This window comes from Hyalella azteca, unplaced genomic scaffold, assembly GCF_000764305.2.
Source record: "Hyalella azteca isolate HAZT.00-mixed unplaced genomic scaffold, Hazt_2.0.2 contig9398, whole genome shotgun sequence".
Taxonomy (NCBI): domain Eukaryota; kingdom Metazoa; phylum Arthropoda; class Malacostraca; order Amphipoda; family Hyalellidae; genus Hyalella; species Hyalella azteca.
In genome coordinates, this window is record NW_025939472.1 from 23419 (window position 1) to 95507 (window position 72089).

The window sequence follows — 72089 nt, forward strand, 5'->3', positions numbered from 1 at the left end:
CCAAATTCTGTACAAAATGTGTGTTTTAACGGGCCTTTCTTTAATTAGAATAATTTCATTATTATCTACGTGATATGACTGATATCTACGGGAATCTGGATTTCAAGATTCTAAAATCCCACGTTAGCACGGCGTTGCCCGGAATCGATAATCTCTGTCATACTTGAATCCCGCTATGCCGAATTCTATAAATAATAGTGAAGCAAAAACGGGCTAATTAACGAAAGACCCATTCAAACCCACATTTTATAGAGTATATAGAATTCCAAGTTCACACTTGTTTCAAAATTGAAATAATCTGTTGCGCGTTTTTTAAAATAAATTTGCTGGCATCATGTTAAATTTCAAATTTCTATTTTGGATTTTGTTGTTCACTCCCTAAGAATGAATTTTCAGGTCCAGGTATAATACCTCGATGCGAATTTATCGGATATACTCGCTCTGCACATTAGCGATGTCAGTCTTTATTCGCACAAATACAGTGTTATGAATATATTTAAGTTATAGCGTCCCGATGGGTTTTATGGATAAGGGCTCGAATATCCTCCATATTTTCATAATGGCAGGATTCAAACAAACAAATGAACTAAAACTTTGAACTATAATATAGGTTGATTGTTCTAGCCTGTATAATTTGTGAATAATATCTCGGTCAAACTGGATGCCTTTTCGTGTTTTCGTTTCTTCGTCACTAAAATAACTGTCTCGCATTCTAAAACTTGGTGAAATAATTTACACAAATGCGAGGAAAGTGCAACATACGGTTCATAATTCTCTATTAGTGGTTATTTTCCTCACTTCAATGACGACAAGTAATTTTTGCCTCGTTCCTTGCAGTGTTTCGTAATTATAATTCCAATATAAGAAATAACCTATAGTTAATTTTTCTCATAACAAAATGTCCAAAGTTTCTATTTACGTTGAGTTCTGGTTGATCAACGTTGCAACCCAATATCAGCTCTTATTCTACGTTAACGTCATGTACGTTTATAGGGCATAATTCATGTATATACGTTAACGTGACGTATTTATAGGGCATAATTCATGTATTTACGTTAACGTCATGTATTTATAGGACGTAATTCATGTATTCACGTTAACGTCATGTATTTATAGGGTGTAATTCATGTATTCACGTTAACGTCGTGTATTTATAATGCATAATTCACGTATTTACGTTAACGTCATGTATTTATAGGGCGTAATTCATGTATTTGCGTTAACGTCGTCAATTTATAGGGTGCAAAGCTAAAAAGCGGGCAGAATCAAGGCAAAATCAATGCGTTGTCAGAAAACAAGCCAACCAAGTCATGAGTAGACGCCGGTCGTATTGCAGAGATTGTGGAGCTCTTATGCCGGGTGTGATGGAGGTCTGTGATTGCAAAATATGTTGCGGCGATAAGTCGCGTCACATTGCGACTCGCGCAAGGAGCTCAGCACATCATTGAGAAGCTGCAGCCTTAAGTAAACCGTCTTATAAACCCGCTATATGTGAGACAAGCTCGTCTCTTTCTTAGCTTTGTAAAACTTGGCATCTTTGAGGTAAGCTCGCCAGTATCTTGGCCTTATAAACCTGGCATCTGTGAGGTAAGCTTGCCAGTATCTTGGCCTTATAAACCCGGCATCTGTGAGGTACAGAATCTTGGGATTATAAACCGACAGCTGTGAGGCCAGATCGTTTTTCTTTTAGTCTCGTCTAACCCTAAATCTCCTTGTCTGTCATGGATTTTTACGACTTCTACTTTCTGAAGTGAACTTGCCAGCAGTTTTATAAAGTGAAAGTATCCTCAAATCTACTAATTTTTTTAACAAGCACAAGTTCATTGTTTTCTGCGGGTTATGGTGATGTCCTGAAATTTTCTATAGCCGTCACTGCGGGATGGAGCACGGCAGCCATGACAGTCGATGGAAACAAAAGAGAATCGCAGTCAGAACTTCAGCGTCGGCGATAACGACTTGCGGGGCAACTTTTTGGCGCAACATTTGGCTGCGATACGAGGCTCTTCTCAGGCTGCACTTCGAAGAAACAAAGCTTTATGGTCTATTCAAATTTGTAGCTTTAATTTGCCTGGTTTTGCTTAGGGGTACTGAAATGAATTGACTGGAAAGGATTTTTAAACAAGCAATTTCTACATCACTTTTTATAGGATTTGTAAATGGGTTATTTTCACCATAAATGTTGTACATTCAATAAACATATGTCCCTGCAAAATGTTATACCTGTTCTGTAAGTTTTAGGATTTATACTCGAGTTGACAAGGAATATTCAATAAAGATTGGATATTCCTTCTATTGATCCATGCGAAAAGACAACGGATCAATAAGTTCTCGGTCCGGTGGCAGAGCTCGGTCCCGTGTATGGCATTGGTTACGTCAAGACAACTTATTGTCCACCAAAAAAGTGTCATTGAATAAACGTTGAAATAAACGTTATTATGATGAATAAACGATGACTAAACGTTTTTACAACGGCATTTGTCACATAGGACAGCAGTTCGCTCATCAGATATTCTGTCTGCCACCGCTGGCTAAGTTACGCCAAACCGATCACAGCTGCTACGCATAACACTGCACCTCTTGCCAGCTGTGCCAGCTGCTGCATGATGCTGTGCTGGCAGCTGCTGTGCCCTTTGTTGTGCCCGCTTCTATGCTGTGCCAGCTGCTGCATGATGCTGTGCTGGCAGCTGCTGTGCCCGTTGTTGTACCCGCTTCTATGCTGTGCCAGCTGCTGGGCTGCCAGTTCTTGTGCCAGCTTCTCTGACAGCTGGGACACTGTGCCCGGCGCCTGTGCCTCATGGGAAGAAGACAATGCAAATGAAATCATGGGCTAATTCAGTTATTGTTCGTGGTGCTGGTCAATGTTGTCGAAGACTATAACTTGGCGTATGATATTCAAAACATAATGTAGAGAGTACTTCAAAACATTTACTACTGGCTCGCGAAAAAAGCAGGTGTGAAAGGTAATAATTTTAATCGGCACTTCGAGTAGACGTTAGCAAGATAAAATGTAAAAAATGAACTGCAAAATTTTGGAACTGAACAAAAAAGGTAACGGCCATTACGTTACGCTTAAAGGGTCAGTGCATCTAAATATAAATCTTCTGATACGTTCACAGATTATTCTCTGGAATACCTACGTTGAGAAATCTGTAAATTAATATTTAGTTAAATTCATAATCAGACCAATGGTCTTTATAATTCTAACTTTCAACTTTACAAAATTTCTGCAGTGTTTTTTATTTTATGAGTGCTTTCCTAACTTATTTAATTAAATTTTAATACAGAGCGCAGATAAATCTGTCTAAAAAATTCATTACTATCACGCCTCTTAATCATAATAATCGACCCACATCTGGATACATAAGCGGGCTGGCAACAGCAGTTATTCTGCTTGAACATTCTTATTATGAACATCCTTATCATATTTTTCTTAATTTAAACTTAATAGGCGTAGAGAGACGACCAACTTACCTCATCGCCGCTGCCAACACATGTAATTGCGTTGCGGCCATTACCTTGCACATTTTTGTTGCTGCCGCTGTGAACAAACGGCCACATCATCTCTCTCTTTTGATACAAGTTTCACCTGAAGCAGAAGGCGGTTAATCTAGAGTCCTTGCACTGCCATTAATTACAAGATTTTTGCATAATCTTAATTTGATTTTCTGCTAAGATAATGCATCAAATATGAATGGTGAATCGTAGATTTTCGATGATAATGCAAAAGTAGGGACTGTCATCCGCAAATCTTTGATGACAATTCATAATTTGGGATTGCTAACCGTGAACCTCTATTTACAACATAGATGGTCTACCGTTTAACTTTGATAACAATGCCTTAATTAGGGATGGTCGAACCTGAATTTTGAATAAAAACGCTTTTATTATGGATGGTTAGTCATAATTCTTAGATAAAAACGCGCTATTGACGGCTAATTGAATCATAAATAACTGCATCATTAGGACGGCTAGGAATGTGCGAGGTCTGATAGAGGAGCTGCAATTTTTGATAATCCCGCAAGTTCCATTATTATATATTTCCATGTAATCATATAGTCACGAAAAATATTGCATGTACCTGCAATGCTGAAATGAATGACAGTTCCAGAATTTTTATTTCATTGAAATAATTTTTTTATGGTACATGTGCTATAGTCAGAATAGCTTAATTTATTTTTAATATGAATTGTAATACAAATACTTTTATCTCCTTCAGGTATTCGGCATGGCACTAATGAATGTAAGAGGAAAAAATTAAAGTCAACCAGAGCAACAGATTTAAATAAATCAATTGTCTAATAAACTGACTCCAAAAATAAGTGACAATAACGTGTTTATTAAGTGTGTCATATGATTTTCCTGTTATAAGTGAACTGTCAGCGCAAAGGAAGTGAAGTAAATGAGAAAATGAATAATGCAGAAATATAGTATAATAAAAATGTGAATAAACATTGTAAGCAAATCAATTTATATGACTATAAGTTGTTAATTGCAATTTTCAAAGATGGAAACTAAAGTGTCTAAATTTATTTAGTTGAATAAATAATCGATTTCCTGTTGCTTATACTCCACATTGAGTGATTCCTTATCGCTATACCTAAACACTTGCTCAATTACATTTTTAAGATTATCTTCATATTCTATTGTAAAGTAAAGATATCATACTCTGATTTACTTAGTAAAAGTGTCGAATATTAGTGGCATTTTAATAGTGATGATAAATGGTGCATGAAAGACTAAGAAAAATTGTACAAATTCAATTGAATTTAACCATGCAATGCATGATTAGCTGATCGTTATGATGAGTGAAAGAAAACAGGATAAAGGTTGATATAAATTATCTTAGAAATGATTATTTGTATATGAAATAGTATTATTCGACGCGCAAATAAAGGAATAAATGCAGAACTCTCTTGTTTTAGCAGGATACGCATGCTCTTTTGTAGTTTCAACCTTGGCTTTTTCGAAAAAACAGAACATAAAAATATTTCAGTGCTTCATTACAATGACCTCATTCCAATGCTAATTCTATGCGAAAATAATAATTCAAATCTCTAAAGTTGTGTGAATAAAAAGCCTAAATTGCATCTTAGTGAGAGAACTGCGGCTTCTAGAGGTCATACTCATCAATCAAGAGCAATAAGATGACGAAGAAGAATGGTGCAGATGAGGCTAGAAGGAAAATGCATATCAACAAACACCGTCACCTTATTGATGGTATCACGCATACCATCCACGACCAAACTGTCAATGTTCTCAATTTAAACTTATATCATGTAACTTCCGATACTAAGCGAAATAGAAATAATATTCAGTATGACAATAACACCAATCGCAGTAATAATGAATCTACACACATCAGGGATTTTCCGATAAGTGAATGTGCCAACATCGGTATCAACAGCAAAATACACCGATTCAAATCTCTCAGCGTCGAAAGATGTCGAGTTAGAAACAGCGAAAGCGTTACCAGTAACGTAAACGACGTGCTTAGCGAGAGAGGCAATATCTACTGCTGCAGAATGAACAGCCTCTGCAGCAACTGCATGCATATATGCAACACAAGAAACTTTACCAACAAGACCTGCAATGATATCAACCATAAAAGAAACCATCCCATCAACATAAATGGAAGTTTCGAAAGAGAAAAAGAGAAGATCAGCGGCAGTAGTAAAAATAAGTGCAAAAAGAGCAGCAGCAGCAGCAGTTGCCGACCCAGCATCTGCAAGTCGATCAGCTACATCAGTCAAAATGTTAACAGCTCCAGCATGAAGAAGTTCACATTACTCTTCGTAATGCTAATCGTAATGAAAGGTAAGTTAGTAACTTAATTAAGAATCGATTCATACATAATTCAAGGCTATTGCTTTAAAATCTTACAAAATTGTTTTCACACCAATGTCTATCTTATTAATTTTTCCATATATGTTTTGTAATTTTTCATTCTATCACCATGTGGAACTTATAGTTAGTTATCATGTAGAGATTTTTTGTTGACTATAAAATAAAAAATTTGGGCAGTGTCCCATAATAATCTTTTTAAAATTAATAATAAGTAAACGATTAATAACAATTGGCAACATGAAATTATTAATAGCTTCAATAAATTCCTTTCTAAATTTTGTTGCAGCAAAACTTGTCTCATTATTCATCCAATTTCTCAAAAGGTATTTATGCTTAATATATACTGTTTATATGAAAAATGTTATTAGTATCACCTTCCATAACATTTCGTTATATGCGTCAACAAACTGCGAATAATTCTCCCGAGTTCATCGTGTACTCATCTTTTATTCACGAGTATCTCAGTGAAGCAGCTGCGCCCTAAAGCGATGCTTGTAATTAATAGTGTTAGGAAAGCCGTCGGTCAGCAATCCTACGCGATCCTATTCACATTCCTATTATTGATCACTCACTGTTAATACAGTAACGGTCACCATCCTTCATGGTTATACATATATGAGGCGCTGACCATAGCGGCTTATAACCATCATATCCTCCCTTCCTTTTTTTGCCAATGGTAAGTGTCATTACGAACGTTTTTTTATCGATATCTATAAATGATTCCGTCTTTTAATGCGTTTACTTGACAGTTTTTATAGAAAACGGTTGCTTGTACCTTTATTGAAAGATAAGTTCAGAGTACATTTTGAGAATTCGTGAGTGACTTACTTCTTCATGGGTATTTTAGGAATTTACTCAACCCATGAAATAATTATTTAACCACTTCGGTCAAGTCTAGCGCGGGAACTCACGTAGTTCCCCCTGCAAATGTTGCTCATGGATGTCGCTCGCCGGCCCTGGTTTGTATGGGAAGGCATATCAGTTGTAGCGAGTGCCAACTTGCCATCAGAGAGCCGTGCCTAGAGCGCCTTGTGTCAACAGCATCGGCCATTCAGTGGCTAGCTTGGAGGAGATGTCTTCTGGATTAGATGTAGATGTGTATGTATTGAATCGAAAATATATCATTAATATATAACATACATATATATACAAACTTAATTGCATATTATGAACGTAATAGAAAAATTTTGCGTCGTTTTCACTCCATTATACTGGGATTTTGTTCTTTTTACTGCTTCTTAAAGCTAAATTGGAGGGTAGTTTTCTGGTCACGTGTTGAGTTTCGTTGGGCAAAACAAATAATTAACGCAAATAGAATATTTAAAATTTATCCTAATGAAGGTTGCTGTCTTGAATAGGAGTTGCTAGTGTATGTTACGTTTTTATTTACTTAAAATGCATTAGTCTACAAGAAATTTTAATTAAGTTTAATAGTTATTGAATTTTTCTTGTCCTGCGAGAATAATTGAGTCTGTGCAGATCAAAATACAGTTACTTAACTTAAACTTAAACCATTAAATGACAATCAATTGCTGCTTTCAAATCATGAATGGCAACTTCATGACACTTCAAACCTGTACGATAATTCCACACACACGACCAGTTCTGGTGATAACGAGATATCAAATCAACTAATAATCAATAACTGCTAATGAGATCGCCCGAACGGCTCATAAACGCATTTAGTGCTAATGTGAATAAACAAAGATGCTTAGCTCAGCACATTAGCTCATAACTCGGTATCTGTTTGACGAAACCTCCAGCTTAGCATCAAGAAATGGCGATGCTAATACCTTCCGTTCGCACCTTATACGGAGACCAAAATTAAAGGATATTTAGGAATTATTTATTGTTGTGTACTAATAAAAATAATGATTTGACATGGCCAGATTTGCTTACATCCTGTTAGAAATTACAATCCGATTATTGTTAAGGCTCAATTCGCTCATGGCTTTAAAATTCTAGTCAACTGACCAAACACAAATAAACCAGTAAGAGAAACAAAAAAAATTAATGTCCACATAAACTTATTTTTTACTGGAGGTACAGGTTTTTGAACCATTGTGATGTCGAAAATATATTTATTATCAGGTTAACAGTAAATATTTTATAATATATTTATATAAAAATATATATAATTATATATATTATAAATATATATAATTATATATATTTTATAATTATTTTATTCGAATAATTACCAATTAAAAATTTCCTAATCTCTCATTTCACCGGCCTATATTGATGTAAAAATGGATTAATTGATTTCAAAAAGATTGGTTTCGGTAAATGTTTAGGCTTTGAACTTAGTTAAACTTCCTTCTATTACATTGAACATTTTTTTTATCAAATTGAATTATTAAAACTAAATTTTAATCTTTCGTGCAGGCTTTAAAAGATTTTTTCATCCGAAAGTACATACGAATGAATTATTAAAATGAGAATGATTGATCAATCGAAATTGTACCTGACCTTCCTCATTTAAAGAGCATTAAGAACTTGACAGACCTGTCAAATGATTAGTTAAAAACTTGGTCCTTAAATTGCTATTGAATTTCATCAATTTATTCCAAAAGTTTACTGCAAATTAATTTGAGAGAATAATGATTTTGTTTTGTCAGAATAAACTTTGGTGAAGAGACAGAAACAACTTGAACTTAGGTGCTTCAGAATTTTGTTTGAAACTTTAAGAAGTTATAAAATTGTTTGAAACGTTTTTTGAGCAGTAAATTTTTCTTCGTATTCTATTACTCAAATTGAATTTCTACGAATATATCGAGTAACGTATCATGAAAGAAAGAATTTTAAAAGCCGGAAGGTTTCCACCGTGGATTTTTCCAACAAGCAATCAGAAGTGACCGGTCAGCCGAAAAAAATTATTTTGCGTACGATAAAATTTTTTCAAATCTCAATATTTCAAGCCTAACAACAGTTTTACTACGAACATGCAGTCAGTGCGATGCTTTGTAGTTAGAACTTTATTGTGATTTCGTCGTAGTTATTCGTAGGCATCACGGAAGGGAGATCTGTTTGGTGAAACATGATGTTTTGTTTGCTGCCAAACACATCGAGGGAAATCGCAAAAATCTTCATTGGTAAACTCAGTCGCGATTGGATTGCGCTTCTAATAACTATGCATGGATTCACTACAAAGTAAAATTGGATTAAATTGGATATCCGATGTGCAATACCCTGAAGCCTGCTACGGTATGAGGAGAGGAATATGAGAGGCCATCGGAGGGGAATTCAGTTAGAATAAAGTGAAAGGCACAAACATTGAAGAGAAAGCTAGAAAGAGTGATGAAGTAGAGAGAGAATTAAAGAGGAAGACAAGGACTGTAAGAGAATGCAGGACACAGTAGGAAAATATTGAGTGTTTTTAAATAATTACACAAAGAGGAAAAGATTGAGTGCTAGTGTGATGGATGTAGAGTGGCTTTACGTTCAGAACTCACTCAAATCAGGGATCGAAAACGGTCAATGTCTGAGGTTGATAGTATATAACAGTCCATGTCAAGCAATTTTCAAAAAAATAGAATTATTTTCTACCTTTATTCTAGCAGCATTTTAGATTTCGGGGAAGAAAATTCATGGTCCTCTTGGTAATAAATAATTACCGTTCCGTATTCGTTCAGGTAAATTCACCTCGGACTCGTAAATAATCTTTGCGTTAACGGAAATAGCAAAAAAATTATTTTGAGTCTATATGCCGGATTGCAAAAATACGCAAAATATTCCATTGCGTTTTATTACACAGGCCACAGAAACCGTGCGTCGAATAGAAAATGAATTTGTTGGATGGCATAAATGAAAATATTTTGTTGTGGTTTGAGGAAGTAAACGGAAGCAAAGAATTTTCATGCACGAATTTTATGGTGAGGATTTTCCAGTTCCAATAAATGTGAGTTTTATTAGAGGTTGAACACGTGACTGCAGAATTATATCTTTTTTCAGATTTTTAAACAAATGCGATTCTTCATTAAAGAAATTTGTAATAATAAGGAGAGCATAAAGACTCAATCAGAATTGTTCCGAAAGTACACAGACCTGAAATTCAATAACTACGGAATTAAGAAAAAGACAGTTTTCGCTATTGCGCAATTTTAGCTGTCTTTATATTTTTGTAAACAAACGCTTCAATTTTTTCGCGCATCGAGGAATTTAAAGATTTATCTTCTGAACCCCTTTGAATTTTGAATTAAAACACTTTCTACGCGAAGTAGAAAGTGTTTTATCATAGTCTGTATGAAACCAAGAAATTTTGTGGTAAGGAATTTTTTGATCAAATTAATAAAAATAAACATGTATGCAGCATATGTTTGAGAAGAGAACGTAGATAAAAGGCAAAATGTTTATTCTAGGCTTATAATGCATTCTACATTGTACACTAAAACAAGCATTATTGAAAGTACGTGAGACAAATTGTCTGCGAGGATGGGTTGAAGTTGATGATTCGAAAAAGTTCTAAAAAATAAATATAAAATCTAATTCTAAAACAAATTTTTTCAAATGAAAAAGTCTAAAACATAAAGGAGTTGAAAAAAATTGAAACCCGTTGATGATAAAATAGATGGTCGAGCAGTAAATTTTCAAGTAGTAAAATCATGAAAACCAAATTTCGATTGTTAGAAAATAATTATCGGCAATTGTTATTATTAAAACAGCTCAAGATTTGGATTTATTTAACTCAATTCCTTATAAGCGTATGCAACAGGTAATAGTTATTGGTTTTCTTTTTCGATATTCTGCTGAGTCTTCCTACTTCTCGATCGTGACTCCATATTTCAAATGTTTACTGGCGTTTACAACTTGAACTAATTTTAGGAAAATATTATTCGATTACTTTAATTATATAGTTAAATTCAGTTCGCGAAGCCAAGAATTTTCTATCACATTTTTGATGTAGCGTTGGTTTGTTTGCAATCATGACTTTGTTATCAACCAGTATTAGTTCTTTCTAATAGTCTTTAATAAACTAGGTTTTTCAGAGAAATTAGTGTAAACCAGCTTATGTAAAAACCATACTCCGTGGACTTATTAATCTACATGGGTCCGGAAAGTAATTTAAATGTTAGAACCATACTTCGTGGACTTCGTATGTCTAAACAAAATTTAAGTTTATCTGAAGTTTTAAGCTATATAAAAATTATCGCAATAGGATTCGAATCGTGAATCAGTTTTGAGTCATTATACTCTACGCAATCTTTTTTTAGCATGGGATTAAAATGAATATAACCACAGTTTTATTGAAAATTTCAGCCATGAAACGATAACGAACATTGGAATACAAAAAATTCCAGTCTATGTGATTTTGGGAATGATAAAATACTCGGGCACTCCGAAGAAATAAAATGAAATATCAGCCCTTCGGCTACCGGTAATCAATGCACTTTTATACTGAGGAATCAACCGCAAAGAACTAAAAAAAAACAGAAAATATTTGATCTCGCAAGTCACGTTCTACATTAAGACGTTCAAAATTTGATATAAATAAGCTCATTCGTTATTCGATGACTTATCATGAATTAAATTTCATAAAAAAGACCATCTTAACGTGTTGTCAGTCAATACGAAAATTTTCATGAATACAGTTTTACTCCAATTTTTACAACTTAAAATAATTGCACTATATATTTTTCATCGATTTTTCATTTAGAGACACAAATCAACGCTTACGTTGCGGAATGATTGAATTAAAATACCGAAATTGGAAAAACTTCTTGCGAAACTCTGTTATGAAAATTATGAAATAGGAATAGATTTCTTGAAAACCCTTTTGACTGTTCCTAAAATTCATTGCTTAAGTTTATCTACCGAAATTTCCTTATTGTTAAAATCATTACTTCTCACTCGCCTTAAAGTAAAAATTGCTTTTGAGATATTCGATGGCAAATTTTCTTCATTTTAATGGCAGCTAATCAAACTATGCGATCCAGTTGATATTAAAAAAACTTGTTTATAAAATGTGCAAAAATGTTTCTTCAAAACTAAAATCGGAACTTTAATAAGTGTGAATTGGTTCGTAGGTAAATTGATTCGAATTATCTCTTAAAACTGCACATTTTTTCATAGATTTTTAACCTCGATCATCAAAAATGAAATTAAGTAAAATGGAGAAATTTTTGATAAAATGTGCAAGACGTCACCAAGATAACAACAACAGCCTAAAACAAAGCTAAGGAAATATCACGAGCGCCGAAGATCCCGTTTTTATTTGTGCACGCAATATTTGTCGCGCGTAACAAGTCAGATCATATAGGGAGATTTATCGGCCATTACGGGGTCTCGTTTAGCTATCTAATTTGTCGGGGCTCTGGCTCCCGTATACCAGACCCGGCAACTGCCTAAATAATATCGCACCAGCCATAAATTCACTGCCGTTATTTGGCTTTTGTTGTAACAGTTGATCTCGTGTGTCTCGGGTTTCTGTCTTTTCAGTGATTGTGATTGTGAGGTTAGATAAACGGTGATAGATCATATGTAGTATTTATATCAAATTTTGGGCGATTTTTCTCATATTGTAATACAACTTTGCAGAATTTCATCATTAATTTTATTGTAGATCATGAAACATAAATGTTGACTGTATTTATAACATCTTTTGTTGGCCACGAATGAAAAAAGGAGCTGAAATTAACAGCGTTTGTTGAAATATTATTTTTTATGGCTTTCCGCTTCTTTCTTATGTTAAATACTGATTGCTCATTAGAAAGTGATAAATTTCAAATACAACTTTGATTTGGCAGCCTATTCTGGAACCCTGAAATGTTCTTTCTAAAGTCAATCGAAATTTTATTGTGACGACTCTACACATGGACCCACAAAAACGCTGTAGTAATTGATTGAATTTTTTAAAGTAGTAAATGCATCACTTAATTCCTCATGTTGCAACTTTTAAAGGAAGGAGCAAGCACTGTTGAAATGAAGTAATTATATTTCTCCGTTCAAGTTATAATTCTACAGTTGGGAAATCAGAGAGCGAATTATGTCCACGATGTCACCAACCGCTGTCCATGTGGTGGACTAAAAAGAACGGACAGCCCGTGATCTTCACCGACGGCATTCCTGAGCTGCACGGGAAATGCTGCTGAATTTTAGGCATCCTTTGTTCATACTGCAAAGTCTCAGGTTTTTAAATATATACTAATAGGTTTTGTTCACGAAATAAAATAATTCATGATTATATTTACTGCATGTATCTCAATATTTTTTTGTTGAATAAAATTTTCATTGTCTATAGTTGTTTCGCTCCCTACTTCAGAGTCGCTCCTGATTCTAAATTTTGTTAGGGCAGTTGTTACACGAAACTTAATTTTTTTCACAGAATAAAATTATCCACGTCTGCAGTTTTTACTTGTAACCTAATATGTTTTATTCACATGATTGAATTGCACCTAATTTATTATGAATATATTTGTTTTAGTGACCCATTACCTACATTATAAAAATAACATTATTTTTCTCTAGTTCAAACAATTGAAGGAATTGCAATTATTTTAGCTCCTATAGCTGATGCCACTGCTAATGCTCCGATGTTAATTCAAAATGTCTAGAATTGTAGGCAGTTACAGCCTAGCAATACAATTTTCCATAGAAGGAAAAAGAAAAGGAGCCTCTGGAGAACATATCCGTGTAAAGCATGCAAGACGGTTAATTTTTTTTAAGCCAAGTCATAATCCTCTCTTCTGTCCATCCATGAATCCCTTAATATTCAGTCCTCTTTTATGTATAAAAAAATCGAACAAGCAATAAAGCAGAGCTAAAGTAAGTGTAGGCTAGGAAGAAAGTGATGGGCAATGCAAACTCGGGTGAAGGATTGCTCGTAATAGTTATAGGGGTTGTTGGGGGTGATATATTGTAGCCATTAACACGCAGTCGGCTGTGCCGTCTGTCACACTCATCAAGCCTGTCTGCCAGACCCTGTAACGCAATAGCGCCGTGTAACGCTACTCTTAATTACTGGCTTAACGGCCTTTCGGATTACTTTTCTTTTACTACACCGGCTTATGCCGTACTGAGGCAGGCTTCTATTCAGCTTACTTTCCATAGGTTTCCTTCAGGCGCCTTCGACCCTTGATGCTACCAAGACTCTTTCGTGATATGAAGCCGAAAAAATTATGGAATTTCAGCATTTTACGTAATTTATGGACACCGTTGGTATTCTTTAAAACCCTCTAATCTAATAGTGTGTGGTAAATAAATATCATCTTTTATTAATTATTTCTTTAGGCAAAATGCAGCTATAATAAATATTGTTAAGCGAAGAGACATGAACCTGAGTATGGATATGTAAAATAAATGTTACATTTCTTAGGAATAGATTTATCTCAAGAAATGAAATTAAAAGCGCACTGGCATGTTTGTATGGAAGAAGCGTTATGATAAATCGAATGAATGATAAATCGATCTTCATTATATCCAGAACATTTTCTGCTACTGAAGTAAAAGCTTCTTCAGACAGAGGAATAATTAGCTTTAAAACATTTGAAAGGGTATTAGAAGCAATTGTGTGAAATGGCTGCCTTTTGAGGCCATATGGTTCATGATTTCTAAAATTAAAAAATATAAATCTAGTTCCACTTAATAGATATTCAAATTTCTACTTTGGACACGAATTCGCCTTTTGATCTTTCTGCCCATAATTCTTAAATTATCTCAGGAATAACCAGGCTTTCTAGAGGGGCACAAAATGCCTTCATGCTCCGCGAAATGCGTATGCCAAGCATATTATCAGCGGTGTTTGCCACCAGACCATCACGCTGATCATATGTGTTTGCCTTCACGCGGTGGCCTGACGATCGCCATACCAAGCATACTTCCGCTAGATTCGTTTGCATCTTAAATGTATTGATATTTCAGAGGGCATTGTTCCTTGGATGAGATCTCTATTTCATCTCGAAAATATGGTGGACAATTCACAGCTGAATTAGTATAATAAATGAGTAAATATAATGAATTAGATATTTATTTCTGTGTTGGCTCCTTCTAGCTTTACATAGTTGAGGGTTGTCCACAAACACTTTCTTTGTGTTAAATTTATTAACTTTCCTTATTCGCCACAATTTAAACTTTTTGTGAATTTTTTACGAAATAGGTTTTTTTTATTGCGGTAATATGAGTAAAAATATATGATTGAGCGGTCGGAACTCAAAGGTTTATGTGACCTAAATATGTCCTTAGAGAGATAATTTATCTTCTCATCAAAAATATGCTATACTGCTGATAGATATATTTAAATATTTTTGTATATTGTAATCTTAGTAGAATTTAGATTTAAAACAATGTTTTTTATTCAAAGAGGCTCTATCCCTAATCCATGTATAAAAAAAAAATATACTTTCCAATTGAAAGACTGAAATTGTTTCTGTGCAGTCCGCTAGACGGCGCTGTTTAACGAGACTGTCGTGGCACTGGAGAATGTAAATGTAGACTCTGCTGGCAAGTACAAGTGCGAGGTGCTCACCGAGACCTTCGAGAAGGATATGAAGTTTGCATCCATGAGCATTGCAGGTCAGTGAAAAATAATTGATCATTTGAAGCTGGAACTTTAGGCTTCAAATTAGTAGACCTAATTTATTAGATGGTATTTATTATTTGTTGAAAATGTAATTCTTATTCTTCATTTATTTTTGCCTAGTTGATGTGGCTGATCAAGACTGGCGTGGAGTTAGTGTTGACATCTTTCAGAAAACGTGAAGCTAATCACAAGTGATTGCTGTGAAATTAAGATGTATTGCACTGTATTTGGGAAAATAGATGATATGTTTCAGCAATAGTCCATAACTTTGAAAAAATTTAAAGTAATTTTCAGTCTTAAAAAGTTCTTTCAACAGTTAAAATGACGACAACGCAAATATCCAATGTGTCATCTTCACGTTGCAGCGCATACATTGGACTCACCACCATCGTAATAAAATTGAAAATTTGTTCGAACAAAGAATTTAAATAGCATTCATCAGTAAATTGTATCCAGTTGCAAGTGTTTACTTGTAATTGAAACCTTACTTTTCCTATGCAACAAGTTATTCTGATCTAAAAGTTCTTGAGACACTCATCAACCTTGATATTTCTATAATTTTCAAAACTCAATGGATTACAGAGAAAAATATGGTATGTAGGTGTTGAAGTGGTGTATTTTTAGTGATGTTGCATAGGAAAGCAACGAGGCTTTTTAAAGTTGTCGTGCAGTCGGCAAGAATGCAAAGGCTAGCGAGAGCGTCTCGTCATTATGGTAATGCCGAGCTTTTTGTAGCGGTGACACGAACTGTGCAGCTGATTTAGGCCGTGACTGTAGGCCTCGGAGAAGATGCTCTTCAGATTCTCGAGCTTAAATGTTAAGAAGGATTTCAGAAGATTTAAGTTCCTTTGCTCTTTACTGATCCAAGGAGTGAGAGAAAATTAAGAGAAGACTTGAGAAAAGTAGGTTTCTTTCATGCTTTCATGCTTATTACGAGTACCTACTTAGAGAGTATGGGAAACTTAACGAATTCAACAAGAAATCTAAGTTTCTCTTCTCTTTACCGCTAAAGTTTCGAGAAAAGATAAAGAGAACACGTTAATAATTTGTTGCTTTGTTCATGCTCATCATTTAGATATTTAAGAGAACAAAACGATGTTTTTTAAGATATCAGTTTTTTGCTTTTTACGATAGGCACGAGTGAGAGAGCAGTGACGATTGACGTGGTAATTGAGAGATTCTATTAGTGCTTAATTATGACTTGAAATGTTATATTCAAGTTTAAACTTATCATTAAGTTGCCTTCAGTGATACGACTTGCCTCCTTATGACGCTTCACCCAACCATGTTTTTGCTTGCAGTGCTTTCTTGAAGTTTACATTTCAGTCCAAAGTTTAAATGAATTGTATTCCAATATTCCGGCATTATTATTTTTTTATAATAATAACTGCAATTATAAGCAATTTACCCATCTTGCTATTTCGGGAGTATAGATAAGTATCTAAAGACTCAGAGCTAAGCCAATTATGCTTTATTATTTACACCCACTATTTTCCATACCATTACTACAATTTGTAAGAAAATAAGAAAATGTAAGAAGATCGTTAAACTGTTTATTTATCGTTACAATTCAATATGTTACATTTATTTCCTACATTGAAATATTTCACAAAACCACATCCTCCCCGCAAAATATTCCAAGGTTTTCACGGAGAAGTTGTTTTTGTGCGAATTTTAATCACTGATTTTCACATTATGTCCTAAATTCTGAAAATTGATCAACAATATTTATTCTAAACTTGACCCAATTATCCGCGTGGCGCAGAGATACCCACTGGAAAGTTGATTCTTTTGTTGTTGCTGATATGTACCTTTAATTTCAAATGGCTAGGGATTCCGGATTTAATCTTAAAGATTTGTACCTTTAATCTCAAATGGCTAGGGATTCCGAATTTAATCTTAGGGATTTGTACCTTCAATCTCAAATGACTAGGGATTCCTAATTTAATCTTAGGGATTTGTACCTTTAGTCTCAAATGGCTAGAGATTCCGGATATAATCTTAGGGATTTATACTCAGCGATAGGGATTTGTACCTTTAATAAAAAATACTTTATTCAAAGTCTTCAATAATTTATTCCTGCTCTTGATCCCATCCCCGCGTGGTGCAGAGGTACCCACGGGGAAGCCGGAGCTGTGGCTACCACGGTACCAGTGGCGGGTGGGGGAGGTGCTGGTGGCGCGGTGCAGCGTCACGGGAGGGCTGCCCCCGCCCTCCCTTGTGTGGTATATCAACGGGAATAAGGTACGCGCGAGGGATATTCCTGATGTGGTGCAATGTACTATTATATATGCAATAATGTACTACTATGTATGTACTGGTACTACTATGGTACTATTGGTACTACTATGTATGTACCAATGTACTACTATGTATGTACCAATGTAAATCTATGTATGTATCAATGTACATCTATGTATGTACCAATGTACTACTATGTACACTCTTCGTCAAGTGTAGTGATCGGAAGTTTTCGTAGGCATTCTATATATGCATTCTATATATATGAAGTGCAGTGTTTGAGATGCTATTTTTCGAAGGCCGTTCTAAAAAAAGTAAAGCGATGGGAGAAAAAAAAAAAAATTTGTGAGGAATTAATTTAATTTGTTCAATTAATTTAATGATTGAAAAACCTGAAACTTGATAATACTGTTAAACTTTCACTGCTCAGGTGGAAGCCCAGTATGTGAAATCCTCGCCTCTGGACTTCAGGTCGAGTCCCACGCTGCCTTCCTTCGAGTACCCATACTCTTACGACGCGAACTATAATCATTACAACCCTCGACAGGATTATTATGACATCAATAGCAAAGCCAATGAAAACCTTTATAACCATCACGATAATTATTACCAATCATTAAATTTCGGAAACATGCTTGAAAATTCTCGCCAGACGCAAAGCTCGAGGTATCCGAGCGGTCGAATGCAGAATTCAGGAAACTCACATGAGGCAGAGTATGGCAATGAGAGAGAATCACTGTATGATTACAAATCCAGCTCCATCCTTTCAATCGATCAGAGCAAAAATAAGTTAATACAATCACAAAAAATATCTAAATCACAGTCGCACAGAGCGAAAAGGTTCCTGGATCGCAATCCTGAAACCAGGTCCATTTATTTGACGAAACTATCAGAAGACGATGGACTTGGTAGCCATGTTAATATCTCTGTGAATAATGATGACAGTTCATCAGTTATCGATGATAAATCGAAAAATAATGTGAAAACTGGAAACCAAATGTTAACACAAAATAGAAAAGAGTTCAAGTTTGCTGATTTTCAACAAGGTACGAAGTCACAAAATGAAAAGCTGTTCGCAGGGCCTCAATATGAACCAAAACTAAATTTAAGCCAAAACTCTGCCCAAATAAACACTTCACTGCAAATTAAAAACACGAACAATGATTTAATACGTATAGGCAGCTTTAATTTCACACAAAGAAAATACATGAATAATATTAAAGTCCTGGAGCATGAAAACGGCATTGAGAATGGCGCAGAATTAACCGTGACATCCAAAGCATTCTGGAAAAATGAGATACAATGGACTCCTCATATCAATTCACCTTTAAATGACGTGCATTATCCATCGGAATATTCTAATAATGAATATCTGTCGGATTCTCAGGGTTTGTTGTCCAATAATATTAGAATTTCAACCACCAAATTAAAAAATGGTCAGGAAAATAAACTCTACACTACTACTTCAACAGAAAAATATGAACTTTCCTCTAACACTCCCACCGCTAAAGATGAACTTCACTCTGCCACTCCAATTGATGCTAGAGATAGTCGTTTGAAGGCTAACGAACCTAGCTTAGATGTTCTTCCGACCGCCGAACATGAGGCTTACGAACACGAAACTCAAAATCGTGCTTTGGTCGGGAAGCCTTCGATTGGCCTTCGCACGACTGATGACGTCACCGAACATCTGTCAGCAAAATACGATAGAAAATACCCCTCGGACACCTACATCAAGAAACGATCAGCAAATAACGGGGAAACAATGAACTTGAGAAGCAGCATGGCGAGTTATAACTCTAACGGCGAGAACACAGGCGGTAAAAGCAAAGATAAAGTTCAGACCGTAGAGCTACAGTTGCCGCTCAGACGAGAACATTTCAGGAAGCCTGGTATTGCGCAGGTTGTCTGTGCTGCGGAGATGCCTGGTATCCATTTCAGCATGTGAGTAATTTTACATTTCATTATACTATTTAATACTCCTTTATAGTAAGTACAGTTGCAAAAAAACACCCAACTTGTTGTATCAACTGACTATATATTATTTAGAGTTCATGATACAAATTCTTGAATCAATTTAAAAATACTTTCAGCTCATAGAGAATGGTAGTAACTAATAAAAGAATAGTAAGTCATATATATCAACTTTGATCGAAACTAGATGAAGTTCCTACCATCTTACACTACAATTATTGAGAAATATTTAAATAATTAACTATTTCTCAAATCAAGGAAAACATTGTAGACTAGTTGACTAACTATTGCCTGGTTCCCTCGAGTGCAGGAAAGAAGAGAAGCTCATATCGAAGCCTGGCATTCCGACGGCATCTCCCTCGCACCGACTGTCTGCGGCGACGCGAGGGCAGAGCGTCGGCCCAGCCCTCATCGTGCAAGCCCTCATCATTCCAGCCTTAATCATCCCAGCCCTCATCGTCCCAGCACTCAAAGTCTCTATCTGAATCGTCCCAGCCTTCATCGTGCCAGCCTTCATCGTACAAGCCCTCATCATTCCAGCCTTCATCATCCCAGCCCTCATCGTCCCAGCACTCAAAGTCTCTATCTGAATCTTCCCAGCCCTCATCGCTCAAGCCTTCTTCGTCCCAACCCTCATCGGCTCTACCTTCGTCGGCTGGTCCCTCATCGTCCCTACCTACATTGTCCCATCCATCATCGCCCAAGCCTTCATCATCGCTGCTCCGCTGGTCTTGCGGGTACTCTAGTGTGGACTCTTTTTTTTTCTGTAAAGTTTGAAGTATTTTTACACATACATTTATAACATTTTTCGACAGCTCCATTTACCTGTACTCTTCAATTTGAATGATTTGTAATACATGGGATATCACAGACGCAAGATTGGTTAAGTTTCAGTTTTCAAGCTCTACAATTAGAAGTACTTATATATTTGCTGTTGGTAGAGTTATTTTTGTCCGTATTTTTGAGAAGAAAAAAGTTTTTATGCGTTTTTCATTCTCCAATTGATCCATATTCTTTGGAAACCATTCGAGTTGCAATTGATATTTATATGTAAGGTTTTGTAAGTGTTCCGGAAATGATTACATTATTTATGCATATATTCTGAACGCGATTTCGGTATGATAGAACATTTAGATAAATTTGGATGGGCAAATTTGCGCTCCACGTAATCTTGCCACGAATGCAATGGCTGCTTCATTCTTGGGCTTCAATGGTCGTTCAATAGAATTAATTTTTCATACATTCAGTGATTATTTTATCAATAGTTTCGATGTAATTGTTTTGTCAGTATTTAAATTGCATTTATCCGTGCTCCAAAGTAAATAAGATTATTGAAAATGTAGTTCTAAGCTGTATGCATTAATTTATTCGATTTATTGTTTTATCAATAGTTTCGATGTCATTTGTTTTGTCAGTATTTAAATTGCATTTATCCGTGCTCAAAAAAAAAAAGATAATTGAAAATCTAGTTCTGAGCTGTATGCTTAAATTTATTCGAAAAATCTTATAGTTTTTCTTTAGATTTAAGTTTAATCTTTCCAGGTGTAAAAATATGACTTTTTCATTATTAAAATTAAAATTTCGTTCCTAATTTTGAGAAAAATTTATCTCACTGTAGACCATAAATATGTTAACTTATGCATCAAAATTCAACTGTCTAGTTTGCTTATGATCCTTCGTGCCCTGAATATTTCAACTCTACCTTGAATATTTGACAATAATTTATAAATCGCCATTAACTCTCCACATGTTCTCTGATGTAATGATACACGATGCAGTAAAATAGACTATATATGCTTACAATAATTAATGGGCAATAATTGGAAGCAACTACTACTGCGAATAAATGAGAGTCAGCAGAATATTATTTATAATTGAATCTTAATGTGAACCTTTACTTTAATCACTTAACCCGTTAATAACCGTAATCACGGTCTAAACTTTCTATCAAAGGTGGTATCACATGTAAGAAATAGAAACTGTACATTTATCTGTATCATAAAATTATTCTGAATGGGGTAAAAATATGCATTGTACCTACTTAGTATAAAATTTGAATAATATATACATTACATATGATTTGGTTGTATATAAGAACAGTATTAATATAATTGTTCGAGTATTAATTAATATTACCATAGAATTATAATATATTATATCTCAGTGTTGTAAGGTAATTATAAATGGATATATTAAATAATTATGTTCATACTGTGTATGAAGTTAAATAATTATATTGTGTGATCTAACCGAATTCCTTCTATGATCTTATTTATATTTCGGTTTGAATTCAACTCTTAGCTTAATTTAAGATACATCCATATAAAAGAACTGTTGTTTAGAATACGTCGTTATTTGATCATAATTGATAAAAAAAACTTGAGAATCTTACAGAGCATTAATGTGCAACAGAGCATCACTCTGCTGCAGAGCATCACTCTGCTACAGAGCATCACTCTGCTGCAGAGCATCACTCTGCTGCAGAGCATCACTCTGCTACAGAGCATCACTCTGCTACAGAGAGCAAAAATTATGTCTTTGAATTAAATGAGAACCTTTACAATAAATGAGCTTACTTTGTTTCTGATGGTTATATTATCTTTCGATGTATAATAATTTTGTTGACTTTAGCCAGATAAATTTATGTGCGTGGTTGAAAGTGAAAATTATTTGAAGGCCTAAAAGTTTGTAAAAAAATATCTGTAGATATTGAAGTATTAGCAGACTTAGGGGTAAGTATGATCGAAAGCTTATTTAAACAAATGATTGAAATTGATGTATACATATATTCTGTGTGTAACACTTGTGCGAAACGATAAAACTTAGTCAGACTTTACATAGACCTGCAACTAACGAAATAATTAATTTTTATTAAAGATTATACGCTGGTCTGAGCCTATACTTTCAAATAAAGTTAAGAGATCGTAAGTTCATCAACCAATCATTGACGGCATTTCAAGTAAAATCCACCAATCATAGACAAGAAAAAAGAGCGTAAGTACTGACGTTCACTTAGCGAGTTTTGAAAGTATGGCCCCTGGATGCTTATATAGCCTCCAATATATCCCACATTGGGATGCTGTGGAGTTAACTCATTTAGCCTCACTATTACACTAGTACATCCAACACTCAAAGAAATTAGTAAGGCTTTGTCCAACTAGCGAAGCACTCTTTGCTATTGTGTGTCATCCTAACCTGTTTGACGTGGCAATAGGAGGTATCAGTGCTACGTCACCTCTCTGCTTGTACAATGGGCAAGAAAATGAGTCACTATTTGGAAACTATGCCACATTAATTTTTCACAGTGATAATCAAAAGTCGACTTAGCCAGAGATTATTTCTTCAATATAAATATTCATTCGATGGATTCGTTCTTCAAGAAGAGTAACGAAGTATAATTATTGTTGAGTAACGAAGACACAATTGTTTCAGTGCTTTGAAAGCCGGAAGCTGCATGGAGTCATTTTCTTTGGAGGAAGATTTACTCAATTATAACATTTGCTTTAATCAAAAATATCATTTGATTTCGTAAATGTTTTGTAATGCAGAAAAGGATTTATTAATGCTTCAGTGCTAGAAAATATATTTATTTGTATTGCTAGGTAACGCCAAAGTGTGTGATTTCTTTACGCTCTTCGAAAATGTAATATACAACAGATCAAGGGCTTGTAAATAGAAAATGCGGTACCCTAATAACTTGAATAAAACACGTAACCTATGTATATAAAAATGTGGGAATGAATTAGGGAATGAATTTGCATATAATTATGTAACTAACTAAATTCTGTAGGGCCTTCAATGTTACCAAATAATCTAATTAAAATTTAAATACGAACATTTGATTATGTCGTCTCATAGTCTATTGAAGGATTTTCACACTTTCTCCATGTTAAGGAAGGAAGAAGTTGCATTTAAAACCTTAATTTTGACGAGAATTTTCATGTTATCAGTGCAATTCAATTATATATTGTGAAATGTTTATGAGGTAATTTTTGTCTTGTAAATAACAGTAAACTAATAAAATTAACAACAGCAAATATCTGCGTTAAGTGATTGACAAATTGTGATTGTATATTAGATTTGAATATAAATTATCTTTCTCGATATCTGCTGAAAATGAGTCTCGTGCGTATATTGTAAAAGTACATTGGTAAATATAGTATTTGTGAATGGCTCTCATATTTATTTCAATAAAGGCTCAATAAACAAACATTGTTGATATCCCCGAATTGGAAGAAAATTATAAGTAATTTCTGTTCTGGGTCATGAATCCAACAGAAAGAGTATAAATTCTTATTCTACCTCTTGACGTCTGTTGAGAAAAAAAACAGTCAGTAGCAGACAAAAGCTCCCTGTTTTGTATACTAAACAATCAAGAAAACCCAACGAGAAACCTGATGTATTGAAGTAAGATAGAAAATCAAATCTCGATTTTCCTTTCTCCAGTAGTTCTCGATAAGCTTCTTTGTTCATTGAATTAACTCCATTGAGAGAAGAATTATGTCTGAAATTCCCGTTGAAGTGCATTCAAATCCGAACGAAAATATATTCAATCACGAAACAAGATCGTACATCATTGGCATTTATTTGTCGAATATACTCTTGACTTCATTCTATGAGTGAAGTTCGTTTCTCGATATCCCGCCTGAGATTTCACTCTCGCTCCTTCTTTCGCCATAGCGTCGTTCACTGTCATTCGTCGCGCACGGCAGCGCTCGGATCTGTCCGTCGCGCACGACATCGCTCGGCCCCGTTCGTCGCGCACGGCATCGCTCGGCCCCGTCCTTCGCGCACGGCATCGCTCGACCGTCCGTCGCGCACGACGGCGCTCGGCCCCGTCCGTCGCGCACGCATCGCTCGGCCCCGTCCTTCGCGCACGCATCGCTCGGCCCCGTCCGTCGCGCACGCATCGTTCGGCCCCGTCCGTCGTGCACGGCATCGCTCGGCCCCGTTCGTCGCGCACGACAGCGCTCAGCCGTTCGTCGCACACGGCAGCGCTCGACCGTATGTCACGCTCTTCCCCACAAACCGTATCGGTAGTCAGAGAGCTACTGCCGCGTCGTAAATCAACCGTTACGATGCGTTAATGCCTTCGGCTTCTCGAAGAGCAGGAATAAAAATCTCTTCAATAACGCAGACTTCGGTTACGAGCATGAAACCGAAGTGCCACTCCGACGACATGCAGTCGTAGCTCGCAATAAATCAAGAAGTGTTTCAGTGCGTCGGGCAAAGTGCATAAAAACTGAGCTATTTGCCACAGTTTGCGTGAATCAAGTCGACTTTAACTGCAGTTTTACTGTCTGCCGATTCATGTTTTTTTTCTAAATTTTCCTTACATGTGCGACTTTTTAAAGTGTACAATGTACATGAGGCTCGACTCATTCTGTAGCACTGAAAGGATGGAATTCTAATCAATTACTTCTAGCCAGAAGGCTTCCTAGAAACTAACTATGATTTGAATGTCTTCAAGCTCAGATTGTATTGATTATTATACACCCTGAGACAACATTGGGTCGATTAGCTTACGTAATGAATTTTATTTAGAGAAAAATATAGCCCCATCGCGTCACCACGTAACTCGAGCGACAGCAACAAACTGAACTGCGATCTTATTAATATAGAGCCAACCGTTATTCAGTGAACAGGCGCAATTAACTAGTAATGTGAGTGTATAAGTCATCATTTAATTATAGCGACACATTAATTAGCTGTATTATTTCAGCATTCTCGAATAATGTGCTTAAGTTTTCACTTACAGAGCAACATAATTCTTTCCAATTCTAATAATTATCATAAATTAGACAGTAAATTTAAATACCGAGTGTTTATCCTAATAAAAATTTTGTATGCAGGCGAGTAATTAATAAGCCAAAAAAATATAATCAGTATAATTCTAACATTTAAAGATTGAGATCAGGTACTGGAAAGTCGAATAGACGTGATAGAAACTACAGACTTTAATAAGCATTAGATACTAAGCTATTTTCATTAGATTTCATCAATTGAGTGGATTTCGGTCTTAACAGTAGTTTTATATTTTCCTTACAATGTTAGTAAAAAATCAGTGTGAATTATGAAAGAACGGAAGCTCATAACAATAACAATTTTGTATTCTTCTTCTTATGATGCTTCTTGTTCATACAAATGAATATGTTTTTTCTTATTCTATCGAAGGAGTCTTTATTGTAGAGCATTGCTTCGAGAAAAACCTATTTTGCAAAATTGTAATAATTATAGTACGAGTGGTAAGCCTATGCCATTGACTTCTTTCTGGTTGTTCGAATCGATCGTAAGGAAGACCGTATGATGGCGCAGGCAGCAATTCAGTGCCAGAGAATGGCTTTAGTTTTTATTTCAGCGCATTCCCGATCACAATGAAAGAGGAGAAGTGACTCTGAGAGAAGCCTGGCATAGGATTCTTTTAGGGTAAGTTTTTCCCAGGATGGGGAAAGAAGGAGTCGGAAGCAGGCCCAGAGTGACGGACTCGATGAGGCGATGAACAAAATTACCCTATCGAAGGACTTTTACCGCGACCAATATGGCGGCGGCTTGAGCCGCTGCGGCGGCAAATGCGGACGGCGGAGAAAACGGATAAGAACACGAGACGCGATACCGAACATTGGTGGAGTCGAACACCATGCACGCAGAGAAATTAATAAAACTTTGTCCAAATTTCGATGCAGTTTCTACCCTGGGGCCATACTTTCAAAACTCGCTAAGTGAACGTATACTTACGCTCCATTTTCTTGTCTATGATTGGTGGATTTGCCTTGAAAGGCCGTCAACGATTGGCTGATGAACCTACGATCTCTTAACTTCTTTTGAAAGTATGGACCCTGGTGTGGATAATCCTGACCCAGTTTGGCCCAGCAAAAAGACACGACAGTACCACGTTTGCACTCTGCTCGAGCTGTGGGTAAGAAAGTGTGTCAATATTTGATCGTTCATACATTAAGAAAATATGACCCCTTCATTTTTTGAGTAACTGGGTAACTGAATATTAATTTGGTCATAGAGCAAAAGCAGTCGGAAAATAAAATTTTAGAAACTTTCGTTGCTAATTTGGCTAATACCTACAATCTAGTGATAATTTGGTTTTAGTTATGCTTCTTAATTGAGAACTGTGGACAAATTAAAAAAATGTATAAATCAGACGATCCAGGATTTTTTATTTATTAGAGATACTATATTAAGTCAATAAGCATGATAAAATTGTAATTGATATTAGTTACTTTTTGATATACGAGCTAAACATTCACACGGCTTCAATCTCTGGCTGCTGAACATGAACTGAGGAAGAATAATCGCTAAAGTCTAGCGGTAAATTTTAATCGAAACTTTGATCATAGACTCCATCTTTGGCGAGCTAACAAGATAACACCGCAACTTGCCTCCTTGATTCTCGACCCTGAACTCATTATAATTTCCATGGGAATATTGCTCAAATTATTTCCTTGAGAATATCACTAAAAAGATTTCTACGAGAACACCGCTGAAAAAATTTATACAAGACCATCGCTGAAATGATTGCCATGAGAACATCACTGAAAAGATTTTCATGATAATATCATAAGAAAGATTTCTACGAGAACATTGCTGGAAAGATTTCGAGAAGAACATCGCTGAAAAGATTTCCATGGGAAGATCACCAAATGTCACATAAAATGTTATAAGTGCTTTGGATCACAATTCCTTGCGCAATTTAATTTATTTTTAAAAGAAAATAAAAAATATGATAAGAAATATTCGATTGCCTTGAAAGACCAGACTGATTACTAATAGATCTATGAAGAGGTTTGAATAACGGGAAATTTTTACATTTTTGTAGAGTGATCAAATTTCAGTGAAGAGTGAACAATAATGAAGTAATATCTTTCTTTGAAGCAAATTTGCTGCACAAAGAATTTTTATCACAGCGAAAAAGTCCATGAATGACAATTTAACACATAAAATGTTATAAGTGCTTTGGATCACAATTCCTTGCGCAATTTAATTTATTTTAAAAGGAAAATAAAAAAAAATCTGATAAAAAATATTCGATTGCCTTAAAAGATCAGACTGATTACTAATAGATTTATGAAGAGGTTTGAATAACGGGAAATTTTTACATTTTTGTAGAGTGATCAAATTTCAGTGAAGAGTGAACAATAATGAAGTAATATCTTTTTTTGAAGCAAATTTGCTGCACAAAGAATTTTTATCACAGCGAAAAAGTCCATGAATGACAATTTAACATGATTTTCTCGTATTTTCTGTCTATAAATTAATTATGCACTCATTAAGGAATCTTGAAGTTATTTTGAACAACCTTAAGATTTGAATCTGATCCGATTAGTATTTTATGCTTAGTTTGGGAAAATTGCCACGGTAGAGAATGATTTATGCTGACCATTTTGGCGAAATTGCGACCTTCTTCACACTTGATATACACTCACGTTTTGATTATTGAGCGTCGTAAATGGCTTAAAGTATTTACCAACTTCATGAGATACTGAGGTCAGTATGATTAATGAATATGAGATTCACAATGGACACCATTTACACTTCACAAGAATATACGAACGATATTATGATTTCACGGTATCAACATTTTCCAGTGAGCCAACAAGCACTATTTTTTACCCTTAAATGTTTCAAAATGAAATCATAATTCACAGAGCCACTGCTGCTACGACGTGGCGTCGTTTCGACCTGCAGAGTAAGAGGCCATTCAAAATTCTGAAAGTCGTTCACGAGAACCTAAATCATGTTGGCAACCCTCGAGTGAACTCAATTACCCGTGATGGGCAGAGCTTGCTGGCCTTTTAATGTGAGAAATACCTTGAGACGCGTCCGGCACTTGGGAAAATATACGGTGTAAACCGGAGGAGTTTTGGCTCGGTGGGAGTGAAAGATGTCGTCGCCTGTTGATGGACTGTCGGGTTTGAGGATGGTCGTGTAGAATTGAAGACGTTGTGGCTGTAAGGCCGTGCGGAAGTGAAGACTTTGTGGCTGTAAGAACGTGTGGAAGTGTGGACGTTGTGGCTGTAAGGCCGTGTGGAAGTAAAGACGCTTTGTCTGTAGGGCAGTGTGGAACTGAAGAGGGTGTGGCTGTAAGGCCGTGTATGTAGAAGTAAAGAGGTTGTGGCTTTAAGGCCGTGTAGAAGTAAAGAGGTTGTGGCTTTAAGGCCGTGTAGAAGTAAAGAGGTTATGGCTGTAAGGCCGTGTAGATGTAAAGAGGTTGTGGCTTTAAGGCCGTATGGAACTGAAGAGGTTGTGGCTGTAAGGGAGGGTAAAAATAAAGAGGTTAATTGTGGCTTTAAGGCCGTATGGAATTGAAGAGATTGCGGAAACTGTGTGGAAGTAAAGAAGTTTTGGCTGTAACATGATGCTCCTGGAAAGTGTGGATATGAAGAGGTTCTCATAGAAATCACTAGCATATTGTATTAAAACGGTGTGAAAGTGATAAAGTTTCTGTGAATAGAATGTATGTGATAATGTTTTGGTCGAATGTACGCGATGATTCATTTGAGCGGCGTGGATGTGACGTAGCTGTTGCTTAATATGTGGATAAATGAATATCTACATTGAGTTTCATGAGACTCTTGATGTTCTGAAGATGTTGCAGGGATTATTCATCTATTTCAATTGATAATAAGACAAAGTTAGTTCTACATCTTGTCAACGTTCGTCAAGGTTAGTAACACGACAGCAGCCCTCATTTGAGTGACAAAATATGGCCGTTGTTGTGGGTGGTGTGGCACGAGTTTCTCATGTAATATTCAACGTAGCGAGTCCATCTATTGGGACAATATTTCTAAGCTCGCCCGTTATTGCGTGCCCCAGTCTACAATATTGACTTTCCTAAAGCAACTCGGAAACAAAAACGCAATGTCCGGTGGAGTTATATGCTGCTGTGGATAAGCTATCGGTTCGTGTGTGGGGCGTTTGTTTTTTCGATACAATTCAACAAATTGCAAATAAAATTTTTAGATGGATTACGTGTGCTCGACTGGTTGTCCGACATTTTCAAGAATAAATTTGGGTCAGCACAAAGCTTTGATACATAACTTTCTATCTATATTCACTCATATAATCTACATTGATATATTATTTTGTTCAAATTTTTTATCGAAACCACAGTCTTCAAACTATAGACGCCCCTATAAATTATAGAATTTAAAGAATAGGTAACGGAATCCTCAGTTAATTTGCGTAATAAAGTTTTGTGTTTTGTAATTGCAGAGACTAAGAAAAAGTTTACTTATATTCATAGCAAAATGTATGAAAATTTGGAAAACTTTCTCCGTTATAAAATTTTGTAATGAACCAAATTAAGATAGTTGCATCGAGGAGACATTTTTACATTTTATTTACGCCTAACATTACATTAATCGTTAATATCTATCAAGTTCAGCTCAAATTTTTGTGATATGTTGTAAGCGAAAGCCGAGGTAACTCAACATGAGCTTTATTCAACAAGAACGCAACATCCTGGAACAAAATAACACTACTATATATAAAACAGGAAATCGGTAACGTAATAAGAATATATTCATATGTGATGGTCTTACACATAACTAAACTATTTACAGAATACTTACAAGGAGAACAGTAGTTGTAGGTCTTGAACGTACAAGAGCCGAGTCAATGCTAACAATGGTCATTAGTTCTAGAGCGAAGTAACTTACTAGTAGGAACTATAGTACGGAATACTAGGTACATGTGGGCGCGCTACAACAGAAATTTCATGACATTATATTCTTCATTCTGAGTAATATTAATGCCAGCTTCCAATTAGTTTCTTAATTTTTTATATAAATGTCGCAGTCGTACGGTAATCACCTCATTTCTTTAGAGATTTGTTGAACATACATGACGATTTGTCATCCAGCCAGTTTATAGCCATTTTTTTTAGCAAAAATATTTACGATTGTACTTATTATAAAAGATATAATGAGTAGATAAACCGACGACATTGAACTAATTTTTACTCAAAAAATCACTTGGGCCGTGAGTGAGTTTCATTAATAGAAAAAATGCAAGGCGTCCAACTTCCGTGCGTAATTTATTTGCCGGAAAATGTTTGCCTTCGCTGTGGGCAACATGATATCTAGGAAGAATAGTCATGAGTTTTGGAAGTGTCGTGAGTTTTGTAGGTGTCATGAGTTTTGTAAGTGTCGTGAGTTTTGTAAGTGTCATGAGTAAGTGTCGTGAGTTTTGTAGGTGTCATGAGTAAGTGTCATGAGTTTTGTAAGTGTCGTGAGTTTTGCAGGTGTCATGAGTTTTGTAAGTGTCGTGAGTTTTGTAAGTGTCATGAGTAAGTGTCATGAGTTTTGTAAGTGCCATGAGTTTGGTAAGGGTAGCGGTCCAACTTTCGACCGCCCTTAAAGCGATGTGTTTTTCGTTGAGTTGAAAGCCGCCGCACTTCTTCAAACAGAACTACGGATAAAAAAGCATTGCATAATTTTTTTTCTGATCAGTTGTTGGGTTTTGTTGAAAAATATTCATCATTGGCAGTAAATTTAAGTTAAAATGTGTGTAATTTATATACAGTTGTACTGCTTACATGTTTCGTATTCTGTGGGTTCAAACTTTATCAGTTATAAGCCCTAAAACAACCTTAGCCTTTTGTAATGAAATTTATTTAGACCCCGCTTACAATTTTGTAAATTATTTACTGTCTTTCTCGTTTCGTAGGGGCGGCCAGGGTGAAATTCCAGAAATTATGGTTCATATGTTTAAGATCGATCCAGTCTGGGAGCATGATTAGTTCCCAAATACCAGCTAATTATAAAATGAAAATCTGGCACCATATCATCAGAGACAGTATACATGTCATTTTTGAGAGAGCCGAAATATCTTCTATAAATGAAGGAATAGTTTTACGCTCCTTCGCTCACTGCATTACACCATCTTCAGTCCCAATAGGAGGTTCGGAGAGGTGAGTACAGTTTTTATATTTTTCTTCTTGAAAACCTACTATTTTTATGACTCCAGCGTGATTTTTTGCAATGATAATTTAATTTTTTTTCCGAAATTTTCTTTTATTCTACCTTTTTCTGTGCTCATTTATTCCATGTAGGTGGAATAAATACCCCCGTAATGACGCCATAAATCCAAAATTAATTTATATTTTATTTATTTTAAATTCTGTACTTGAAGGAGAAAAGACTATATCTGTAAGGTAATAATAGACATTTCTTTACCGTCATTGTTGTATCAATCAGTAATGTATGTAATTACAACGAGAATCGATCAAAATTTAAGCCTGTCGTTCTAAAACTTCGATGCTTACTTACCGCCAGCTGCTCCTACTCTTTTTTTATCCGTTAATTTTCCATGGGAATTTCATGGGTTGCTTTATAGAGCGTGCGTCATTTCAGCGGAGTTCACGCAGGCGGGATTGGTGCTCAGCAGCTTTTGTCGTCTCAGATTGGCTCTTGGCGGTATTTGTTTGGACTTTATTTTCTGCATATTTCGCTGGCTTCTTTAGGTCGCTTAAGGTAACAATTTAGTGAGCTCCGAGGCAGCCGTCGACCAAACCTGATTTAAGGAACCTCAATTTATGCAACGGCGAAATTCCTGTCGCCGCGTTTTATAGAAAAGCTCCCGCTTTATTGAGCTCAGCTTAGCTTTGCGGCGCGAACGAGCGGTGCTTGCTTCCTTGTAAACGTCCTACATGCATCCTGGCACCAGTCAATTGGGTCTGCTTTGTGTGTTACATTTGTGTGTTCGTGGCTAAAAAATCCCTGAAAAAACCCTAAGCATATATTTGATTTTATCCCAGAACTGATTCAATTTTTTTCTGTTTCGTTTGAATCATTGGGCTGAATTTTCAGTGTCAAATGTAGAAGCACGTTAACGGCCAGTGAATCGAGTATATTTATTTGTATTGTAAAAAGTATGATAGAAATACATTTGATCCCTTGATCGAAGAAATACGTTATACACTTATACCCTTCGTCCGAAATCGCAGTCTGCTCGTCTCTGCCCCGACCATGCCATCGATGCGCGGCTCAGTTTTAAGAGCTCGGCATTACTCCCGAGGACGCGGATAATTTTTTAGAGCCCCGAACACGAAGCCTGTCGAGGCAGGCAATAAGCAGAGGATGCCTCTCGAGTTACAATTGTCAAGTGATAGAAAAAATTCTAGACATCCGAATGGCTGACATTGCCGGCAATGAAGTCGAGAGCTCTGTGAAGGAAATGCGATATGCGGGGGGTTGAATTGCACCTCGAAACTTTGCGTTCAACTTGGCATGCGTCGGTATATATATATACGTTATACATTGTCCACACACATGTGACTGGATTAAAATAAATAAATTATTACTTGAATTATGTGTCTGCTTATTTAAGTGCAGTCGTGTTTAACTCGTACGATAGGGCATCAACATAAATATCTATATTAGCGTTTGTTATAACGAACTCATGATGATTTTTGCGAAACGTCGAAGGTAATTTAAAAAATCTGTTATTTAAGAGCATAACAAACTCAGTACTGGTTGCTGGTAGGGTTTTTAAGTTGTTACTATTCTAATACTTGTTGTTTATTTTTTGACATATTTTAAAAATACTTGGTGATCTTGGCGACTAACTTGAGTCCAGTACGGGATGTACATATGTAGACTGCCTACGACATGCACGGAGTTGTTCATTTCGGAGTTGTTCATTCACTGCCTGATTAATTTAAATCATGCTCTCAAGGTACCGTATTAATCTTTAAATGGAGTGGAAATTAGCGTTTTAAGCACGGAGATCATCATTTCATTACATATTACCAGAGCTTTGCTCGGATCACACCCATTTTTAAATTGAAGTAAATTACTTAATTATGCATGTATAGTTTATAGGCCAGGCCTATATAAGCCTCAAGAGGGCTTTAAGGATTAGAAAAAAACGTTATAAATTTTTATCATCTTCAAGTGTGGCGGAAAATCGTTTGCTAAGGTTACCATGACTGCATGCTTCTGTTTGCTTATTCTGTATACTGTTCAATATGTACTGTTCAGTGTTTACTGTATACAGTTTTGTATCTTCCGTACAATTTGTAATGTAAGTTTATACAATAAAATTTGAACTTAATAGTGGGTAGTGTGAAGTTTATTCTGTGCTAGGTACACTGTTAACAGTTTGTATATAATGTGAAGTGTATACTGCAGAGGTATAATGTCAACAGTATGGCGTATACTGTACAACATACACTGTAGACCCAAAGCCGAAACTCAGACGACACCATGTCTGTCCCGTGCGCATGTGGTGCGCCTAGATTGCATCGACATGCGGACAAGTTCTTGCAACTTGCTGATGAAGTTGATGTCTTGAGTGGCAGGTGCGACGCTCCTAAGATCGAGTTTAACTCCAATCGTAACTCTGGTGGTGAGCAGCTTTATTGAATTGTAGCTGCATTTGGCCGAGCTAAGCTAGAACTAATTGAGCTTGGAGGCCCTGAGAGAGGTCATCTCAGAGCCCTAGGGCCTCTGAGATAGTCGTGTGTGAATGATTCTGGACTTCAAGAGACGCGCTCGTTTGGCCAAGAAAATACCGAAAAATACTCCTAGGTAAAATACAGAGAGCTTTAAGTTTTAAATTTCTACTGTAAATGGATGATCAAAAGTAAAAATTTTACTATTTGTGGCTTGAAAATGTTCGTAAAGGCTTACCAGCACGTACTCGTTTTCTTGTTTCGTTAGACTAACCGAAGTCGTTGAACTAGGATAACTTTGTAGGGAATATAAAAAAAATCGGCATAATGTTCTGACCTTGAAATTCGTGATCGAATCGAACCTAAAATTACTCAAATTGAATACCTCTATTTACTCATGTAATCATCATTTTACAGTTCACTGCCAAAAAAACGGAGTGGGTTGTAATATCTTTGCTGATTTTCTGAAGAATTTTTTTTTCTTCTATTAGCATGAACGTTTTGTTTGACCTTGGAAAGTTTCGCCCTTGTCTAATATACAATAATAACAATAAAAGTATTTATTTCGAAACAAATAATTCCAGGATAAACACTCATCATTTCTCGATTTCGAGTGATAGCTGCCAAATTTGTGGAAAAACTTGCACATTCTTGATTTCCAAGTTCTTTCCGCTTGATAAAAATTTGAATATTGATACAAGTTTCTAACGTTTAGAGTTTAAATTGTGCAAGTGCATCAATATAAAATTATTATGAATCCTAAAGCGCTTGAAAATTTTCAAACACAAGATTACAAATTCATCCAACTGGAAGATGGACTTAGCTCGAAAATATTGCAAGCATTCGTCAGCAGTTCGCATTTCATTTTAGACGCAAGCTAAGCGGTAGCCCGCGACCACTTGTCTCGTTGCGGCAACAATTAGCAGTGCAGGGAATGCCCATGGCACAGCCTGCCTGTTCCCTTGTAATTATGAGCCTTCTTTAAATACCGTAAGCAGGATACATAAGACGTCCGCATCATGCTATGTTCTTAGCCGCTTTGAGTTTGTGTTTACAGGCCTCCGCGTCTTCAAGAATTTGATGCCTTCTTGCAATAACGGATACGCAACACTTTGATTTTTGCTTAATTTTTGACATTTTGAAGGTTTGAAGTCTGTGTCTATATAACTGTATACTTTTAAGGAATTATGAGTCATCTTAGAATAAAAATACTGCAACAAGTACGCTGACAGCTTACGCTTAGATTCTGCAACATCAGTTTAGCTTAGCAAAGTAAGCTAATTGTTGCAAAGCACAGACTTTGATTGTTCCTAAGCACAAACCTAATCATATTTTCCTCCATGCCCTATATATTAATTTGGGGTCATTTGTGCTAGAAATTGTCGGCTCATTTATGACTATTTGATAGTTTCATTGTGGATTGATCCAGCTCGACGATGAAAATAAAATCAAACCCATTCACATCATGACGGAGAACCCTTCATATGTTTATTAATCTATAAATTTTCCTGGTTTGTTGTGTTTTTTTTTATGTATATGTGTATGAAATTGGTGCTTTTCTAGCGAGTATTAATAATAACAATCGTATTCGGACATATTATTTTATCTGAAATGTTATTAGTAGATCAGTTGGCAAAACGAAGGTAAGACTTGAAGTTATATGAACGAACAGCAGTGAATACATTCGTACAACAGGGCGCTGGCAAGACTGAGCATTATTGAGATTTATATTACCGAAAATAGTAACTAAGACACTTAAATCTAAACCAATATACTAAATTACCAGTCTCGTCGGTTAAATATGACGAGTGATGTGCAACAGCGAAATCTTGACAGGACAATTTGGGACTAAAGTAAACCATTAAACTATAAAAATTCATTTGCCTGTGAGTGTACTCGTACAATTTAAAAGAATAATTTATTTTCTGATAATGAAATCAAATCGTTCTTGTCTTCATTCGCTAGCAGAAACATGCGAGCGATTAAACTTATGTAAAAGAAGCCAATAAAGCAACAGCGTCGCCATCTGTCGCTCAATCGGACTTTCTTTACATGCAGTCGAGTTGCCGGCAACATGAAAGGGCCCCGCAAAACTGGTCTGTAATTAATATCGTCCCTTGTTCCTTGTTAAGAATTCCAGTTCCGTTAAACGTGGTCGATGGTTGGCCGACGGTCGGCCAACAGTGGTACGATATTAATTTTAAATTAGGGTTCAGTCCCTCGTTGCGATCGCGCAAACACCAATAGCGGTGCCGGGGGAAGGCAAATTACTGGCGAGCTTTTGCGCTCTGTTTCTGCACTCAAGGTATTGTAAAAACTACCGGATTTATTCCAAAGAGATACTCGGGTGTGTTTGAAATCATCGATATACATACATTGGATGCATAAAAGTCAAAAGAGTCTTCGCCAATAAAGGGATTCAGAATTTGTAAATACTGGGTAAATTAGCAGTGAGTAATCAATAAATGTTAATACCGAAAGCAAATTTTGTACAGCATGACTTTTTACTTTCATCGGTAATTGCTAAGCTCGCTTCAAAGATGTAGCACTTGCAGAGGCGTCGCACATGAAAGAAGAGGAAATTATTTGTTATGAAGCTTTATATATGTGGGTTGTGGGTTTTCTTCTATTATTTGCGTCATCAGGTGAAAAAATATTCGTATGTAAATTGGTTACAGAGTTCATGCGATATGTTATTAGGCCGGACAATATCAAACGTTTCTTGTTTTCATTCTATATATAAACATTAATAATTCTATATAAAGGAATTTAATGCTCAAAGGTGGCCAGTCCAACTTTAAAATATTAACCGTCACTATTTACGTTTATAGATGTTACGGGATATATATGGATGGATCAAGTGACGCTTTATACGGCATCAGTAAAATGATAATTTGTCAAAGTTAGCATTTGACTGTTGCACTGGCCGCCACTACTGTCCTTGTTTACACGCACCTTTGAGAATGTTCAAACTCGTCCAAAAATCAAATGATGAAAAAACAAATGCACTGAAAATAAATTTGACTTTATTCAACTAGAGCTTAGACAGCTATCAAGGCGCTTACTCCAAGGAAGCGTTGGTTTCGGAGTCGAGATCTAAAAGTTTTCGGCAATGGGACCAGGGGTAAGAAGTCAATCAGGAGATTGAGGTGGAGGGCACTTGTGGTGATTGCCGCATTCTCGTCCCTATTTGTACTCCGCCGTCGAGAGTCGAAAGCAATCGGTAATTTAGGACAGATTATCGGTGGCCAATCAGAAGCCGTTGGCCGACCGGTCTTTATTACACCAATGCTGTGAAAATTTGCATGATTTGCCTAAATTCTCGTGGATTTTCAGTCTATCAGCGGCTGATGGTTCCCTGGTCGATATGAATGATTGTGCTGATAGTTAGTATAAATGGTTAAAGGTTGAGGGATGAAATTCAAGGCAAAATTCAGGTTAAACTAAGGCAAGCCTAGTATTCTTGCACCTAGTATTGGTGGTAAATCGAAATTTTCCCCGTGCCAGAGCACCGAGATGACTGACTATACGTTTTAAAGTAACTAAACTAACTATATAATCACCCAGCGGGAGGTTGTGTAATTATTGTATATTATTACATTAGGTGTGCATTAGCATTATTTATTAATAGTTCGTATTAACACAATTCTCAACGTAATCGTACCATAGAGACCGCGTGAGCTCTACGTCACCTCTAGCAGTTTAGGCCGAGCTATCCCTGTGTTTCATGAGGTTTTTAGAGCTCGTATGAGGGTTGTTTTATAACCTCTAAGTGGGTGCAATATTAAAGTCAGAGCTCAAGTGTTGAGCAGTGGCTTGGCCGTTGGCTTGTGCTCACACGGCCGTTAAATTTTGATTAGATTTAGTATATTTGAGCCTTCCTGCCCCTGAGTCACTTATACTATTCGGCTGTATGGTAGTAAATCAAAGGTTTCTCAGTAGCTCAAAAGATATTGTGCGACTAGTATCGGTATATACTTCGTCAAATTTTCATTATTTTTGTATGACTTATGATGTGTTTCGTGAATATTATTCTGAAAGACTGTAATGGATGTACATTTGTTTAGCAATGTAAATACATTTCCGCTTGTTAATATAGAGACAAATGAAATCTTCAAGTGATTTAAACACAATGGGAAATATTGTTTTAATTTGTCGTTTCGACCACACCCGATCTAGGTTTGCTTGACTTGAGTTCGATTGAAGACAGACTTGATAATGAACTATATTAAAATTTTTCTTGGTCATATTTTCGTTCGTAGTCGAAAGATAATTTTAGAAGAGCAAGAACATTTTTAATAAAATTCATTCTCTGATCTATAATCTAATCTAAAAATCTAAGTTCATTATCAAGTCTGTCTTCAATCGAACTCAAGTCAAGCAAACCTAGATCGGGTGTGGTCGATACGACAAATTTAAACAATATTCGAATTAAGAAAAGCTTTTTATTTTCTTTTATTCTTTCAAACTATTCTAATCTAATTTTTCGGTACAACAACCTAACAATTTAATATGTTAAGAACCAATCTACCAAGAAGATTTTAGAAATTTTACCTGACACAAAAATTGTCGCGAAGCTATGTTCCTCGTCAAAACGCTGTAGCGACAATATTCTGAGTGAAAATCTTTATTGAATAAAAGGATTTTTAAGAAATTTTACTTAGATTCAACATTTGACAGCTTTGACCTTAGTTTTAAATGAGGACTCCAAAGAGTAGTGTATAATGTAAGCAAGCATCTGCACGATGAAATCCATATAATTAATAATTCCTTAAATCTCACATCAACGTTTCAATGATTTGTTCAACAAAATAATAATAATTATCATAATACACGTCTTCCATGCAGCGTAGAGGTCTGAAAATATTGGTTTAGTGACAATTTTATTGTTATCATTAATATGGTTATAATTATTAATATAATTAACAATAATAATTTTATTACTATATTATTACGATAATATCAGTATTGTTAACAATAATAAAATAATATTATTATTGAATATTAATAAATATTACTAATATTATTATTGATATTGGACAGTTGGCAGACTTCCCATGATTCATTAAGGCGTCACGAGGTGCGAAAAATTAATATTTTAAACACCCACGACAGGGTGTCTTTTGTTCGGCCTTTGCTAACGTGACGGAGATAAAAAATTCGATGACATCATAACAAACGAAGATTTTATGCGCTGGAATTTTTGTCTACTATCAATGCCAGTTGTGGCTTTAATAATTTGAATATTAAATGTCACACGCGGGTTCCGATGAAGATAAGAAAGTCTCATTGAAATTATAAGTTGAGTATAAATGCCGACTGTTCTCACAACGTATCATTTAATTAAACCTCGCGCCTTCTGTTCGGTCCTCTGCGCACCCATCGGGCCCCAGCTATCAATCGGGTGCCAGTGCCCATCGGGCCCCAGCTCTTCATCGGGCCCCAGTTCTTCATCGGGCCTCAGCTATCAATCGGATGACAGTGCCCATCAGGCCCCAGCTCTTCATCGGGCCTCAGCTCTCATTCGGCACCAGGCAGGTGCCCCCGTGGGGCCCCAGTTCTTCATCGGGCCTCACTTCTTCATCGGGCCTCACTTCTTCATCGGGCCTCAGTTCATCATCGGTCCCCAGTTCTTCATCGGACCTCACTTCTTCATCGGGCCTCAGTTCTTCATCGGGCCTCAGTTCATCATCGGGCCCCAGTTCTTCATCGGACCTCACTTCTTCATCGGGCCTCAGTTCATCATCGGGCCTCACTTCTTCATCGGGCCCCAGTTCTTCACCAGGCCCCAGTTCTTCATCGGGCCCCAGCTCTTCATCGAGTCCCAGTTTTTAATCGGGCCTCAGTTTTTAATCGGGCCCCAGTTCTTCATCGGACCCCAGTTCTTCATCGGGCCTCAGTTCTTCATCGGGCCTCAGTTCTTCATCGGGCCCCAGTTCTTCATCGAGCCCCAGTTTTTAATCGAGCCCCAGTTCTTCATCGGGCCCCAGTTCTTCATCGGGCCCAAGGTTTTTTATCGAGCTCCAGTTCCACATCGGGCGCCGGTGCCCCATCGGGCCCCAGTATCCCATCGGGCCTCAGCGCCTCGCCCTTCAGGATAAATTATCGGGCCAGTGAAGCGACGAGGCCCCTGGGCCTAAAACCGAGTAGGCCTGCGGCCCGGCGATAGATTTTCGGAAATTAATTCGGCCATCTTAGGTCTAACCACGATCTTCAGCGTAGGCAGAGAGTTGAATTTAAAACCTGGCACAAGACATGTGGAATTCAAAACCAGAATTGAGATTGTCTGACAGATTTGCGAAAGGAACTGAGTTATTTTCAATTTTGGGACCATTCTTTATAGTTGTTTTAAATTCTGGGGTCATTCTTAATCATCGAGAATCACGATCCTATTCTAGACGACTGCGAAAGGATCGATGTTACATTATCGAAACCCTATTAAAAGTTGGGCTAAAACAATTTGAATCTCAATGAATGTAACCAACTCCACTAAAGTATTGAAGACGTGCAATTCCCAATGAGCCAGAGTTAAGGTGCGATAATCTTTCGGCCGCACAAAGTATTGACTTCCGATTATAGTTTCGAACACAAGCCTTGAGCAGCAGTTCTTATTCATGATATATATGAATATGTTAATTATTTTACATGAATTAATAGGTAATAGGAGCTGTGAAAACAGATAATAGAAAACGAGGACAATGCTAGTACCGAAGTGTTAAGTACTTCTATACCTGAATTATATTCGTCTACTTTGTCATGCCTGAATTGATGAATGCTTGCAACGATCGTGCGAGGGAAGAATGGCCAGTTACTGATATGTTCAAATTCTAGTGACTTGAATTGAATGAATAAAGCATTTGGAGGCCCATGTAGCGTTGTATACCGAAGTGCAAGGTGCTTGAAGCATGAAAACTGAAGCATGAAGCGCTATGGGTCACAAGAAGGATGTCAAATGAAGCATGGAGCATTATGTGCCGCAGGAAGCATGTCAACTGAAACATGGAAAGCTATGGGTCACAAGAAGCATGTCAACTGAAGCATGGAAAGCTATGGGCCACAAGAAGCATGTCAACTGAAGCATGAAGCACTATGGGTCACAAAAAAGCATAACAACTGAAGCACGGAGCATTATGGGCCACAGGAAGCATGTCAACTGAAGCATGAAGCCCATGGGTCACAAGAAGCATCTCAACTGAAGCATGGAGCGCTATATGGGTCACAAGAAGCATGTCAACTGAAGCATGAAGCCTTATGGGCCACAAGAAGCATGTCAACTGAAGCATGAAGCCCATGGGTCACAAGAAGCATCTCAACTGAAGCATGGAGCACTACGGGTCACAAGAAGCATCTCAACTGAAGCATGGAGCGCTATATGGGTCACAAGAAGCATGTCAACTGAAGCATGGAAAGCTATGGGCCACAAGAAGCATGTCAACTGAAGCATGGAGAGCATGGAGAGCATGGAGCGCTATGGGTCACAAGAAGCATGTCAACTGAAGCATGAAGCGCTAAGGGGAACCAAGAAGCTGGGCACATCAGAAGCAGCTTCAAAAGAGCCGCGGGCCAGCATTGCTCTTATCATTACCCGACTGGAATGACGGCCTAAAATCCAGGTCCGCCCGAGTCTCCAACTGCTGTCGGACCAAAGACCTTCACGGCAAATCATTGCCTTTGCTCAGCTGGTGCCTTTAGCTTGCTGGAATATCTACAGTCTACTCTACTGCTACCACTTTAAATTAATTACTTGGAGGGAATGCAATAGCTTTTCTTTAGAATTTCTACTTTATGATAGTATTTTTCCTCAGTTGTTTATTTTATGTTGTTTACGTCTCTTCATTTGTCTTCTTTTGTGTTGTCACCACACTCTACGAATGAGCTTTTTCTTCTCCAGAAAAAAAAAATTACCATGGAAATATTTGGCAAGAAATTTATTAATGCCGCTGTAATACGTTAAATTTTCGCAATTATTCAGTAGCGGAAATTTATTTTACCCCATACGACCTGAGAAATAAAAAAATATACAAATTTAAAAACCGCCACTCTGTATTTGTATTAGAATTTTTGACGTTTTTAAAACCATATTATTTAATTCAATGCCTTCGCTGATGAATTATGGGTTTTCGTCTATACGTTGAATATTCCTGCGACGAGCATAATATTTGAGCGACGAAATAATGACGACAATTACGACGGATATTTGAGCGACGATAATTTAATCTCAATATCCTGCGACGAAATTGGGATTGTATTACGTCGATAGTTAAGAACGATCATCCCGTCAACTGAGAACTGATCCTCCGTCCCTAAAGTTCTATTTTGCAAATAAAATTATAAACTTTTACTCTGTCAATTCCGATGTTCACGACCGAGCCGGTGGTAATTTGGAAATAAATAAGATTGCCCATGTTATGCTCATATGTAGAATTATTATTGCAGTATTTTCATTTCATACAATTTCGTAATTTTACATCTAAGAAAATCGCGTATTGATTCTCAGAAACCATTTCATAAGCAATTTAAAGTCCACGGATTTTTCTTTAAGCATTCGTAGAGAATGATGGGGAAAAGATTCTTCATTACGATGTTGAATAACTAGCCTTGCTGATAAACCTACTTGATGACATCGAAAAATTTAACTTGACCGCCTGCTGCCATTCATCGTATATGCTCAAAACTACGGCTAAGATATCACTGTATATCAAATCAGTGATAGTGTTCTTTAAATAAATCATCTGTAATTGAAAGATAAGGAAAATAATTACGTTATGCATGAGTGGCAAACACAATTACTCGAGACGGATTGGTTCGACCTTTGCCTTTGTGAGCGTATACTCTTAATACTCCTAATATCGGATCATATTCCCTTGATAAATCTTTTATAATATATAGACAAGGAAAATAATTGTGTTATGCTTGAGTGGCAAACACAATTAATCTAGACTGATTGGCTCGACCTTTGCCTTTGTGAGCGCGTATACTCTTAATACTCCTAATATCATATCGTATTCCATTGATAAATCATTTATAATATATTGATAAGGAAAATGATAGTGTTATGCTTGAGTGGCAAACACAATTACTCTAGACTGATTGGTTCGACCCTTGCCTTTGTGATCGTATACTCATATTACTTATGTCGGATCGTATTTCCTTGATAAATCTTTTATAATATATAGATAAGGAAAATAATATTGTTATGCATGAGTGGCAAACACAATTACTCGAGACGGATTGGTTCGACCCTTGCCTTTGTGAAGGGATTCCCCGTTCCCGTGAAGACTTACACGCGCAACGCGGCATCTTGCAATCAATGCTGCGCGCATTCAATTGAAGGAACAACGGACATATGGAAGCCTCTGATGGGCAACTCATGTATTCGTGTAGACCAGAAATTGAAAAATTGATGGATGAATTAGTTCAACGTGTAAAACGAGAGTCTTTTCATAGATTATAATGCAGTAAAAACTTTTGTTGTTATCGCCCTCTTGGTGAGTGTTATAAATTGTAAATTTTTTTAAAGACAAATTGAGCCATGTATTGAGCCGTGTATTGTTTCGCTGTAACTTGGTCCGACGTTTTTTATTCTCTTGTAAATTTGTAGACTCTCGTTTGTTTTAAACAACGGATAATTGAAAAAATTATGTGAATTCTACTAATGCGGGTTTAGATGAGTGGGTCACGTCTACTCTGCTGGTAATAATTGCGATCATTTCTCCTGCAGTGCTTCAATTACATTAAGTGAAGTTATACTGCTTGTAGTCTTCGATTATTTGTTATTTATTTTATTCCGGGCAGGAAACAACAGGACACGTTTCCAGATAAATGCGTAGCAAATGCACTCGCCTTACCGATATTACAACAAAAATTTGAAATCAATGAGGTCACTAAATAAGAAGATAAGAACATGGATCGAAGTTAAATGGAAAGAATGAACACATAGCGAAGAACTGTTAAATGGAGAAATGCCCGAGATTTGCATTCATTAAAATCGATGGTACACGTATACACGTAACGTCCCGTGCTCGTTGTAACTATTAGAGCAACGTGAATGTTATCTATAATGACGAGTACAATGTATTAAATTCCATAGCGGGTAGAAAACTCTATAAAAGGATTTTATTGAATCTGTTGCAATTTGCAGTTAATTACTGCTCTATTATCGTATGAGAGCTTTACTTATCTCGTTATTTTCAATCTTCGGCAACATTTAATTTCAGATTAAGTTGTTATTACATGTCAATGACTCAGAATAATGCAGGCAAGAAATCCGCTATAAATTGGTGACCCCAGAGTGACATGTTTTTCATTTAGCATTCGAATTGAATGATGGGGAAAAGATCCTTCATTACGCTATTTATAATAACTAGCCTTGCTGATAAACCTACTTGATGACACCGAAAATTTTAACTTGACCGCCTGCTGCCATTCATCGTATATGCTCAATACTATGGCTAAGATATCACTGTATGTCAAAGCAGTCATAGTATTCTTTTAATAAATCTTCTGTAATTGAGGGATAATGAAAATAATTACGTTCTGCATGAATGGCAAACACAATTACTCTAGACGCATTGGTTCGGCCCTTGCCTTTGTGACCGTATACTCATAATACTTATATCGGATCGTATTTCCTTGATAAATCTTTTATAAAATATAGATAAGGAAAACAATTGTGTTATGCTTGAGTGACAAACACAATTACTCGAGAAGGATTGATTCGAACTTTGCCTTTGTGACCGTATACTCATGATATTTATATCGGATCGTATTTCCTTGATAAATGTTTTATAATATATAGATAACGAAAATAATAGTGTTATGCATGAGTGGCAAACACAATTACTCGAGACGGATCGGTTTGACCCTTGCCTTTGTGACCGTATACTCTCAATACTCTTGATATCGTATCGTATTTCCTTGATAAATCTTTTATAATATATAGATAAGGAAAATAATTACGTTCTGCATGAGTGACAAACACAACTACTTGAGACGGATTGGTTCGACCCTTGCCTTTGCAGGCGTATACTCTTAATATCGTATCATATTCCCTTGATAAATCTTTTATAATATATAGTTAAGGAAAACAATTGTGTTATGCTTGAGTGACAAACACAATTACTTGAGACGGATTGGTTCGACCCTTTCCTTTGTGACCGTATACTCATGATATTTATATCGGATCGTATTTCCTTGATAAATCTTTTATAATATATAGATAAGGAAAATAATAGTGTTATGCTTGAGTGGCAAACACAATTACTCGAGACGGATTGGTTTGACCCTCGCCTTTGTAAAGGGATTCCCGTGAAGACTTACACGCACAACGCGGCATCTTGCAATCAACGCGGCTCGCGTTCAATTGAAGGAACAACGGACATATGGAAGCCTCTGATGGGCAACTCATGTATTCGTGTAGACCAGAAATTGAAAAATTGATGGATGAATTAGTTCAACGTGTAAAACGAGAGTCTTTTCATAGATTATAATGCAGTAAAAACTTTTGTTGTTATCGCCCTCTTGGTGAGTGTTATAAATTGTAAATTTTTTTAAAGACAAATTGAGCCATGTATTGAGCCGTGTATTGTTTCGCTGTAACTTGGTCCGACGTTTTTTATTCTCTTGTAAATTTGTAGACTCTCGTTTGTTTTAAACAGCGGATAATTTAAAAAATTATCTGAATTTTACTAATGTGGGTTTAGATGAGTGGGTCACGTCTACTCTGCTGGTAATAATTGCGATCATTTCTCCTGCAGTGCTTCAATTACATTAAGTGAAGTTATACTGCTTGTAGTCTTCGATTATTTGTTATTTATTTTATTCCGGGCAGGAAACAACAGGACACGTTTCCAGATAAATGCGTAGCAAATGCACTCGCCTTACCGATATTACAACAAAAATTTGAAATCAATGAGGTCACTAAATAAGAAGATAAGAACATGGATCGAAGTTAAATGGAAAGAATGAACACATAGCGAAGAACTGTTAAATGGAGAAATGCCCGAGATTTGCATTCATTAAAATCGATGGTACACGTATACACGTAACGTCCCGTGCTCGTTGTAACTATTAGAGCAACGTGAATGTTATCTATAATGACGAGTACAATGTATTAAATTCCATAGCGGGTAGAAAACTCTATAAAAGGATTTTATTGAATCTGTTGCAATTTGCAGTTAATTACTGCTCTATTATCGTATGAGAGCTTTACTTATCTCGTTATTTTCAATCTCCGACAACATTTAATTCCAAATTAAGTTATTATTACATGTCAATGACTCAGAATAATGCAGGCAAGATCGGAAAACAGAATAACTATTTATTACTTTATCCGTCCGTTGATTATATATACAAGTTGTATGGGTTCAAGGCGAAATCAAATTAGTTGAAAAAAACGTGCTTCTTTCAACTGTCCACTGACATAAGAATAACAGAAAATTATTTAATAAAGACTGATCTGTTGCATAAGAAAGTGTGAGAAGAGAATTAATTTATCATGTCCGGAGTTTTTAAGCCAGGCTGGCTGACCGTGGCAGTCAATATCGAAAACTTATAATTAGACCAATTACAGCGGGCTGGCCACACCGTACCTGCAGCAATCAGGAACAACTACTGTAGAGGCTATTAAGAAATAAGATAAATTTGTTAGTTCACTTCATGAGAAATTCGATTTTTTAATCCTGAAAATTTGGTGTCCAGTGTTCGTCTGGTATTTAAGAATTATCATTGTGAGTGTAATAACAAGAACATCGAATGTTCTCAATGTTCTTCTGGAATTTTGAGGCTCGCTATTTTAAATTTAGCAAAATTTAATTTTTCCTGAATTAATTACGAATGATTTTAGAAACTGCATTATCGATGCTTGTGGATGGAGCAAAGGAAATAATATTTGTGATATTAAGAGTTTTTATCGTTTGAATTCAGAATATTGTTAATTTGAATACTTTTATTTATATTTTGGATTTAATTTTTCATAAACTAAACGTTTAACTTCGTTTCTTCCTTTTTATTGTAACTTATTTTTGCAATTTTCATATCAACAAGCTCGCATATTACTCGCTTTTATTTTATATAGAAAAGATCGACTCTGCAGTGGAGTTAACGATTATATGTCTTTGGCATTGAGTCTTTATAAATTTTAGTTCTGAAATTTGTATCGGGAAAAGTAGCAGAGTTCGTCTGAGCGTACAATCATCAACCTTCGATGCGTAATTTCCATCCAAACAGTTTAATGCCTCAGCAATCTACGATTAAATTCATGAGAAAAAGTATTATACACACAAATTTTTCTTATTGTAATACAATTTTCTTATTGTATTGTAAATAAAATTTCAAAGTAAATTTTCTACACCCAATCTAGTCCTCCATGCTGTGAAGTCCTTGACTTCTAGGACATCTGACGTCGTCACAACAGTCAATTTTAGAGCTTCAATTCCCTACAGCGCAATTCTTCGAGAAAAATCAAGATCCTGTTTCTTGAAAGTTCAATCAAGAGGAAGAATCCGTAGAGTTTTTCTGGACGTCATTACTGTTGGGCGACCGAGCTATTTTTCCGCCTACTTTGGAGGCCTTAAAACTCCAATGAAGTGATTGATCAAGACTTTCTTCTCAAAACACTCCAGCGTTCACGGCTCACTACAAAATACGTGTTTTAGATGCTTAAATTAATGTGGTATCACCCTATCAGAGTGCGTTTACGGGACTTTTTCAGTTCTGAAGTTATTATCATGACTCTATCTCATGTATTTAACTATAAATTAAAATTTATAATAATAATTTCTAAAAACTTACGAAGCATCAAAAGGTAATATCAGGAATGAAAACTTACTACATGAAGAACCTATAAGAAAAACCTAATCTTTTCTGATAGAGTTCATTTTGGAATTTTTCGAACTCATTATGTTCCATGTAGCTTATACAATAGAAAATTACACTTTATCCACCATCGTTTCTTTCAGGCCGCATTTTAAAAATAAAATACATTAAATCAAATCAATTTTTGAGTAAATTTCTGGAATTTCTCCACTTCCCTTCGCTGCAACTAAAGACAAGGTTGGCCAATATGAAGCCTCCGCACCTCGTGCTGTATTCCCAACTAAGCCGCTGATTATTCCAAAAATTGGTCACTGCCCCATAAGAAATTTCTCCCATATCAATATTAATGACTCGGCCCGCATGATCATCCGAGCCGAGGGCGTTAAGATCTTCACAAAGTTCTCTTGCGCTCGACATCGGCCCAGGCTCGTCCTGTTGTCGATTTATTAAGTGAGAAATGGCGAGAATAGAAGCTCTGAAGTAAAGTGCACTCGAGGAAAGCACAATGGCGAGCCTCGATGATAAATTTGACCACTGCCAATATTTTGGCTCGCCGATCCATAGACTCGGAGAGACTACCGAGCTTTGGATGTGCTATCACTTGGCCAAGGATGGAGCGAAATGCATGCGAGGCCCAGCATATTGTATAGGGTAACTTTAACTCGGTCCTAATAATGTCAGATTTACAGCTTGTGTCATTACCGGACAACCTTTGCTCCTACTGATCACTTAATCCTTATATACTTGCACACAAACAGCGACGACTTATGTTGATACTATAGCGGCTTGAACCGGGTTTGCTCGGGACAGAGAATTTTTGCGATTTCACAGATTTTTCTTACCCAATTTCCTCGCAGTCTGGTTGGTAATCGTTAAAACAAAGTGTTTTTTTTCGAAGAAAAACCGTGCAAACTCATTTTTCAACGAAAAAAGTCCAACTTACCTGCCTTTTGGAATTTAAAGAAACTTGTAATCTTCATCTGTGAATATAATCCACACTTTTCAAAATGAAGACAACATATTAATTTTTAAATTGAATTTCACCCTCATTTTTAAATATATCATTAGTATAAATACAGCTCCATTCCCACGAAACAGATACACTAGGTATCGTGAACAAGCGGCAATATATGAGGCCCATTCTTCAAATAAATTGTCTGCTCCAGGTATATAGTAGATTAACTTGTTTTTTACATTACACTCTAAGCGAAGTTCATAACAGAAATTCGTTACATTTGTCACCGTGTTTATAATCACATCTTGAACTGAAGTTGATGCGGCGTGAGATGGGCTTCTGGACAAAAAAGCGTTCGTCTTTTGTTTGGTCAACAAGTTCAAAAAATGTCTTCCACAATGACTTTTACTCACGAAATCACTTTAGTTTTTTTGCAGAATAATATTTTTCATAGCACAGACAATGAAATGATAAATATCAAGGAAAAAGGGCTATGTTCCAACATATCCACGTTGATGCTTGATGCAATATGGTGAAAATAAATTTCTTGCGACAGAGTCCGAGATCTTATCTAAACTTTCTAAGCAATCTGTCAACCGAAGATAACTTCATCTTGGGGTCGAAAAATAGAGATTTTTTCTGCTGCAAACCACACGGTGGTTCACTGGAGAGTTTTTTTCTTATAAGAAGGTCTTCTTATAAAGGGTCGGTTTCTAATTCTGAGGGTACGTCTATAGTAAAGCTCAGTCGGAAATCAGTGGAAATTAAAAATTTATTAAAATTCAATCATTCTTTACCATTCTGGTGTGGGAAAGATGCTTTCGATGTAAACATTGTAGAGGAAATAAGATTTATCTTCACCTTAATCAACCTTTCTAGGTGATTTCAAAACTTGTGAAGAATGTAGTTTTCAATATGTGAAGCTTGAAGGTAGTTGTTACTTTGAAACAGTTGAACTCACCGCAGTCACGTTCTTCAAAAAAAATATCTTACCAAATATCGCACAGAAATTACCATGCTCCTGAGTTTAACAAAACAGAATTGGCATGAAATTATGCGTAAACAGCGACGTCGTTCAGCAAGGATAATTTAGTCTCATGGCTGATCAATGTGGTGCCGCTGTGGCATCAGAGTTCTCCCAAGGCGCCACTTGCCTGCCACTTGGCGCAATGAGGCGTAACTGCTATTGCTCTGCACCGCCAGCCCGCTTATGACTGCACACTCAGAAAATAAATGGGTCAATCTTGTCCAAATAGTGAGGCACTTCCTTACCTACGGCACGGTCAGACAGCGGCCCTTATGCTGATACGACCTTTGACATTGTTAGGGACCGTCTTTCGATATAATAATTTCATATATAGTTAGGTTACTTGTATGTATTGTCATTTTGTTTTTGAGTTAACTATTACCCGCTATGTACCTCGTCATTGCTACGTGATCCACCGCAGAGGTTAATGCTTGCATTGTTTATCGTGTTAATCTTCCATGTTGATGTAGTGGTGGCTTTCTGGTTATATTGAATATTATTTATATTCGTTTCTTATTCATGTGTGCTATATTTATTTGGAAGTGTTACGTTAATTCAAGTCTTTAATTTGTCTTTATTCGTGCTTTTCAGCGGGGCTCCGAACCTATGCGTACGCACACAGTGAAAGCAGGTTGCCAGCGTGCTGGTTACCTGCTCAGGCTGGCGCCTGAAACCATAGAATACAGAAGCCTATTCGTACAGGTTTTCACTGTGAACACTTACATTATTATCCTATGTTCATTCTTGTGGCAGGTTGGAGCAGGTTGCCCGCGCGGGCAAACCTGCTTCCACTGTGTGCGTACCCTTAGACATGATTACAAATTAATAGACAAGGGCTAGCAAGACACCTGGTTTATTTATTGGAATTTGTTTATTTATTATTATAGTTCTTAATTTTTCATTTTTATTCATCCTTTATTTGCGATCATTGGTCAAATGTCTGGGGTCACTGAAAGCCTATTTATTGATTAGTCCCCGACAAAGTCACTGATACGACTTTTTACTTGGGTCAGGATGACACAGACAAAAGTTACAGATGCATCTTTTTTGGACAAATTCTCTCATTTTTTTCTGAGTGCAGCTGTAGACTTAGAACAGATATGCAAAAGAAGTAGGGTCTCCTATCGAATTATTAATATGGTCTTAACCATTCACTTCATGAAGTCACTGTCACTAAAATTGATTTGGCGGTGAAATTCGAGAATCTGTGAAGACGAAATAAAAACACTTCTGAAGAACTTTAAATGATAAGCTACAAAGCAACTAATAGGCAAATAATTTTATCTACTCTCCTGTGACAAGTGACCGTTGTAAGCAAACCAAAGCAATCATCTGACGTCTTGCATACACAGCACTCATTGTGCTAAAAGTAACTGCAGTAGTAGCGTGAGATGAGAATCTTGTTTTATCCGTGTTACACTTTTCTGCAGTAATAACTAGCCACTTGTAACAATAACCATTCACTTGTAACAATAAACATCCATTTCTAACAAGAACCTTCTATTTGTAACAATAACCATCCATTTCTAACAAGAACCTTCCACTTGTAAGAATAACTATCCACTTGTAACAATAACCATCCACATGTAACAATAACCATCCACTTGTAACAATAAACATCCACTTGTAACAATAACCATCCACTTGTAACAATAAACATCTATTTCTAACAAAAACCTTCCACTTGTAAGAATAACCATCCACTTGTAAGAATAACCATCCACTTGTAACAATAACCAGCCACTTGTAACAATAACGAGCCACTTGTAACAAGAACCTTCCACTTGTAACAATAACCATCCACGTGTAACAAAAACCATCCATTTCTAACAAAAACCTTCCACTTGTAAGAATAACCATCCACTTGTAACAATAACCATCCACTTGTAACAATGACCATCCACTTGTAACAATAACTATCCACTTGTAACAATAACCATCCACTTGTAACAATAACCATTCACTTGTAGCAATAACCATCCACTTGCACCATTAACCATCCACATGTAACAATAACCATCCACTTGTAACAATAACCATCCACTTGTAACAATAACCATCTAAATGTAACAATAACCATCCACTTGTAACAATAACCATCCACTAAAGCTTTTAATCAGGAGCTGCGTCACAAAAGTATGGCGTCTTCATTTGCGTGTCATTAGTTTGCCTTAACGCTTAAGTGCAGCAATCGCGTGCTGCGCTAATCAACAGGATTGCGGCGTAAATAAATGAGCTGATCTGCTCATTATGGCGCCAGCTTTACCACGGCAGATTGTGGCCCAGGTTTGTGATAGTTGTGGGAATGATTATTAGTGAGGCATGAATGTTTTGTTCGTATTTTTGGGCAACACATGGATTTTTGAGTTATTTTCCCTCCGTTTCTCCTGCATGTGTGATGCAGCTTATGAATGAACATAGATTCTTATTATGTAATAGATGTTGAAATGTTAAATTCAAATTTGCCAGTCTCACATTTAAAAATTTGTAAATGTGTTCATAAATGAATATATAAATTAAAGGTAGAATTGAAGATTAACCAGAATAAAAATAATGAAGTTTCAAGTTTTATGACATGAGTCCTTAATTTCAAGTTGGGTTCTCATTGTTTCCTGTATTTTGTTTTATATAATAACAAGGGAATTTTTTCTATGCCTTTACTTAAGAGCTAAAGAATTTCCTGAGAGCAAGAGCCTCTCAATTAAAGCAGTCGTCTAAAAAGCGTCCAAAAGCGGCCACTTCTCGAGATATCAAAGCCACTTTTAGTCTTTTTCTCGAATTGTCGGTTTCAAGAAGTCACTAATCAAATGAAAGACTTTAACTGGCGTCTAGAACGACGGAAGAACTCAAAACGCCCCGAAAGATTAAATAAGAGTCTGGGAGCTAAAAAAAAGCCTTCGGTTGATAAACCGACGAGCTCGAAGCTTCCAAAAGTTGACTGTCTCTTAAACAGAAGCGCTAGCCGCGTCGGAATTTTTTTTCCTTCGTCGTCTCTGATATGAAACACGGTCGCCAAAAAATCATAAGCTTTTTTTTTGTTGGTGGGCTAGAAACCAAACGTCTGTTGCCATAAGCGGCTTCCGATCCCGCATCGAAAAGCCTGATGCACCAGTTGTGGAAAAATGGGATCAGCTTTTATGCTCTGATTTATTTTGAGTTTTATTTGTGTTGCATTGGTAGTAAAACGAGCGTATGACCTGAATGCAAGATGAGCAGGAATTATACACTTTTTATGTTCTATTTCAAGTAACGCATAGTATCCATGATTCGTGTTTTTATACCTCGAATTTGGACGAAAGATTTGGGTTCACTGGTAATTTTTTAAGAATTATACCAGTCAATTTTCCCAGAATTATTTCTGCAATTCGTAGATGGAACAGTTTGTTGTTGGGGCAGCGCCGGGTTAGTGTCGTTTTTTTTATCACCTTCTGGGCTCACCAGCACTCAAACTTTAAGTATTGCTAAGAGTACAAACTCGCTCGTGCTGCTGACTCAGCAATACTGAATGTTATAGCGTCCCAATCAAAAAAGTGCACTCACTCGTGCGGAGACTTGCCGTACACTTACAAAATTTCAACCTCTGCAAGTTTTTACTAAGACCACAATTTTCCTTATAAACCTTATGTCAACCATTCCTTATCAACTATTTAAAAACTAAATTTAATTTACTGTCATGATAGTTTCTTGACATGCATACTCGTATTGACATCGACATGCTCGTACTAGCATTGCCGAACTCGTATTGGCATTGTCATGCACGTATTGACATCGAAATACTCTTGCATCAAATTGGACATTGTCGATCGTTTCGGCATTGAAATACACATAATGACATTATCATGAGCGTATTGCGTCGAACTTGTCAAAAGAAAACATTTGAAATTGATATTTGTATTTTATACAAAGGCTTTCAGAAGACAATGATGCAGGATATTAAAAAAATCCTCATTGGACAATCTAAATGCCCATGAAAAATAGCAATTGTTACTCAGCTAAATACTGCTTTCATTAGCGGACCAATAAATACTATAGAAAGAACGTATCTATAGAACAACGAAATTATCGTCAATCATATTTTTGAAGTTCCCCGAAATTCGAAATTGATATTGCGCTTTGTTTGGGACCCCACTTTTGCTGTCAACAACTAAATTAAAAGGCATAATATTAATCAGGAGCTTGAAAGCGAGCTTCATTTCAATAGGAAGTAATACGATTCCATTAAATATCGCCAAGTTTGCCACAGATTGATTGATATTTGAGATCTGCGGTGCAAGGAAAAATGATCTTTCCTGACACGACAAAAAGCAGGGTTTGCGATTTGAAAGTTTTTTTCTCGAGCTCCATTGAAGAGGATAACTTAATTAATTATTTAGTTGGAGTATTACATATTTCTAGGCTGTTCTTATCACTGATCGTTGATCTTGCAGGCTTTGTGGTGCTATGGCCGCTCACGACAAATGAATTTAAGGCGCGTTGGTGTCGTGGGGGGTCGTGTCATCAATTTAATCATATAATTTGACTTAATTTAATTTTGTAGTCAAGTTTTCATTAAGATTCCATGCTTTCTTCAAAGCTGTAGTGTTTTACTCTATCGTGAGCGTTGAAATTGTTTTTTCGCTCCAGGTCAACATCAGAAATAAATAATATACTTTTAAAAATTACTTCTTAAAAACAACACTTCAAAAGAATCCAGTGTCTTCAATGTTAAAGATGTAGAATGAATTTCTCATTTTATTTTCGTATATAAAAAAATATAACTCAGTACTCACTCACTGCAGTGAGTGACAGCGAGCGCATTTTCTCGTCGACGAAAACTTGGTCACGGACAGACGGACGGACGGACATGGCGAGCACAATAGTGCATTTTTTTCAAAAATGAGAAAATGCGCTAAAAATTAATTTTACAACTTTTATTTTATATTTTTTTTCAAAATTATTTATTCTCTCAATTGATTCATGCATTGCATCCGACTTCAAACAAGCGTGCAAAATTTCAGATCAATTGGACAGGAAAGTTTTTCAAATATCAGTTATAAGATTTGTAGCTGACAAAATTATTTTTCAATTTTTTAATATTGAGAAATTATTTTTTGTTCAATTTTTAAAATAATTTATTTTGTCATTTGATTCATGCATTGTCTCTAACTTTACGCAAGTGTGCAAAATTTCAGATCGATAGGATAAGTAGAAGTGTATCAAATTTAGATTACAAGATTTGTAGCAGACAAACAAACAGACAAACAGCCAAACAGACAAACAAGAAGTGAAGTTAAAGAGAAGTGTTGTAAAAAGTTACACATTTTGATTGTCTTTTTTTGTCATTTTTAAAGGAAAATGAGGAACAAACTAATTTGCACTCATTATTTTTCCGTCAATATTATTTCGCTAAATAACGACTCGTCTTAATCACATTCTGAATATACATATACCGCTTAAATAAATGTTTCTCATGTCTACTTTAATGTGACTCTTCACACACTTTTAAGTATTTGTTAATTGATTTTTTCACCAAAGGTCTTCCATTCACTCATCGTTCATTAATGTATATAATCTATTAGATAAGCTCAATATATCATTTCAATGAAAGAAAGTTTTTTTAATAGTATAATTGAAATGTTTCGAAACTTGTTCTACAGTTTAAAAATTATAATTCAGTGCACATAATTCTTATTATCAATAATAAATTATATTTTGTTTTATTGGTTCCAAGATTGTAACTGAACAAAGACGCTCGTGAGACGCCATGTCACAGAAACTTGTCCGCAAGTATGTCACGGTAACTTAACTTGTGTTTAATTAATTGAGTGTTCCGAAGTGTTTAAGAAGAAGAAAAAAACCTAATATTTCTAGGTGACACTAATTATTTGAACGTTCCGAAGTGTTTTTGGGCAAGAAAAAGTCTGTATATTTATAGGTGACGCGCGTCAGCGTTGAGGCAGCGTAACGACCTGCAGCAGGCCGCTGGCAGGGCATCTAACTCGAGACAAAAATGTTGCTCCTTCGGTAATTTTTGGCTGATTTTATGGGAGCCGTTGACATGGCCATTAAGGTCGGAGTGGGGGGGCAAGATAGGCGGGGTGGGGGAGCTCTGATTACACGTCATTAACTAGCTACAAATATCTCTTCGTAAAAAAAAAAACATTTCTAATTGATCTGGCCACAATAGGGGGTCTCAGTGCACACCATAAATAAATCACAAATTAATTTTTTTAACACAACTGTCATGATAAAATAAAAATAAAAACAATGCCTCTTCATGCAAAATTAATTCATCTGAAACTTGAACGCTAAAGAAGATAACTTATATTGCATTTGTGGATCGCAAATTCCCTTTTTACCCAGTCACTATATATCAACAATGGTTGAAGTAAAGATTATTCTCTACCTTGCAAACATTCATCAATGGTTGAAATATATATTTTCTTTACATTGCAATAGTTCACCAATGCTTGTACATCTTTTTCCTCCACCTTGCACTATTTCACCAGCTCTTAAATTACATATTTTGCTTCAAGAGCCTGCCGTGTAAATTGTTCTCGGTAGATTGGCTGGTGAAGGTGACGAGCGACCATCAACCTTAACATAATGACTCTTGGCGTCGCGGCAAAACACCGAAATTAGTTTACAGAAGAGAGCGAGTGCGCCATGATTGTCCGCCCCATCATTCATCCAAAAATCGTTACAGTAAAGGAGCTACGGTCACCACCAAGATATCGGTTATACGTAAGATTTTGATTGAGACAATGGAGAATATAAATAGGTTATTATTATTCTAAGAAAGATGGTTGAATTTTGCCGAAAAAGAGACAGGGTGTCAACTTTCCAAGACAATTTGAATTCCTTCTACTTCAAGAAAGAAATAAATACAGCGTTTGTTTCGGGTTACGTTAGGGATGAGGTTATGCGTTTGAATGAAGATATAAATTATTTTATACCTTAGAATAAAATGATGAGATCAGGTCAATCATTAAAGATTGAGTTGCACGTGAGCTTTTATCTTTTATCTCGCAAGAACGGAATTTTTTCAAAACTAGTCCCACTTTTGACATAAAGTGGGACACAACATTTAGTCATGTCCTGATATCGTTTATATGGGTATACTTGGTACGAATTTGTTCTTTCTGCATTTGGAACTATAGGAAGTAAAGTTTTCAATGGATCTGCCAGGCATTTGAATTTAAATAGCCTACTCTACCGTAACTGATTTTTCCCTACCTTTCGAAAACTGTTTACTTATTTTCAGAATGAAGTTGAATTTAAAGAAAGAAGCAGTGGCAATTTTCGTACCTAGAATTTGAAGTTGATATTGCAACAGAAATAGTGACTTGTGATTCATTTTTTTGCACTTTCTAATCATGAATCAAGCTGACAAAATAACGGGAAAAATTTGATTCATTGTCAACATGGTGTTTTTGGCGCTAAATTTGCATTCACGCAATGATTTTTTCTTTTCGCCTCTTCTACGGTAAAATTTTTGCTGCTCTGTGGGTATATGAACGTTTATAAAGCTTAATTTCGTCGCATAGGTGTTCGTGTTCTTTTATGCGAACTTTTTCATGGCCAGGTTTATATTTAACAATTCTTTTGAGAATTTAGGTCGATAATAGTGTACATGCTTCATTTTCGGGTCTTTAGAGATAAATAATATTATTTTATTATGTAATAAGATAATGAAATATCCAAATATTTTAGTTGGCGAATTTGGTTTTCTCATTATTACATATTTAGACTAGACTAACTATTACTATGGCTTATGAACACATCACTCTCTATTTGTTAGTCGTTGGCCTTCCCTTCAATTGCTTGCTAATCCTCATAGTTTTTATCCATATCTTGGCATTAGCAGGCTTCAAATGGCAGGAAGGCTTTGCACTCAAATGGGAAGGTGGGTTCGAAAGGCAAGGGGGGAGGGGGTAAACCATCGAAATAATTATCTATCAAAGTACCGTATAACGATGATCGATGAAATATCCAGCTTACACAAACCATTTTTAGTTTCGTTACTGCCGACTAGGTTATTCGTGGGTTGAAATAACACGTATAAAACTAAAAAAATATAACTCAGTAGTCAGTACTCACTGAAGTGAGTGACAGAGCTAGCATATTCTCGTCAACGAAAATGTGAAGTCACGGACAGACGGACGGACGGACATGACGAGCATAATAGCGCCTTTTTTTCCATAAACCAGAAAATTCGCTAAAAAATTTATCCCGATGTTTGGTAAATACAAAAAGACTGATGGCCAGGATGTGTTCTGCTTCGGACATTGTCTGTGTTGCAATCAAGGCACAGTAGTTTTGTTGAAAGTGGTAATTGCCTTCAAAGTTCCAATGCAGTGGCTGTCGATTTGTAGTGAAATGAAAATGGATGAAAAAATGAATGCAGTAAAACAAAATAAAATTTTCTGACTCAATCTTGACTTTATTTTGTTTTTTTTGTAGATATATAGAAAGGGTTCAGGTAAATTTGAGCTGCATGCAATTGATAGATATATTTTGTTGTCGAAAACTGTCGATAATTTCAATGGTGACGCATGCCGCTGTATTTACCCACACAATATATATAATATATAAGACATTATATATTACCCTATAATATATAAGACATTATATATTACCACGGCAAGATATGTCCCGCAGTTGGGAAGGAGCTATAGTGTGGTCCTGTGTGGACAGAAAAGATTTGAATGATTTTTCGCAATACATTTTCTTGACAAATACCAGGCCCTCCAGTGAAGCCCTCTCCAGCTTCCGAAATGCGTACTTCCGTTTTCTCCTCCGTTGTGAAACGAAGAATTATTCTCGTTCTAAATATCGGGCATGGTGACGTCAATATTTTATTTTACAGTATTGCATTCTGAAGCATTTACTATCGCAAGAAGAACAAATTTTTAACTTTAATAGCGTGCTACTCTAATGAACTGGGTTATCAAATGTGTCTAATTATCACTCCGCATACTGAACCCATGTAAAGCAGCTCATCGAATAGTACGTTTTAATTACATAACACTCAAGATTCTTTTCCGAGAACACAATTCAAAATTTAAATTTTAGAGTGCTAATTCACAACTCGTACATGTTGGTACACATTTTCAAATAGTAACAGTTTAACTGATCAATTCAATAATATTTTTCTAGTGCTCTAGTAGTCCCCGAAGACATCTGGAAATTTTTTACTGCAAGTCATTTTTACGTTAAAATGTCGTTACGAATTAACTCTTTTTAGCGCATTTTCTCATTTATGGAAAAAATGCACTATTCTGCTCGCCATGTCCGTCCGTCCGTCTGTCTGTCTGTCCGTCTGTCCGTGACCTCAAGTTTTTGTCGACGAGAAAATGCGCTCTCTGTCACTCACTGCAGTGAGTACTGAGTTATATTTTTATTCCATTTGTGCGACGTAGTGGTGTGAATAAGCTTAGGTTTTCAATACCCCAAGCTGCTTGCTTGTTCCGTTATGAAAGACGAGCACTAATTTCCGACAATTTTTTTCACGATTCTGAGTGGTTTGTTATTTGCAATTGAAGTAATTATTAGGCAAATTTTCTTATCGAGATATTTATATTGTTCAAGTGTGTTGAGGAGCAATTTTTACGATTAGACTCTTGGATGTCGTGGCCGGACAGATCAAATTAATTCTCGACTCTCAACTCTTTTCATACCGTTTTTTTTTATTTTGTTGACATGAAGTACTTTTTAAAATTAAAAAAGAAATATTTTGGGGGAAGTTCAGTAAAATTTTTGCACCTTGTCATGAGTGGTGTGGTTCCAGTCGATTTTCTGAGGTCGGGGAAGCTTTTCCGGTTTGGACATTCAATCACAGGAGGGCGGAGACGAGAGATAAGAAGTGGCAGCGAGAAAATTCGAGATGGACAAATCAGGGGAATTTGTCAGGAGTCTCTCAATGAAGAGGAAGAGGAGCCTGTTCGCCCCCTAGTGCCTGATCATCATTCAAGACCAAGCGAACAAATGGCCGCCTTGTCCTTCTTCTCACTTTTTGGACTTCTCCGTCCGTCATGTCACAGTGAATTTAAATCAGGAACTTACGTGTAACAGGATCATAGATTTTTCAACGATGATTTTAACATGTGAATTGACCTCAATTTCTGTGGGCAGTCGAAAAATAAAAAAAAAATTTACCTGAGCTGCAAGGAGAAACCGGCACGGGTTGGCGGTAGACGACCTGTAAAAAAAATTTCATGTATTTAGTTAGAAGTGAAAGGACCCTTTGGACGAGAGATTCCCGAATTTATTTTGGCTTCCAATAAATATATAACTTTTCTGATGTCGCTTCTAGATTGTTCTATTTATCAACCCGTAAAAACGGGTCGAAAATAATAAATGATAATAAGTTGATTAAAAACTCTCGAATTCAAACCAAGGTTCGATTTCATTGAACATGAGCGCTGTCTATGCAAACTACGTCCGCTCCGAGGCTCTAAACAGCCGTGCTCTGTCGCGGCTTCCTTGGCCTTCCTTAGACGGAGTCTCTGTCTCTTAGACGGAGTCGCTATCTCTTAGACAGAGTCTCTGTCCCTTAGACGGAGACAGTCTCCGTCTTTTAGAAGAGTCTCTGTCTCGTAGGCGGAGACAGTCTCTGTCTTTTAGAAGAGTCTCTGTCTCGTAGACGGAGACAGTCTCTGTCTTTTAGAAGAGTCTCTGTCTCTTAGAAGAGTCTCTGCCTCTTAGACGGAGACAGCCTTCGTCTTTTAGAAGAGTCTCTGTCTCTTAGGTGGAGACAGTCTCTGTATTTTAGAAGAGTCTCTGTCTCTTAGACGGAGACAGTCTCTGTCTTTTAGAAGAGTCTCTGTCTTTTAGAAGAGTCTCTGTCTCTTAGACGGAGTCTCTGTCTATTAGACGGAATATCTGTCTCTTAGACAGAGTCTCTGTCTCTTAAACGGAATCTTCGACTATTAGACGGAGTCTCTGTCGTGCCTGCGTGTCGGCATCATTGATGTTAAGGCTGGGGTCGGTGGCGGTGTTCGTGGTGTTGTGGTCATTTTTAACAGGAAAAAATAACAATTATTTGTGGCACTTTCAATTAAATTCGCAAACTGAAAATCCAACTACAATTTTTCTCCGTACGAGCAATGGTGCTTATTGAACCAACATGGGCACGTTGTTCAAGTTAGAGCGGCTTCAAGCGATCGATATGATTAAAGAATCGATAATAAAGTAAACAAGTATTTTATAAGAAATGAAGGTCGTTAAGATATTTTCTATAGAGACGCGACACGTTTTCTGGTGAGCGACACACTCTCCTGGAGTAGCGGACAAAACAATATTGTTTCTCGGGACAGCGCGGGACAAAAGTTAGCTGATTCACTAGAAAGTTTGGAGACGATGTTCTTATTGCTACGGCACTACTACCTCGGCCATCCAGTGTCCGCTTCTTAGAGTGACGACTTCACTATTACGCTTCACAGACGCAAAAATATCGGCATCGAAATCTCATGGAGAGCTGATTTGAGTTTTGACATTTTTTACGTTGAAACATGAGGCCCATCGAGGAAAATATGCAAATTTTATTTGCCAATTTTATGGAGTGAAACGAAATCTCAACAAAAAATGGAAGTGGAATGAAGCGGAATTGAAGTGGAACTTAGTCAATATATTAACAATTTGGATAATATAACGTTCATACTTCATGAAACATGGACAATACTATATCAATGTCAACCTTTACACTATTGTACCGAAATGCTTTGAAGCCTCGATCGTCATGGCAACAGTGATGGCTCTTGCACTGGCATTGTGATGATGTTCATCATCGAATTCCTCGCTTTGTTCCAGCGGTTTATGAGCAGCGCGCTGTGCAATCAAAGCTACAAAGAACAATGATCTCCTCACACATGTACTTTTATAATTAATCGACTGGTTCTAAAAACAACGGCCAGTTCTCCATGGGACGCAGGTCATAATTACAAGGTTCTTTTGTCGCTCGTATAATTTAGCAAAATTTTTATATTTCCAAATCCATCTTCTCCATCTTCACTGTTACATCAGCTTAAATTCACATCAGCTACATTAACATTTTATTTTGGAATGATTTACTCTCCATTTATTTTATTTTTATTTATTTATTTTTTTTTGAATTCGCGGTTAGACGATCATAAGCCATGCAGAGACCTAGGTGAGCCTGACAACTGAAAATCCCTCTATTAATTTTGATAAGTTTTCATTTCTCGAGTTTATTCGGCAGGATTACTTTAAAGTAACTGCCATGCCAGCCTCTCATGCAGCCCGCAGCACGCTGCACGTTCATCAATCAGCCACCGAGCGACGTTAATACGGAGGCCCAAGGAAAGACGACCTGCAAACGAGTCCTGCATACGTTGGAACCCTGCGAAGAATGCACAAAAATTTCCAAACAATTCGTCACTTGAAATTCATGACAGAGAATGTTGATCTCCTTAATTATTTTTAACAATTCGTCACATGAAATTCATGACAGAGAATGTTGATCTTCTTAAATATTTTTAACAATTGTTCACTTGAAATTCACGACAAAGAATGTTGATCTTCTTAAATATTTTTAACAATTCGTCACTTTAAATTCGCGACAGAGAATGTTGATCTTCTTAAATATTTTTAACAATTCGTCACTTTAAATTCATGACAGAATGTTGATCTCCTTAAATATTTCTAACAATTCGTCACTTTAAATTCACGACAGAGAATGTTGATCTTCTGAACTATTTCTAATAATTTATCACTTAAAATTCGCGACAGAAAATGTTGATCTTTTCACCTTTTCACCTTTCACTGACTTCTGCCATGCATAATAGAACTCTTGATTCAATAATTTGATGGAGGTTTTTACTCTTCTTACTTGTAGAATATATTTTTCGCTACATATTTCCAGCAAAGAAATTTCGAGTTTTAATTTTTTTTCTGCATCTTCGATTTAGTTTGAATTTGATGAGCATAAAGCAAAAACTTCTGTTTAGATTCTCGTGCATTCTTCACTTAATCGTATAATTTGACCCACAGTTCCATGTAAAGTTTAATTTCTCAGTATATTTTAGGCGCATGCAAAAGTCTTCCTTTGAACTTTGCGTTACTTCGAAGTAACTTAAAATGAGCCCGCAGACTAATGCTTGCAATAAGCTATGCATTAATTTTAATTGATGTCAGGTAGATTTAATATTCAATAGTACTTCACGCGTGTACAGGAAACTTTAGCCGGTCAACATATCTCGGGTTCTGTTGAGTTTTGAACCATTCTCTAAATTCTACACGTTATCCTGAACCTCATTCAACAGGGCGATGACATCACCAGCGCCAGGTTAATGTTCACTCCAGGCCCGGAAATAAGCTTCATGTCTCCGTCACTCGCGTCATTAGTGAACCTTGTACCAAAGCCAGCTTTAAACAAACGCTGGCTTCTGCACCGTCTAGTTGCCGCCAACTAACATTACGATGACCTGCGGCACTGCGCCGTCTGGTGGCCAATATAAAATCATAAAGTTGTGTTCGATGCCGCAAGAAATAAAAAACATAGCGATATGTCTGAGTCTTCTGATCACCAAGCATAAAAGCAAAAACGACTTGAGCCGCTTGGTTATGCTTCAAAAAATGAGCCGCATGGTTATATGTTGTGTCGTCTGATGCCGTACATGAGAAATGTGATGAACATCATGGCAGTGAAATCAAGTGGCAATAACTAAAAATATCAATGGACTGCATGGCACGTTAGCCTGTGGCAAAAAAAAAGCTGAGCAAAAAATTTCCGTAGCTTGTGGACCGAACTTATCGTCATGTAGCCTTTCAGGAGTGTAAGCAGAAATTGTTTCAATTATAGTAATAAACTTGACCCAAGGTTTATGATAATGTTTATGAATATGTGTTTATTAAAATTGAATATTGATAACAATGAGAAATCAGCTCTCGAATTTTATATTCGAGTTTACATTGACATGTGAATAACTGAGAGCTGCATAGCACAGTTTATTTTGTCTGTATTCCCAAACAGATTCTACTATACCTACAGTCATCGAGGTCTTAATTGGTACAAATTTCACAGGAACAAAAATGGAATCACAATTCATACAGATACAGACACCCGCGGAATCAAACCTATATGGTATTATTGTCAAAAACCTTGATTGATCCATCCACATAACAACTCCAATTACGAAGTATTGAAAAACGGCAGCCCACAGCACCGGTATGAAGAGTACAATTGCTGCCGGCGCGAGTTCAATTTTTCACTCTGAAACATTTGGCCGCACTCTGTGAAACTGCACGGCAAGCTGTACGTATTGCCATGTTTCGACTGAGGTGATAGATCGCCACCGCAATATTGCCTATATTGCCGAGTGAGCAATTGCTTTACCTTCGCAGGCTGCCCTAACGAGCGTCTCGATCTGGCTTGGCTTCCTACAAACCTCACTGTAAATTGAAGTCATAGTAGAAAATTACTTTACTATTGCAAGAACTTGGTTTGTGCTTCTTCGTTGTTTTGGCGAGGTATTAAATGTTTGATGAATGGTTAACAAAATTCGGTGTATTGTCAATCAAATGCTATCTTACAAATTATTTGAGTTTTTTTAGTACGTCAAATAAATATCATTTTATTTTCCTATTGTATTTTCATTGTGTGAAATATTATTTAATTACACTTAAACGAATTTTTTAAAGAAAGGCTGTTTGTTTGGCATACCTCTGGGCATCCTATGCTATATTTTTAATTTATACAACAATGTACCAGAATAAAAATTGCAAATTCATGCTTTTTATTTGGATCATTTTTGAATTATTCCCTATTTGTAAAAGTTGTGACAATATATTGTGATACTTTCTTATGTAAGCGTATTGCGATAAATAATGTGTTTTCTACTGTTGGTTGAACATTGATTGATGGTTTGTACTATTGATTGATATACTGTAGTTTGTAGCCACTGGAGAGAACTTCTTCTTCTTCGGTACCAACAAATTAATTGCTGTTTGGCTGTTGTTTTCAGTGGAGCAGATGTTGCAGCTGGCTCGTTGTCATTCATTCCTTTATTCCGCTACTTGGCTGTTGTTGCTGGTGCTAATTTTTCTCCTAGACTCTTATTGTCTGCCACTGTTCAAGTCGTCAATCGACTCCAGTTGTCATCACAGGTCAGGTTAGTCGTTTCTGTACGGGTCTAGTCGTCCTCATTGTAACTGTTGCTGCTGCTCGGCTCTTGTTACAGGAGAAGTTGCTGCTCGGCTCCTGTTACAGGAGCTGTTGTTGCTGTTTGATTGGAGTTATCACAAGTGTGGTTATTGCTTGTTATAGCTGATTTAGTTGCTATTTGGGCTGATGAAGTTGTTATCGTCGTTGCTGATGTAGTTGTTGCTGTTGTCACAGTTGGTGAGGCTGAGAGATGCTCGAGGCGTGTCAGCTGAAGCGTCATCAGTCAGCCACATCAGCGGCGCTGATTTTCCGGTCATAAAAAGCGCAGCTTGTGATGATAGCCGATGAATAGCGGTAGGTAGGCAGATGTCTATTGTTATTATCAGTATTACCTCACCTCGACGAATATCTTTTAGGAATTAAGCTCATAATAACCAAACTGGATTTTTGGTAGTTAATTGAATTTTTCATTTTGTAGGGACTGTTGATGTCCATTTGACTGAAATTTATAGACAACAACACTGGTGTGTAATGTGTAGCCAATAACTGCATGCACTTTGCTCAATATATACTATGCTCGTTCGATTGTTCTATCGAACTATTTTTTTAATTCTACATCGCTGATTTCATCACCTTCTACTTTTATATTCCTGATCATGGTTTTATTTTACATCTTTCTTCTTCATCTGCATTGCTGCTTTCGTTTTTTCTTCAGTTATTCTAAGCGCGTGAGTAATTGTTATTGAAAAATTCGATTATTATTAATTCAGTGTCAATATTTACGTTTTTCCCACAAATTGTTTTTCTAACTTATTAGTTTGTAACATAGCTCGTGATTTTTTCCAGATATTTATTTAGATATTTTTGCATATTGCTGATCCTTTAGCCTTTTTCTCCAGTGTCACTGATCTCGTATTTCCACTTGCAGCAACTAACACTGCCATTTCATTTTTCTTTTATTTATTCATAAATTTCTGTTGGTTTTTGATCATTTCAACGTTTATAACTTTGCTTTCTCCTCTGATCCTGCGCGTGCTGAACTCGAAATATCGGACGCGCGGTATTTTTCTAATTTATTATTTTGTAACGTTGCTTGTAATTTATTCCAGATATTTAGGTATCTTTGCATATTGCTGATCCTTTAGCTTTTTCCTCCAGTATCCATGAACTCGATTTTTCCATTTGCAGCACCGAGCAATGCCATTTAATTTTTTTATTTATTCACAAATTTTAATTGTTTTTTCTTCATTTCAACGTTTTTAACTTTGCTTTCTCCTGTGATCCTGCACGCGCTGAACTCGAAATACCGCAGGCGCGGTATAGCAGCGACGCCCTGCTGCAATCAATCACCAGATGTCGCCGTAATTTTGTCCCCGCGGTCACACTGCTGTAGGGGCTGGTAAACCACGCAGCTAGCAAGTCACCGCACTAAGTGCGGCGCTATTGACGAGCTATCAATCATCATGTTACGGCGAGCCGCTGGTAAATATGGGCGTATTTAAGGGTACTGTGGGTGTCTTTAAAAGTAATTTTCAAAATTTATTAGTTATCGTATAAAATTCAAAATAAATTAAAACGGTGCTCAGAAACCCTAGCTAAGTGCTACTATATTTATGAAATACAGAAAAAAGCATGAGAATTTCATTAGCTGGAACTCAGAGCTCAGTTTTTTTGCTAAGAACTGTCTTATTTTTGTCTTTCTGTTTCAATCAATGCTAAATTGGATCCGAATATTTCCTCTTGTTAAGTTAATGTAATTTGTTATGGAATTGAACTGCCTGCAATAACAGAACAGAGTATTTAGATGGCATTAAGCTGTGAAACAATTTGATTTATATAATTAATCAATACTCTTTTGAATCCTCAAACATTTTTTGGTGAAGAGTTCTAGGATCTTCACTGAATTCGGAGTTCGGAAGATTTCGTTTTATCTTGTCTCGCAATACTTCCGAGCTCGCCTGCATGTCTGTAACATGAAATAACTCGACGTGGGATACTCAACTCGTATTTGAATTTCGTTCCTCGAGACTTGGGGAGTGTCTCAATATTTTCTTTCGATTTCGATCCCCGAGGTTATACTAATTGCTCACCTATCTAACGCAAACACTTTAATAGATCAACAAATAGAAAGAATTCTTTGCATGCGGGTTTTGTTATTCTTTTTATTTATCGCTTTTGCGCAGCATTTTAATGGTTCGATTATTACGCAGCTTTCCTAGTGTCAAGGAAAACACTTGGTTGTTTTTTCTTGTAAATAATTTTGAAAGAAACCGAGACACTATTCTTGACATATCATCGGAGAATAATTCAATTGATATCGTTGTTTAATCGCTCCCCTATTCACGTCTTATCGCAGTATCACTAAGTACAGTATCGTGAAACTCTCAGTATCGTGAAACTCTCATTATCGTGAAATTCTCAGTATCGCGAAACTCTCAGTATCGTGAAACTCTCAGTATCATGAAACTCTCAGTATCGTGAAACTCTCAGTATCGTGAAACTCTCAGTATCGTGAAACTCTCAGTATCGTGAAACTCTCAGTATCGCGAAACTCTCAGTATCATGAAACTCTCAGTATCATGAAACTCTCAGTATCGTGAGTTGTTGCTGCTCGGCTCTTGTTACAGGAGCTGTTGCTGCTGCTCGGCTCTTGTTACAGGAGCTGTTGTTGCTGCTCGGCTCTTGTTACATGAGCAGTTGTTGCTGCTTGGCTCCTGTTACAAGAGTTGTTACTGCTCGGCTCTTGTTACAAGAGCTGGCATTGCTGCTTGACTGAAGTTATCACAAGCGTGGTTATTGCTGGTTGTCACTATTGCCTATTGTTGTGGCTTTTGCTGATGTAGTTGTTGTTGTAGCTGATGCAGTTGTTGCTTTAGCTGATGTAATTGTTGAACTGATGCAGTTGTTGTTTTTAGCTGATTTAGTTCTTGTTGCAGCTGGTGAAGTTGTTATTTGCGCTTATGACGTTGTTATTGTCGTTGCTGATGTAGTTGTTGTTGTTGTCACAGTTGGTGAGGCTGAGAGATGCTCGAGGCGTGTCAGCTGAAGCGTCATCAGTCAGCCTCATCAGCGGCGTTGATTTTCCCCACAGTTTGTGATGATAGCTGAAGAATAGCGGCAGGTCAGCAGCTGTGTATTGTTATTATCAGTATTATCTCACCTAGACGAATATCTTTCATGAATTATGCTCATAATAACCTAAGTGGGATTTTACTAGCTAATAGAATTTATAATTTTTGCAAGGATTGGTCATGTTCATGCGACTGAAATTCTTATACGACAATACCGGAGTGCAATGTGTATTCAATAATTTCATGCACTCTACTCGATATATAACATGATTGTTCAGTTGTTCTATCGATCGTTTTTTTTGTAATTTTATTTCGCTGCTATCATGACCTTCTGATTTTTCTTTTCTTTCTGCATTGCTGCTTCCGTATTTTCTTCGGCTTTTGTAAGCGCGTGAGTAATTTTTATAAAAAATGTCAATTATTTTTAATCTATTGCCATTTTTTCAGTTCTTCCGACAAATCGTTATTATTATTATAACGATTTTAACGTTGCTAGTGATTTTTTTCCAGATATTTAGATATCTTTGCACATTGCTGATCCATTAGCTTTTTCCTCCAGTGTCACTGATCTCGTTTTTCCACTTGCAGCACCGAGCACTGCCAGTTCATGTTTTTATTTATTCACAAGTTTTTATTGTTTTTTGTTCATTTCATTGTTTTTAACTTTGTTTTCTCCTGTGATCCTGCGCGCGCTGAACTCGAAATATCGGAGGCGCGGTATTTTTCTAACTTATTATTTTGTAACGTTGCTTGTAATTTATTCCAGATATTTAGGTATCTTTGCATATTGCTGATCCTTTAGCTTTTCCCTCCAGTATCCATGAACTCGATTTTTCCATTTGTAGCACCGAGCACTGCCAGTTCATTTTTTCTATTTATTCAAAAAATTTATTGGTTTTTGTTCATATCAATATTTTTAGCTTTTGCTTTCTCCTGTGATCCTGCACGCGCTGAACTCGAAATGTCGCAGGCGCGGTATTTTTCTAACTTATTATTTTGTAACGTTGCTTGCAATATATTCCAGATATTTAGGTTTCATTGCATATTGCTGATCCTTTAGCTCTTTCCTCCAGTATCCATGAACTCGATTTTTCCATTTGCAGCACCTAACACTGCTAGTTCATTTTTTCTTTTATTCACAAATTTTAATTGGTTTTTGTTCATTTCAACGTTTTCAATTTTGCTTTCTCCTGTGATCCTGCACGCGCTGAACTCGAAATACCGGAGGCGCGGCATAGCAGCGACGCGTTGCTGCAATCAATCACCAGATGTCGCCGTAATTTTGTCCCCGCGGTCACACCGCTGTAGGGGCTGGTAAACCACGCAGCTAGCAAGTCACCGCACTAAGTGCGGCGCTATTGACGAGCTATCAATCATCATGTTACGGCGAGCCGCTGGTAAATATGGGCGTATTTAAGGGTACTGTGGGTGTCTTTAAAAGTAATTTTCAAAATTTATTAGTTATCGTATAAAATTCAAAATAAATTAAAACGTTGCTCAGAAACCCTAGTTAAGTGCCACTACATTTATGAAGTACAGAAAAAAGTATGAGAATTTCATTAGCTAAAAGCTCAGAGCTCTGTTTTTTTGCTAAAAACTGTGTTATTTTTGTGTTTCTGTTTCAATCAATGCTAAATTGGATCCGAATATTTCCTCTTGTTAAGTTAATGTAATTTGTTATGGAATTGAACTGCCTGCAATAACAGAACAGAGTATTTAGATGGCATTAAGCTGTGAAACAATTTGATTTATATAATTAATCAATACTCTTTTGAATCCTCAAACATTTTTTGGTGAAGAGTTCTAGGATCTTCACTGAATTCGGAGTTCGGAAGATTTCGTTTTATCTTGTCTCGCAATACTTCCGAGCTCGCCTGCATGTCTGTAACATGAAATAACTCGACGTGGGATACTCAACTCGTATTTGAATTTCGTTCCTCGAGACTTGGGGAGTGTCTCAATATTTTCTTTCGATTTCGATCCCCGAGGTTATACTAATTGCTCACCTATCTAACGCAAACACTTTAATAGATCAACAAATAGAAAGAATTCTTTGCATGCGGGTTTTGTTATTCTTTTTATTTATCGCTTTTGCGCAGCATTTTAATGGTTCGATTATTACGCAGCTTTCCTAGTGTCAAGGAAAACACTTGGTTGTTTTTTCTTGTAAATAATTTTGAAAGAAACCGAGACACTATTCTTGACATATCATCGGAGAATAATTCAATTGATATCGTTGTTTAATCGCTCCCCTATTCACGTCTTATCGCAGTATCACTAAGTACAGTATCGTGAAACTCTCAGTATCGTGAAACTCTCATTATCGTGAAATTCTCAGTATCGCGAAACTCTCAGTATCGTGAAACTCTCAGTATCATGAAACTCTCAGTATCGTGAAACTCTCAGTATCGTGAAACTCTCAGTATCGAAACTCTCAGTACCGTGAAACTCTCAGTTTCGTGAAACTCTCAGTATCGTGAAACTCTCAGTATCGTGAAACTCTCAGTATCGTGAAACTCTCAGTGTGAAACTCTCAGTATCGTGAAACTCTCATTATCGTGAAACTCTCGGTATCGTGAAACTCTCAGTATCGTGAAATTCTCAGTATCGTGAAACTCTCAGTATCGTGAAACTCTCAGTATCGTGAAACTCTCAGTATTTTGAAACTCTCAGTATCAACGCCGTATCGGCAACACATCAACGTCTGAATAAACGCGTCTGTCTTGCCCGCCGCGTTGTCTGTAACGCCAGTTTTTCTGCTGTGGATTCTGAGTTTTACGCTGAGTCTGCAGTTTATTAGGAGGGAGGAAGCAGTTCTGTTACAACCGCCAAAACTCTCTCCAAGTTTGGTCGGGAGTCGTCACAAAGAACGCCATTAGAAGCTTGGATCTTGATGCTCTGCTCCGCGACCTCCTCACATTCTTATCAATCATTCGCGTTCTCTTGTGCTGTCGCCGCTGCGTGTTGCGATTGTTACAATAACCTCGGGTGCGGTAGCAAAAAATGCGGATTGATGCTCGTTTCTTTGACTCAGTTTCTCCTAAAATTTCAGCTTGATTACGATTCGAATACAATAGATACGGTAACTGTATTTTTTCCTTCTGGTAAAATGAAATTTAGTCTCTGAACTGATAACTGCCTTGAAAATTTATCACGAGCGTTTGAAAATCTGATTATTTTTCGCACCTTGCGAAATTCTGTCATTAGCCGTTATGCAAGAATTGCTTTGCAATGCATATCCCGATTAACCTGGAAGGATGGCATGAGTCTCATTAGGCGGAAAGTAAAATTCATGGCCATTACATCTCCCGGCCTGAGACTTTCAAACTTTAATTTGAACTTCGATCCACGAGTTTAAACAGGAGAGATAGTATTAATAAGACACATGCACAACTAATTTTACTGATTTATCATTCTGATCGTCCATGTGCAGAATGGAACAATTTCAATCGCACTGATATCGCCATATCAGTCTGCGCAAGGAACTATTAAGTTCTACTGTTATGAAAAATTTTGTTGGGCCATTTTTTGCAGAAAAAAAGTCTGAAAAATTTGGTCGTAAAAACGGACGTAATCAAAATGCTGACTAATTTTCCAATGAAAATAGTTTTTATTGCGTTTAAAGTACATAAATTTCCGAATTCATCTGTAAATACTGTAGATGAGGCTTTTAATTTAATAAAAAAAATTTTCTCTATGTGTGAGCTTTATTTTCTTAGAAAAATTCGGACAAAGGAACATTGAAACGTAATTAATTCGTTTTTCAACATCACTTTTGTTAGAATTTTTTTTTGAAATGGGGTTCATTAAAATTTGTGTTGGCAGAAAATTAGACAGATGCTACGTACTGTTATCTCCTCTGCAATTTGTATATTTTTAATAGATGCTGCGCTATTATGGACGTTCATGGCTGTTGAATTTTCTTATGAGGTATTGAAGTGTCAAAATATTGAGACTGTGGTTTGTGTTGTTTTTATATATTTCGCTGTACATTACGAAATTCATTCAGATATATCGCAGCCAGAATAAGCGCGATCTAATTTTTTACTTGGGCTAAATATTCCAGAAATTAAAATATCTTTGAGCCTAAGCAGGTCTATCAATGTCAGGTAGAAATTTGTCTTATGTATGACTT